The 72,089-nt window shown below is 37.1% G+C and overlaps 1 protein-coding gene, 1 long non-coding RNA gene, 2 other non-coding genes and 1 pseudogene across 7 annotated transcripts in view; 2 read left to right on the forward strand and 3 right to left on the reverse strand.

Annotated features, from left to right (window-relative positions):
• Positions 1-19,667: 19,667 nt before the first annotated feature.
• On the reverse strand, positions 19,668-47,101 carry TMPO (thymopoietin). 4 transcript variants are annotated; one of them, XM_037846137.1, is made up of 9 exons: positions 46,549-47,101; positions 38,742-38,868; positions 36,893-37,051; positions 31,378-31,475; positions 24,431-24,550; positions 24,236-24,331; positions 23,709-23,819; positions 22,559-22,647; positions 19,668-21,879 (listed from the first exon to the last, which is right to left on the reverse strand). In XM_037846137.1, the coding sequence occupies exons 1-9, from the start codon at positions 46,825-46,827 to the stop codon at positions 21,594-21,596; spliced, it is 1,365 nt and encodes a 454-aa protein (XP_037702065.1). In that variant the 5' UTR covers positions 46,828-47,101; the 3' UTR covers positions 19,668-21,593. The 4 variants fall into 4 exon arrangements, with proteins under 4 accessions (XP_037702065.1, XP_037702066.1, XP_037702067.1 ...); XM_037846138.1 differs by lacking the exon at positions 24,431-24,550; XM_037846139.1 differs by lacking the exons at positions 23,709-23,819; positions 24,236-24,331; positions 24,431-24,550.
• Positions 47,102-57,723: 10,622 nt separating this feature from the next.
• LOC119542586 lies at positions 57,724-58,396 on the forward strand (annotated as a pseudogene).
• Positions 58,397-64,172: 5,776 nt separating this feature from the next.
• TRNAW-CCA lies at positions 64,173-64,244 on the reverse strand. The gene has a single exon. It is a non-coding gene; the product is annotated as a tRNA-Trp (tRNA).
• A 657-nt stretch (positions 64,245-64,901) lies between these two features.
• On the reverse strand, positions 64,902-64,973 carry TRNAD-GUC. The gene has a single exon. It is a non-coding gene; the product is annotated as a tRNA-Asp (tRNA).
• Positions 64,974-65,057: 84 nt separating this feature from the next.
• LOC119542092 overlaps positions 65,058-72,089 on the forward strand; it is a 7,603-nt gene continuing 571 nt past the window's right edge. The window contains exons 1-2 of the long non-coding RNA XR_005218418.1: positions 65,058-65,121; positions 66,260-66,360. This is a non-coding gene — a long non-coding RNA (uncharacterized LOC119542092). The remainder of the gene's footprint in view (positions 65,122-66,259; positions 66,361-72,089) is intronic.

Consider the following 72,089-nt stretch of genomic DNA (forward strand, 5'->3'; position numbering starts at 1 on the left):
CTGATTTTGGGCATACTTCATACAACACTCATGAAAATGTAGAACTGCTGAGATCAGCGAAATCTGTAAGTTTTTGCAGCCAGGGGACCCGCGCCCCTCCCTGCCAGGCTCAGTCCCGTGGGAGGAGGGGCTGTCAGCTCCGGGAAGGAGAAGGGAGAACTGCAGTGGCAGCCCTTATCGGAAACTCATTCTACTGATCCAAACTCCAACCATAGATAGACTGAGACCAGACACCAGAGAATCTGAGAGCAGCCAGCCCAGCAGAGAGGAGACAGGCATAGAAAAAAAACAGCACGAAAAACTCCAAAATAAAAGCGGAGGATTTTTGGAGTTCTGGTGAACATAGAAAGGGGAAGGGCAGAGCTCAGGCCCTGAGGCGCATATGCAAATCCCGAAGAAAAGCTTATCTCTCTGCCCTGTGGACCTTTCCTTAATGGCCCTAGATGCTTTGTCTCTTAGCATTTCAATAACCCATTAGATCTCTGAGGAGGGCCCTTTTTTTTTTTAATCCTTTTTTCTTTTTCTAAAACAATTACTCTAAGAAGCCCAATACAGAAAGCTTCAAAGACTTGCAATTTGGGCAGGTCAAGTCAAGAGCAGAACTAAGAGAGCTCTGAGACAAAAGGCAATAATCCAGTGGCTGAGAAAATTCACTAAACACCACAACTTCCCAAGAAAAGGGGGGTGTCCGCTCACAGCCATCATCCTGGTGGACAGGAAACACTCCTGCCCATCGCCAGCCCCATAGCCCAGAGCTGCCCCAGACAACCCAGTGTGATGGAAGTGCTTCAAATAACAGGCACACACCACAAAACTGGGCATGGACATTAGCCTTCCCTGCAACCTCAGCTGATTGTCCCAGAGTTGGGAAGGTGGAGCAGTGTGAATTAACAAAGCCCCATTCAGCCATCATTTCAGCAGACTGGGAGCCTCCCTACACAGCCCAGCAGCCCAGAACTGCCCTGGGGGGACGGCACTCACCTGTGACATAGCACAGTCATCCCTCAACAGAGGACCCGGGGTGCACAGCCTGGAAGAGGGGCCCACTTGCAAGTCTCAGGAGCCATACGCCAATACCAAGGACTTGTGGGTCAGTGGCAGAGACAAACTGTGGCAGGACTGAACTGAAGGATTAGACTATTGCAGCAGCTTTAAAACTCTAGGATCATCAGGGAGATTTGATTGTTAGGGCCACCCCCCCTCCCTGACTGCCCAGAAACACGCCCCATACACAGGGCAGGCAACACCAACTACACACACAAGTTTGGTACACCAATTGGACCCCACAAGACTCACTCCCCCACTCACCAAAAAGGCTAAGCAGGGGAGAACTGGCTTGTGGAGAACAGGTGGCTTGTGGACGCCACCTGCTGGTTAGTTAGAGAAAGTGTACTCCACGAAGCTGTAGATCTGATAAATTAGAGATAAGGACTTCAATTGGTCTACAAATCCTAAAAGAACCCTATCAAGTTCAGCAAATGCCACGAGGCCAAAAACAACAGAAAATTATAAAGCATATGAAAAAACCAGACGATATGGATAACCCAAGCCCAAGCACCCAAATCAAAAGATCAGAAGAGACACAGCACCTAGAGCAGCTACTCAAAGAACTAAAGATGAACAATGAGACCATAGTACGGGAGACAAAGGAAATCAAGAAGACCCTAGAAGAGCATAAACAAGACATTGCAAGACTAAATAAAAAAATGGATGATCTTATGGAAATTAAAGAAACTGTTGACCAAATTAAAAAGACTCTGGACACTCATAGTACAAGACTAGAGGAAGTTGAACAACGAATCAGTGACCTCGAAGATGACAGAATGGAAAATGAAAGCATAAAAGAAAGAATGGGGAAAAAAATTGAAAAACTCGAAATGGACCTCAGGGATATGATAGATAATATGAAACGTCCAAATATAAGACTCATTGGTGTCCCAGAAGGGGAAGAAAAGGGTAAAGGTCTAGGAAGAGTATTCAAAGAAATTGTTGGGGAAAACTTCCCAAATCTTCTAAGCAACATAAATACACAAATCATAAATGCTCAGCGAACTCCAAATAGAATAAATCCAAATAAACCCACTCCGAGACATATACTGATCACACTGTCAAACACAGAAGAGAAGGAGCAAGTTCTAAAAGCAGCAAGAGAAAAGCAATTCACCACATACAAAGGAAACAGCATAAGACTAAGTAGTGACTACTCAGCAGCCACCATGGAGGCAAGAAGGCAGTGGCACGATATATTTAAAATTCTGAGTGAGAAAAATTTCCAGCCAAGAATACTTTATCCAGCAAAGCTCTCCTTCAAATTTGAGGGAGAGCTTACATTTTTCACAGACAAACAAATGCTGAGGGAATTTGCTAACAAGAGACCTGCCCTACTGGAGATACTAAAGGGAGCCCTACAGACAGAGAAACAAAGAAAGGACAGAGAGACTTGGAGAAAGGTTTAGTACTAAAGAGATTTGGTATGGGTACAATAAAGGATAGTAATAGAGAGAGGAGAAAAATATGACAAACATAAACCAAAGGATAAGATGGCTGATTCAAGAAATGCCTTCACGGTTATAACGTTGAATGTAAATGGATTAAACTCCCCAATTAAAAGATATAGATTTGCAGAATGGATCAAAAAAATGAACCATCAATATGTTGCATACAAGAGACTCATCTTAGACACAGGGACACAAAGAAACTGAAAGTGAAAGGATGGAAAAAAATATTTCATGCAAGCTACAGCCAAAAGAAAGCAGGTGTAGCAATATTAATCTCAGATAAAATAGACTTCAAATGCAGGGATGTTTTGAGAGACAAAGAAGGCCACTACATACTAATAAAAGGGGCAATTCAGCAAGAAGAAATAACAATCGTAAATGTCTATGCACCCAATCAAGGTGCCACAAAATACAAGAGAGAAACACTGGCAAAACTAACGGAAGCAATTGATGTTTCCACAATAATTGTGGGAGACTTCAGCACATCACTCTCTCCTATAGATAGATCAACCAGACAGAAGACCAATAAGGAAATTGAAAACCTAAACAATCTGATAAATGAATTAGATTTAACAGACATCTACAGGACATTACATCCCAAATCACCAGGATACACATACTTTTCTAGTGCTCACGGAACTTTCTCCAGAATAGATCATACGCTGGGACATAAAACAAGCCTCAGTAAATTTAAAAAGATTGAAATTATTCAAAGCACATTCTCTGACCACAATGGAATACAATTAGAAGTCAATAACCATCAGAGACTTAGAAAATTCACAAATACCTGGAGGTTAAACAACACACTCCTAAACAATCAGTGGGTTAAAGAAGAAATAGCAAGAGAAATTGCTAAATATATAGAGAAGAATGAAAATGAGAACACAACATACCAAAACCTATGGGATGCAGCAAAAGCAGTGCTAAGGGGGAAGTTTATAGCACTAAACGCATATATTAAAAAGGAATAAAGAGCCAAAATCAAAGAACTAATGGATCAACTGAAGAAGCTAGAAAATGAACAGCAAACCAATCCTAAACCAAGTAGAAGAAAAGAAATAACAAGGATTAAGCAGAAATAAATGACATAGAGAACAAAAAAACAATAGAGAGGATAAATATCACCAAAAGTTGGTTCTTTGAGAAGATCAACAAGATTGACAAGCCCCTAGCTAGACTGACAAAATCAAAAAGAGAGAAGACCCATATAAACAAAATAATGAATGAAAAAGGTGACATAACTGCAGATCCTGAAGAAATCAAAAAAAATTATAAGAGGATATTATGAACAACTGTATGGCAACAAACTGGATAATGTAGAAGAAATGGACAATTTCCTGGAAACATATGAACAACCTAGACTGACCAGAGAAGAAATAAAAGACCTCAACCAACCCATCACAAGCAAAGAGATCCAATCAGTCATCAAAAATCTTCCCACAAATAAATGCCCAGGGCCAGATGGCTTCACAGGGGAATTCTACCAAACTTTCCAGAAAGAACTGACACCAATCTTACTCAAACTATTTCAAAACATTGAAGAAAATGGAACACTACCTAACTCATTTTATGAAGCTAACATCAATCTAATACCAAAACCAGGCAAAGATGCTACAAAAAAAGGAAAACTACCGGCCAATCTCTCTAATGAATATAGATGCAAAAATCCTCAACAAAATACTTGCAAATCGAATCAAAAGACACATTAAATAAATCATACACCATTACCAAGTGGGGTTCATTCCAGGCATGCAAGGATGGTTCAACATAAGAAAATCAATCAATGTATTACAACACATTAAAAACTCGAAAGGGAAAAATCAACTGATCATCTCAATAGATGCTGAAAAAGCATTTGACAAAATCCAACATCCGTTTTTGATAAAAACACTTCAAAAGGTAGGAATTGAAGGAAACTTCCTCAACATGATAAAGAGCATATATGAAAAACCCACAGCCAGCATAGTACTCAATGGTGAGAAACTGAAAGCCTTCCCTCTAAGATCAGGAACAAGACAAGGATGCCCACTGTCACCACTGTTATTCAACATTGTGCTGGAAGTGCTAGCCAGGGCAATCCGGCAAGACAAAGAAATAAAAGGCATCCAAATTGGAAAAGAAGAAGTAAAACTGTCATTGTTTGCAGATGATATGATCTTATATCTAGAAAACCCTGAGAAATCGACGATACAGCTACTAAAGCTAATAAACAAATTTAGCAAAGTAGCGGGATACAAGATTAATGCACATAAGTCAGTAATGTTTCTATATGCTAGAAATGAACAAACTGAAGAGACACTCAAGAAAAAGATACCATTTTCAATAGCAACTAAAAAAATCAAGTACCTAGGAATCAACTTAACCAAAGATGTAAAAGACCTATACAAAGAAAACTACATAACTCTACTAAAAGAAATAGAAGGGGATCTTAAAAGATGGAAAAATATTCCATGTTCATGGATAGGAAGGCTAAATGTCATTAAGATGTCAATTCTACCCAAACTCATCTACAGATTCAATGCAATCCCAATCAAAATTCCAACAACCTACTTTGCAGACTTGGAAAAGCTAGTTATCAAATTTATTTGGAAAGAGAAGATGCCTCGAATTGCTAAAGACACTCTAAAAAAGAAAAACGAAGTGGGAGGACCTACACTCCCTGACTTTGAAGCTTATTATAAAGCCACAGTTGCCAAAACAGCATGGTACTGGCACAAAGATAGACATATAGATCAATGGAATCGAATTGAGAATTCAGAGATAGACCCTCAGATCTATGGACGACTGATCTTTGATAAGGCCCCCAAAGTCACTGAACTGAGTCATAATGGTCTTTTCAACAAATGGGGCTGGGAGAGTTGGATATCCATATCCAAAAGAATGAAAGAGGACCCCTACCTCACACCCTACACAAAAATTAACTCAAAATGGACCAAAGATCTCAATATAAAAGAAAGTACCATAAAACTCCTAGAAGATAATGTAGGAAAACATCTTTAAGACCTTGTATTAGGCGGCCACTTCCTAGACTTTACACCCAAAGCACAAGCAACAAAAGAGAAAATAGATAAATGGGAACTCCTCAAGCTTAGAAGTTTCTGCACCTCAAAGGAATTTCTCAAAAAGGTAAAGAGGCAGCCAACTCAATGGGAAAATTTTTTGGCAACCATGTATCTGACAAAAGACTGATATCTTGCATATATAAAGAAATCCTACAACTCAACGACAATAGTACAGACAGCCCAATTATAAAATGGGCAAAAGATATGTAAAGACAGTTCTCTGAAGAGGAAATACAAATGGCCAAGAAACACATGAAAAAATGTTCAGCTTCACTAGCTATTAGAGAGATGCAAATTAAGACCACAATGAGATACCATCTAACACCGGTTAGAATGGCTGCCATTAAACAAACAGGAAACTACAAATGCTGTAGGGGATGTGGAGAAATTGGAACTCTTATTCATTGTTGGTGGGACTGTATAATGATTCAGCCACTCTGGAAGTCAGTCTGGCAGTTCCTTAGAAAACTAGATATAGAGTTACCATTCGATCCAGCGATTGCACTTCTCGGTATATACCCGGAAGGTTGGAAAGCAGTGACACGAACAGATATCTGCACGCCAATGTTCATAGCAGCATTATTCACAATTGCCAAGAGATGGAAACAACCCAAATGTCCTTCAACAGATGAGTGGATAAATAAAATGTGGTATATACACACGATGGAGTACTACGCGGCAGTAAGAAGGAACGATCTGGTGAAACATATGACAACATGGATGAACCTTGAAGACATAATGCTGAGCGAAATAAGCCAGGCACAAAAAGAGAAATATTATATGCTACCACTAATGTGAACTTAGAAAAATGTAAAACAAATGGTTTATAATGTAGAATGTAGGGGAACTAGCAATAGAGAGCAATTAAGGAAGGGGGAACAATAATCCAAGAAGAACAGATAAGCTATTTAACGTTCTGGGGATGCCCAGGAATGACTATGGTCTGTTAATTTCTGATGGATATAGTAGGAACAAGTTCACAGAAATGTTGCTATATTATGTAACTTTCTTGGGGTAAAGTAGGAACATGTTGGAAGTTAAGCAGTTATCTTAGGTTAGTTGTCTTTTTCTTACTCCCTTGTTATGGTCTCTTTGAAATGTTCTTTTATTGTATGTTTGTTTTCTTTTTAACTTTTTTTTCATACAGTTGATTTAAAAAAGAAGGGAAAGTTAAAAAAAAAAAAAAAAGAAAAACAAGGAAAAAAAAAGATGTAGTGCCCCCTTGAGGAGCCTGTGGAGAATGCAGGGGTATTGGCCTACCCCACCTCCATGGTTGCTAACATGACCACAGACATAGGGGGCTGGTCGTTTGATGGATTGAGCCTTCTACCATAAGTTTTACCCTTGGGAAGACGGTTGCTGCAAAGGAGAGGCTAGGCCTCCCTATGGTTGTGCCTAAGAGCCTCCTCCCGAATGCCTCTTTGTTGCTCAGATGTGGCCCTCTCTCTCTGGCTAAGCCAACTTGAAAGGTGAAATCACTGCCCTCCCCCCTACGTGGGATCAGACACCCAGGGGAGTGAATCTCCCTGGCAACGTGGAATATGACTCCCGGGGAGGAATGTAGACCCGGCATCGTGGGACGGAGAACATCTTCTTGACCAAAAGGGGGATGTGAAAGGAAATGAAATAAGCTTCAGTGGCAGAGTGATTCCAAAAGGAGCCGAGAGGTCACTCTGGTGGGCACTCTTACGCACACTTTAGACAACCCATTTTAGGTTCCAAAGAATTGGGTAGCTGGTGGTGGATACCTGAAACTATCAAACTACAACCCAGAACCCATGAATCTCGAAGACAGTTGTATAAAAATGTAGCTTATGAGGGGTGACAATGGGATTGGGAAAGCCATAAGGACCACACTCCACTTTGTCTAGTTTATGGATGGATGAGTAGAAAAATAGGGGAAGGAAACAAACAGACAAAGGTATGCAGTGTTCTTTTTTACTTCAATTGCTCTTTTTCACTCTAATTATTATTCTTGTTATTTTTGTGTGTGTGCTAATGAAGCTGTCAGGGATTGATTTAGGTGATGAATGTACAACTATGTAATGGTACTGTAAACAATCGAAAGTACGATTTGTTTTGTATGACTGCGTGGTATGTGAATATATCTCAATAAAATGAAGATAAAAAAATGATGAGTAAAAGGGCAAACTGCTGTGTATACATATGATGGAGTATGGTGCAGCTACAGAAAAGAATGAAGTCGTGAGGCATGCCACGAGACGAATGAACCTGGAGGACATTATGTTGAGCAAAATAAGCTGGACAAATATTCTATGGTCTCGAATAGAAAATGTTTATAAGAAAATTAGGCCTAGATTGTAAGCTCTTACAGCAGTCACATGTATTCCTGAGTTTTGTTATTTCTAAATTCTGAGATGCTGAGCTCTATGGGTATAACCTGGTATTTCCCTGAAACTTTGTGTACCTGTGTGACACCTAAGACTCAGAGTTAGAGTTCTGCAGCTCTGAAAATCAGCATTATTCCACAGAGCAACTGTTAAAGAAGCTGAAAAAGAGACCAGACTTCAATTAGAGATATGAATGAAACTTACCTGGTTAGGACTAAGGTAAATCAGAATACAGCATAGAGGATGATATTATCTATATTTTAAATCTTCAACTTCTGTGTGAGACCAAAGGAAAAGGTCTTTATTTTGTCTAAAATTTAAATTTTCTGTAGCACACTAACTTAACCTATTGGGACAGATTATTTAATTATCCTAAATACATGGAGCCTAGAGTATGGAATGAGCTCTTGTTATTCTGTATTGCTTAATGTAAGACCCTGACACATTCCAGAGTATTTGGGGCAGAAAATAAGAAAAGTATTTGCAAAATCCCTTGAGGGACTGGAGAAAAAAATATGGACCTATTAAACCTCCCCACCTGGGAAATTCCTGATATTCTTTCAAGCATTATGGACTCTCAATTTAATAAGCCAAGCCCTCGACATTGAGGCTTGCCCTTATGAAACTTATTTCTCTAATGGAGAAGCTAAGCCTACCTATAATTATGCCTAAGAGTCACCCCTAGAGACCTCTTTTGTTGCTCAGATGTGGTCTCACTTTCTCTAAGCCAAACTCTGCACATAAACTCACTGCCCTCCCCCCTGCATGGGACATGACTTCCAGGGGCGTAAGTCTCCCTGGAATCACGGCATATGACACCTGGGGATAAGCCTGGCTCTGGCACTCTGGGATTCAGAATGCCTTCTTGACTCAAAGGGGGAAAAGAAATGAAACAAAATGATTTCAGTGGTTAAGAGATTTCAAATAGAGTCAAGAAGTCATTCTAGAGGTTACTGTTTTGCATGCTTTGCCATGGTGTGCCAAGCTCTAACCAACAATATTCTTGAAAACCCTCAAAAATACTCTGGGCTCTAAGATTCTATAAAAGTTTTACTTATTAAGTTTATTTTTTCAGAAACTTAAAACCTTCAGATTGTTCCTATGCTATATAAGCCCTGAAACCCAGAGGTACCAGTCTAAGAACATTAACCAGTTGCATTCCTCTACCCCATAATGTTGACACCCCTTTTCAGCATGACGTTAGAATGGTCATTGCCCCAATACCCCTGAAGATTGAGAGATCAATCAAATGAGGGAGGAGTTGCAATAGAGAAGTTAGGATTTAACAAATGATTATCACTACTGAATCATTATATAATTCTTTTTCATTTCTAGTGCTTTAGAACAGCCAGAAGGAAATGCCTGAAATTACTGAAATGCAACCCAGTAGCCTTGATCTTTGATAATAACTGTATGATTGTATAACTATATAGCTTTCACCTTGTGACCATGTGATTGTAAAAATCTTGTGGCTGATACTCCTTACCCAGTGTAAGGTTAGATGAGTAATAAAATGAAGACGTGCATGGGGGAAAAAGTAGAATATAGGTACCTACAGATAGACAGATGCTAGCGAGAGAAGGGGGAGCAGTTACCTAATATGTACAGAATTGTTAACGAGATTGAACATAATTTTTGGGGATGGATGAGGTGATGGTAGCTCATTCTTGGGATTATAATAATAACATATTGTAGGTGAATTTGACTGAAGGTGGTTGTTTAAAGTCATATATGTAAATAAGTTCTTGCATGAACCCTTACAAATTAAAAAAAAATAATAGAGGAGTATATGGGAAAAACACAGCTATTGCAAACTATGGACTATAGTTAACAGTAATATTTTAATATCTTTAATCAACAGTAACAAATTTATTACACTAATACTTTTGGTAAACAATAGGGGTGATAAGAGGTATGGGAGGATTTGGGTTTTATTTTTTATTCTTATCTCTGGAGTTCTGGAGTAATGAAAGTGTTCTAAAATCAAATCATGGGGATGTGTGCACAACTATGCCATGATACTATGAGTCAGTGATTGTATACTTTGGATGGTTTGTGTGATGTGTGACTCCATCTTAATAAAGTTGAAAACAAAAACAAAAACACAGACCATGAGCCAAGGCAAAGACAGTGATTTCCTGATACTAACAGCAGGAAAAAGAAAATCTCCAGACATCCTCATGGAGAAGGCAGGATAACATAAGTACACAGATGAGCAGAACTGGCCCAGATGATCTTTCTGTGTGACTCAGCAAGTCAGAAAGCTCTAACAACCGAACATCTCTTTCTACACTTGCATCCTTAAAATAGTTCGTCTTTTTTTAAAATTGTTTTTATTTTGTGTGTGTTTTGATAACTTGTGCTTCCCCTTTCAATGACTGCTGCTGCCAATTAGTTTTGTTTGTCTAAAATGCAATAAGATTCCATTTTAAGAATCCAGTGCTGGGCTTTTACTAGGGAACACAATAAATTAATCATTAAATAAAAAAATTTACTGTAAAATTTATATAGTTTGTGATATGAAAAAAAATGAGAAAAGCTTTAATTAGTCTGTAAAGTTTTAAATTATTAAGAACTCTTCAATTCAGAGCTGCCTAAAGCCTAAAGCTGCCTAAAGTATAGTATGAAAATAGCATAGAAAGACCTCTGTGCACAAAACCAGAGTTCTATTTGTAGAATATTGGGAAGTTAGAAATACCTGAATAAAATTATCAAAGACATTCTTGATGAGTAAGGATAACAATAAGCATATACTTTGGTACTACTAACAGATGTTCTATTTAGTCTGGTAAAAATGTCCAATAGCTCTGTGCTGCTTTGGATGTATTATGTCCCCCCAAACACCATTATATTTGATGCAGTCTTGTGTGGGCAGGAACCCTATTGGTGTTGATTGGGTTGGAGACTTTTGATTGAATTGATCCCTCAACCGTGGATGAGGTCTTTCATTGGATAATTTCCATGGTGGTGTGGCCCCACCCATTCAGCATGGGTCTTGAGGAGTTTACTGGAGCACTACATAAGCTCAGACAGAAGGAGCAAGCTTGCTACAGCCAAGAGGGACACTTTGAAGAATGCATAGGAGCTGAGAGAGGGGCTGCAGCTTACAGAGACATTTTGGAGATGGCCTTTGAAAGCACACTTTTGCTCCAGAGAAGCTAAGAGAGGACAAATGCCTTGAGAGCAACTAAGAGTGAAATTTTTGAGGAGATGAAGCCTAGAGAGGAATTCTGGAAGAAAGCCATTTTGAAACCAGAACATGGAACAGACACCGGCCACATGCCTTCCCAGCTAACAGAGGTTTTCTGGACACCATTGGCCATCTTCCAGTGAAGGTACCCGATTGTTGATGCATTCCCTTGGACACTTTATGGCCTTAAGATTGTAACTGTGTAACCAAAAAAATCCCCTTTTATAAAAGCGAATCCATTTCAGGTGTTTTGCTTTCCAGCAGCATTAGCAAACTAGAACAGCTACTATTAAAAAAAAAAAAAAGAAAATCACAAGTGTTGGAGAGGATGTGGAGAAACAGGAATACTCATTTGTTGTTTTTTGGGAACGTAAAATGGTGCAGCCGCTCTGGAAAACAGTTCGGTGGTTCCTCCAAAAGTTAAGTATTGAATATCACATGACCAGGCAATCCCACTACGGGTATATACCTAAAGGAACTTAAAGCAAGGACATGAATAGATATTTGCATACTGATGTTCCTAACAGCATTATTCACAATTGCCAAAAGATGGAAGCAATCCAAGTACCCATCAACTGATGAATGGATAAACAAAATGTGCTATATACATATAATGATTATTCAGCCATAAAAAGGAATGGGGTTCTGATACATACAACATTATGGATGAACTCTGAAGCCATCGTGTTGAGTGAAATAAGCCAGACACAAAAGGACAAATAATGTATGCTTTCACTGATATGAAATAATTAGAATGAGCAAATCCATTGAATCATAAACCAGGTTAACGGGCTGAGGTGGAAGTAGGGAAGGCTCAAAGTGTACAGTGTTTCAATTTGGGATTATGGAAAAGTTTTGGTAATGGATGGTGGTGATGATAGCAGAACACTATGATCATAACAGCACTGAAACATATACTTGAATGTGGTTAAAAGGAGAAATTCTAAGTTGTATATATGTTATGAGAATTAAAATGTAAAAAAATATGTATATACCCATAGAACTGTACAACACAAATAGTGAACCCTAGAGTAAACCATGGAATATGTTTAATAGTGCAATTATAAAAATGTTCTCTTATCAATTGCAGCAGATGTACCACACTAACGTGAGGTGTTAATAATAGGGTATATATCGGAACTCCGTATTTTATGCATGAATTTTCTGTAAACCTACAACTTCTATAATAAAAAAGTCCAGTTGAACAAAATTCCATATAAAAAATGGTGGCTAACATTGTACAACAACAAAAAGTTGGGATATTCATAAAAAAATTGAATGGATAGATTTGAAATACAATATAGCAATAAAAATAATCTACAACTATACACAATTATATAGATCAATTTCAGAAACAGGATAATTGAAAGCCACTCCAAAGGAGTATGTGACACATGACTCTATTTATAAAGCAACAAGAACAGGACAAAATCCAAAATCCAGGTGTTATAAAGCCAGGATAGTGATCTTGCAGAGGGAGTGTATAGAAACTAGAAGAGAGAACCTCTGGGAAACTGGTAATTATTTCTTGATCTGTGTCCTGCCTGTACATTCTCATTTTAGAAAGCAAAAAAATATCCTTCTCTGACTTATTGTTAACTGTCAAGCTACTTCTGTGTCTTGGTCAGAGCTATTATACTTTGCCCCTACACTAACACTGAAATTGGTCTCACCAAGGTCAATGATAACCTGATTGCAAATTTAGCAGATTACCATTTCTTGGCCCTTATTTTACTCAGCTGTATAAAACTATTGACCACTCTTCTTAACATGCTCTCTTTAACAACACCACATTCTTCTGTTCTTCATTACCCATCCCTTAAATACTGCTATCCCTCCTTACCATGTTTCTCATTCTTGCAAAGCTCTGTGGACAATTTTATATATTCTCATATCAATATCTATTTACTAAGGACTCCAAATTATTTCTAGTTTGAATTTATCTCCTGAGATTTGGATAGTTATCTAAATACCAACAGATGATCTTCATTTGGATTCATTCACATAGTATTTGAGTGCTTACTGAATGCCAAGCACCATGTTAGGCATTAGAGTTTCTCACTGGGATATCAGATTCAATGTATTCAACATCCCAAATCTATCTTCCTTCCCCCAAATTTGGTCTTCCTCTAGAATTCCTTATATGAGTATAAATGAATTCTTTATCTGAATGTAATTCTCTATATTTCAGTAACTAGCACCACCTTCCACTAGGCTGCCCAAGTGAAAAACCTCTGGGTTATTTACTTGTTCCTCTGTGACACTAACTTATCACTCAAATCTGTCAACTTTACCTCTGAAAAATAACTCAAATATACATATTTATCTCAGCCTGATTACTATTTGCCAAGTTCATTCATATTTAATTTTATATATGGTCAATTCTTTTGAATGATGAGTGGATTAATGTGGTAAACACTCCAAAGAAATCTGCAAGGTCTATATGAACTCCAAAGCAGTACCCAATAATGTTTCAGTCATCAAATTAAATATATCCCTCAGATTATGATGGTAGTTGTACTAGCCAAGCTCCAAGATGAGTCCCAGTGATCCCGCCTCCTGGAATTCAGAACTTTGTATAGTCCCCTTTTTTTTTTAAAGCATGTTTAAATTTATTTTGATTGTAATTCCTTTGTATTTACTGTGGGGCTTAAAATTAACCTCTTAAATCCATAATAATCTTGTTTTTCTTTGATACCAACTTAATTTCAATAGGACACATAAACTATGTACCTATACTCCTCCATTCCCCCACCTTCATATAGTTCTTGTCAAAAATTATATATTTTACATTGAGTTCAAAACCACTGATTTGTCATTAGAGTTTGTGTATTTTATATCATGTAGGAAGTAAATAGTGGAGTTACAATTCAAAAATTATTGACTTCTGTTGTATTCCATTGTGGTCAGAGATTGTGCTTTGAATATGTTCAATTTTTTTGTTGTTGTTGTTTCGTTTTTTTTAATTTATTGAGGCTTGTTTTATGTTCCAGCATATGGTCCATTCTGGAGAAAGATCTGTGATCACTAGACAAAAATGAGTGTCCTGGTGATTTGGGATGTAAATATATATATATATCTGTTAAAATTCTCTTTATCTCTTTCTCCTTTCTTTGTTTCTCTGTCACTGGGCTTCCTTTAGTATCTGAAGGTCTTTCATTGGCAAACCCTCTCAGCATTAGTTTATCTGTGAAAAATTTAAGCTCTCCCTCAAATTTGAAGGAGAGTTTTGCTGGATAAAGTATTCTTGGTTGGAAATTCTTTTCTCTCATAATTTTAAATATGTCATGTCACTGCTTTCTCGCTTCCATGGTGGCCGCTGAGTAGTCACAACTTAGTCTTATGTTGTTTCCTTTGTATGTGGTGAATTGCTTTCTCTTGCTGCTTTCAGAACTTGCTCCTTCTTTTCAGTATTTGACAGTCTGATCAGAATGTCTTGGAGTGGGTTTGTTTGAATTTATTCTATTTGGAGTTTGCTGGGCATTTATACTTTGTGTATTTATATCGTGTAGAAGGTTTGGGAAGTTTTCCCCAACAATTTCTTTGACTACTCTTTCAGACCTTTACCCTTCTCTTCCCCTTCTGGGACTCCAATGAGTCTTAAATTTGGACGTTTTATTTTATCTATCATATCCCTGAGATCCTTTTCGATTTTTTTCTCCATTCTTTCTTTTGTTCTTTCGTTTTCTATTCTGTGGACCTGTAGGACACTGAGTCGTTGTTCAACTTCCTCTAATCTTGTATTATGAGTATCCAGTCCTTTTAATTTGGCCAACAATTTCTTTTATTTCCATAAGACCTTCTATTTTTTTACTTAATCTTGCAATTTCTTCTTTATGCTCTTCTAGGGTCTTCTTTATGTCCCTTTTATCCTGTTCCATGGTCTTCTTCATGTCTTTTATATCCTGTGCCATGTTTTCATTCCTCGATTATGATTGATTAATTGTGCCAAGTACTGTGTCTCTTCTGATATTTTGATTTGGGCGTTTGGGATTGGGTTCTCCATAACATCTGGTTTTATCATATGCATTAAGATTTTCTGTTGTTTTTGGCCTCTTGGCATTTGCTTTGCTTGATAGGGTTCTTTCAAGTTGTAAAAAAAAAAAAAAAATACCAATCTAATTTTTCATAAATATAAGTTGGTGGCATACACTTTCTCCAACTAACCAGCAGATGATGTCTGCGAGTCACCTATACCCCTTAAGTCAGTTCTCCCCAACTCTGTCTCTGTGGTGTGTGGGGAAATTATTTTTGTGGGGTTCAGTTGATGAACTCAGTTTGGGTTTGTTGTTGGAGCTGTCTGCTCTGAATGTGGTGTGTGTATCTGGGTGGTCAGGGAGGCAGGGCCGCTTTAATATTCAAACCTCCCAGGTGTTCCTGGAGATTCAAGGCTGTTGCAAGACTCTAAGCCTTCATTTCAGTTTTGCCCCAGATTTTCTCTGTCGCTGACCCATAAACCACCGGCATTGACGCAGCGTCCCTGGGTTTTCCAAGCAGGCCCCCCTTCTCAGCTGTGATCTTCCAGGACCTCTGCTGAGGGAAGGCTGTGCTACATCACTAGTGGGTGTCATCTCTCAAGGGAGGCCCCGGGCCGCCAGGCTGTGCAGGGGCCCTTTCTGCCTGATGCAAAGATTAGCCTATAATTCTTGACTGGTGTTAAGTTCTGAATGAAAGGCAGGTAGTAGAGCTGGGCCCCATCTCTTTCCTCTTAAGAGAAGGTAAGATGCCCTGGGGGGGGGGTCATTAGCATTTCAATGGTCTCTCTCTGCCTGTGCCACACCCCTGTCTGGGTCACAGAACTGGGAACTGAAAATGGCTGAGGCTTTCTCCAGAGTCAAAAAAGGAACAGAGCTAGTCCGAGGCGACCCTCTGGCTCTCCAAGGTCAGTTGTCATCCAAAGCCTCTGTCTACATGTTGGGGATTCATACCTCATAGTGAACAGTTCACACTCGCTAATTAAAACCCCAGTTGGAGCTCAGCTGAGCTATATTCCCTTGCTGGGAGAAAGCATCTCTCTGGCACCACAAGGCTTGTAGCTCGGGCTGTGGGGCAGGGGTCTCCTGATTTGGATCTGCAGTTCTTACTTCCAGATTTTATGCTGTGATCTCAGGCATTCCTCCCAATTCAGGTTGGTGTATGATGAGTGGACAGTCATGTTTGTCCCCCTGCAGTTATTCCAGATTATTTACTAGTTGTTTCTGGTTTTTTTTTTAGTTGTTCCAGGGGGACTACTTAGCTTCCACTCCTCTCTATGCCGCCATCTTAGATCCTCCCTGTATAGTCCCTTTTAACATTTTGTCAGGGTTGATCTGTGTGACCAACAGAACATGGCAAAAGTGATGGTATGCCACTTCCCAAATTAGGTTATGTAAAGATTGCAGCTTCCATCTAGGCTGTGCTCTGTCTTGGGTAACTCTGGGAGAAGCCAGTTTCATGTCATAAGGGTACTCGGGTAATCCAGAATCTCCAGCCAAAAGCCAGTGAAGAACCTAGGACTGAGAACTATGTGTGAGTTTGGAAGCAGATTCTGCCTTCAGATGATACTGTCAGCCCTGGCTGACAACTTGAATGCAGTGTCATCATGATTCCTTGATTCACAGAAATCATGCAATTACTGTTTTTGCTGTTGTTGTACAGTACTGTGTTTTGTTTTTAATTTTTATTCTAGTAACATTTATATACAACCTAAAATTTTCACTTTTAATCACATTCAAATATATAATTCAGTGCCGTTAATTATGTTCACAATGTTGTGCTACCATCACCATCCATTACCAAAACTTTATGATCAACTTTATGATCAAAACTTTAAGAAACCCTGTACAATTTAATATGCAATTGTTCTAAGCTAGTAAATTCTGAGGTAATTTGTTACACAGCAAGAGATAATACAATGTTCAAATTCCATATAAGTGTGTATGTGGATAACTCTAAAATACCAATTTTACAGTGATCTGAAAATTTGCTTCTCCTCTGTCAACTATAAATGTACTATATCCCAACTATTTCTGTTATTAGGACCAATAAAACAAGTATACCTTACATTTCTTTCCCATTCCAAATTATTCAGTCACAAGATCAATGTGTTCAACTCTGGACAATAAAGTTAGGGGTAGTCAGGTATTAAAAGCCTTTGATTAGGATCAGATTTTCATAATCAGCTCTGATTTATTCCAAAGTAGCTCTGAAAAATATCTGGTTTTTTGCTTATAAAGGTTAAATATTACTAATTTCTCTCAAGAGGATAAAGACAAATAAACAATAATATTTAAACTGCTAATATAACAATACTATTAGTTAATTGTAATGATCAAATGCTTTTTTTTAAAAACAACTTCCCAAAGGAATGCCCAAGGCAAATTCAGTTATTTCTGAAACGTATCCCATGTACTGCTGAGTATTATACCTGGCACAGAGAATAAAACCAATGTTGAAATGGGTAACAAAATTTCTTAAACAATAAATCTCAATCATTTCGAAGCAGTCTGAATATAGCATAAATGTCACGAATGATTTTACACGAGGAGGACATAGAATCATGGCGTCTCCCACCCTACCACTCAAAACACCATGCCTGCTCCTCTACTTCTTTTTCTAAGCTTTGGGGAGAGGATGGTATATGCCAACTCTGAAAAGCTCTCTGTGACTGCAATTCAAGGTGACAGACTGTAGCTCTTCCTGCTGAGACTGTATTATGGATAAGGAAATAAATGTTTAACACAATGACAAAGAGAATGGGAGAGGAGTGAGACATCAAAGGGCAAGTTTTTTTTTTTGTTTGTTTGTTTTTTTTTAAATGTGGAGCTTACCACCAGAGCCAGTACAGCAACTATGCCCTCCTACCTCCACCCCCAGGGCAAACAGAAAGGCTAGAACCATGGGCAAGTTAACTACTCTTGACTCAAACTCCTACAGCTACACTGAAGTTGAGGGTGGATCAGTTTACAACCCAGAAAGCAAATTCAACCATTATGATAGTGGAGACCAAAATGAGGGAAAGATTCAGCTCTGGTGGATTGTCCTACAACCCAGAGTCACATGGTGGTCACTGCAGAGTTGTTGGCGTAGTTGCTCCTACCAAGGCAAACACAATACTAGCCACAGTCAAAGTACAGCTCCCCAGGGTCTGGGTAGGACTACAGCAGCTCTCCCAGCTCCTACCAGTTCCCACAGGGTGGCTACAGCAAATCACAACACGAACTACCACATGAACTACCAGTACAGTTAAGTCCCTCCCTGAAGGGTGAAGCTTTGTACCTTCTGCACTTACAGCCCATTGGAAGATGCAGTTTTATGCATCACAGTTAAGATGTTAAGCAGCCCCTCCAGGCCCTCTTACCCCCTACTCCTACCCCATTCCACATTGCTGTGCTATGAGGTACAGCTGATCATGCCAACCAACTGTCCTATGACTGTCCCAAAGTCTTATTTGGACTTTGTGTCTTCAAAGGTTTAGATGCCATTACAACATTGTCCAAGTTGTTTTTGAGTTCTTGCAGCTAAGTATCCCTGTCTATTTAAAACTGGTGTTCATGTTAACTCAGTTTGTCTTTAATCACAGAAGGGATACATCATCTGTTAATGCTTTGGTGAGTTAAAATGAGGTTTCTGTATTTTAAAAATGTGCAAGATGGAAAAGAGATTAAGAAATGGAAAATGAATTAGAAAAGCTAAAAGAAGGCTAAACCTAAATGATTTCAGAGAAAGATCAAAATTAGAAGTGAACTACTTCACCTTAAAGAACCTGTAAAAAGTGTGGAACTTAGAGGTATCACTCCAAATTGTGGAAGAGCAGGGCAGAACAGAATTGGTTTAAAGAATGTATATACAGTCCCCTCTGCCATATCAAACACAACCAGACCCATCATTTCCCAGCCATGCAAACTTGGGCAAGTTTCTTAATTTCTCTGAATATCAATTTCCTCATTTATAATGAGAGGATAACAAAATGCCTACTTCATAGGATTATTAAGAGGATTAAATGAGTTAATAAATATCAAGTGCATATAACAATACACATGTTAAGCACACAAAAAACTTTATTATTTTAAGTGCCTCTGATGCTATTTGCTTTCTAATTAATTACAGTGTGTGTATTACTTTGAGAATCACTAATTTAAATAAAATTACCTTTGGGTAGACACTTGAATGATGGAAAGATAACTGCATTTTTATCTTTTGAACAAAGGTCTATGATGAAAAAAATCAGTGGTATCTGTGCTTAGTCTCAAAGCAAGATTAATAATCATGAGTGCCACAAATGAGTACTAAGACAGTAACACTGAGGAAAAAAGAAATGGAGACTGGAAAGTAGTAGTTACTATATTGAAGGGAGTGGGAGAAGTGTTCTGGGAGTTTCCCTCTATCACTCTGTGAGCATAATGGCTATACACTGCTTACCCATGAATAAATAACGACCTCACTACTATGATTAAAAGAAAAACATGGAAGAACAGACTGAAAGGAGAATTAAGTCCTCAATAATTAAAAAATACCACACTAGATATGTTATCTGGGAATTGTATAGTTCGTGTTATCTGAAAAGCATTGATTGCAATGACAAAACTAGAGGTTAATTACTTTTTTATTATTGAATTATATTGTAAAGTCTTTACTACTACATCTACAATTTAATCAAGAAGAAATGCTTTGCATTTACACCAAGGACACATTTACTCTAGTGGCATCAAACAGACACAGACAAAAGACAAAGTACATGTTTTAAAAAATAAAGACTACATGTTTTACCTGGTCCTACTTTTGCTATTTTGGACCACATTTTTTCCTCTTAAAGAACTGACCTTACATACATGTTAAATTTGATTTATCTTCTCACATTTTTTTAACATTAAATGCAGTTTCTCACAATTTCTAAATTATAAACAAAAGATTGAAAACAATATGGGAAACAAAGTTTAAAAACAAAGTAAGACCTGTTATTACCCTATAGTGGAAAGGTTGAGTAAAATGTGGCCCCTCTGTGGCTCATCTCAAAGAAACACTTTTACTCAGAGGCAAACATTTCTGATTTAGGAGTAAGTTTCCCACTCCCTCTGCAGGACCAGATCTTCAAGTGTTTCTGGTCTCAATTGCAAAGTTAAGTGAAAATGTCTATAAAACATCTACAAGCTAAAAATCAGGGCTAATTAAAATAAAAATTGTGTGCCAGTCTAAATATATATCTTTAGTTTTTCCTTTTTCAAAAGTATCATTTTTATTGCAGATGATATTTGAAAATAACTTACATTTTTAGTGTGCTTTATGTTCAATAACTAAGTTTCAAACTCAAATAAGTTTAAAATTTTTAAGTTTCACTTGATTCTACTGAAATTTCAATTACCTACTACTTTACTTAACCAAGTTCTACATGAGGTAAGTTTCAGCTAAAAAAAAAAAAATCCACCACAAAGATAAAGTTAACCATTTCAAGAGTATACAAAATCATAATGCCCTCCTCATATTCTAAGTTGACAACTTTGAGTTAACTACTGCGTATCCAAGAAAAGTTTACCATGTAATTTAAAACCAAATTTTTTGCACTTTAAAATCAAATTATGTTGGGAAATACAGGGCAAAAAACTTGGCAAAATTTGTTTTTGGTAACAGAAGACAATGCAATAATGAATCCAAATGGAACGTAAGTTTCTAACTTCTAAACAAACACACTTACCTATCTAAAAAATATTTCTGTAGCAAATTGGACAGAATAAATGTTTTGCTGTAAATAAAGAGTACAAATTTCCAATTATGGCCTGATAGCCAGCTAATAGCTTTTAAAAACATGTATAGCCAACTAACAGTGTTCTAAAACATACATGTTTGCACTAAAAGATCCCTGCTAAAAATCAACTGTATTTAAATGGGTCTTACTGAAGAAGTAGGACTTTCATGATACTAGAAATCTTTTAAAAAGTAAGTACAATAGGGCTACAACAATAACATTACTATTCATAAAAATTACAGAAGAGATTATTGCTGTACTTTTCCCCAAAAACACTATCAAACTTTGTTGAAGTTGTGTAACCCCAAATTACTTTTCCTCTTACTGAATTTCATTATCTGTCACATATCTCTAGTTTTTAATTCAGCAGAGAATGAAACTTAACATCTGTTCTGTAAGAATTCAGAGTATTTAAATGTGTAGCTTCACATTATACTACCATGTTTTGCCCTTGTTTTCCAAATACACAAAAACAATATACATTTTTCTCAAAAATGAAATAAGATGTCCACATTAAAAAAATAAAGCCTACAAAAAAGTTCCAGAGCTTAAAAAAGGTTATTCATATGGCACAAAGTGATCTCCTACTAGTCCAAAGTCCAAAACATTTAAATGAAGTCCATTTATATGTCTTGTTTTCTTTTCAATGGAATATTTATCGAGGTGAAATCACATTATTTTTAGTTCTTGAGTCATCAGGTGTACACAAATGTTTTTTTATACAGTTATTTAAAATAGGAGACCAAATAGAGTGTGCCAGAGAGAAAGCATTCAGTCAGATTTTGCAGAGTTATCAGGAAGAAAATTAGAGAAGGGATTTCCTTGGTTGGTTTCCATAGCTTGATAGACCAAAAGCAAAAAAACTGCCACAACAACAAACAGCAAAATTTTTATCCACATGGGAATGATACGTCCCTTTTTTGTCTTTTCTGACTTGACATCTGCCAAGGGAACATACTTAGGGACATATTTAGATGAGAAAGATTCTTCCATTCTGAAATCACTGAGTTCTAATGGCCGGCCTGCAGCCCCTTTGATTGGCCTACGACAACTAGCACTGTTGGGAATGAAAGAAGAGAACAATAAATTTTAGATAAAGTCATGATTTAGATAAACAACATAAAATTTCAATGCTCTTCATAATTTCAAGTAGCAAGAAAAGTCTCATTGCTACTCCTAATTCCAAGCACATTTTTTTGAGGTAACAATAGAAAATTGTTTCATAAACTGCTTCATGTCTATCAACCTATTTAAAATTTACATACATTTTTCATTTAAAAAGTTAGAAACATAACTTTTATTAGAAAATATTCAGATAAATAATATTTATCAGAATGCTGACAAATAAATACTCACTAAGCCTGCCTTCTTTCTTAAAGGCTTTTCAAAGCTAATATATTTAGGAGATTGGGGGAGGGGGGCATAGTTTGGTTTTGACTCCTTCGTCAGAAACAACTCAATAAATATCTAAATACAGCCTTTTCAATTAGGATAAAAGTATCAGGAAAAAAATTATTTCCTTAAAATATTAATTACATATAGGTAGATTATATAGCTACAATCCTTCAGCTTAATGAAATTCAGAAACTGACTCAACTTTCAAAAATATGAACAACTGTAGCTTAGTGGAATTAAACTGTTCCCAAAAGGAAAACAATTCAATTCTGAGAACTGAATAAAAAAACAAGAATGTCCTAATAGAATGCAGTAATACTTCTTTCAGTGTATTTGAATACCTAATTCCTGTTGGTGTAGATGCTTCAAATGGAAACATTTCCTTAAGAATATCCCTTTCTACTCTTCTTTCCTCTGTTTTTTCAACCACCTAACAGGAAACAAACAAACAATCACAAGTTAAAATTTAGGTAAAAGTACAGTAATTAAAACATAATATTAGGTAGCAGTTTTAAAGAACAAAACACAGTTAAAGGAAGTCTATCCCAGTTTTCACAACTGCGATTTCAAAGTTTATTATTGTCTAGGCAACCACATGCTTCCAAAGCATTCTTCAAATTTCTTCAACATGAAGATATCTTAATGTGGTAATTAGGGAGAAAAAAATCACCACACATTCAAATAAGTTAAAAAAAAAAACAAAAACAAAAACAAACAACTAAAAAAATCTCAGTACATCTAATACAGCAGTAACTTTCCTCACTGGATATCCACGCTTTTCACTAATAAAACATTGAGTACACTGTTTCTTCCCTTGTTAAGAAGTCTGTAATAAAATAAATTATCAAATACAGAAGATATCCACTTAATATTGTCCTTGAACAAATTTCAGCCTACTATAGATTTTAACTATAAATTTGTTCCTATTTTCCCAACTTAAAAAACAAAATCTTTTATTAACCTCCAATTGTTTTGCGGTTTACCTTTATGCCCAATTCAAAATAATAAAATACTCCATCTCCTTCAGTAAAATCATTAAAATTATAATGCACCATGCAGTTAGTACATTAAAGCTTAATTATGTAGGAGTTAATCAATTCAAGCAGCAGATGTCAGGTTAAAGACCCATTGTATGACTTGTCAGTCTGAAAGACAAAGTGTGGTCTTGGTCTCCCTCCCTCACAGCCCTAACCACTTTCAACTCCCAACCATGACAGAACATACTACAAAGCAGCACACAAATAACCACTCCCCTGAAAACTCGATATAGGCACATAGTAGCAAGAGAATATATTAGCATGTCATACAGTATTAGGTAACTTCCATTTTCACTAATAAACCTGTCTTTAAAATAATACCTACATATATACATATATACACACACCACCCAATAAAGAAAGCTCTGTTCCCTCCCACTATAAAAACCAAATGTCAATATTTCCTCTTTAAAAGATCAATGATAGCCCTCAATCTAAATTTTTATTCATTTACTTCAGCTCTCGTCAATGGTTTCTTTGGTGTTCTTCTGGGTATGTCTGAGAATTCAGTGATTGGCAGAATAGGAGCTGCATGCTTGAAATTTCCAGTCACCCTATTGACAACCTGCCAAGATTCAAATTATTCAGACTCAGAATTAACCAAACACAACAAAGACACTTAAAAAAAGAAGAGAAACAAACGATATTCTATGTCTGTAATATTTGCAAGCTTCCTCTAGTAAAAATTTAGGCAACGGAGCCTACAAAGGAACATATAAGTGCTTTCACATGTGCAGTCTTATCATTCTTTAAATTTTTTAGCAAAAAGCATCCTTATACCTGGATTCTTATACAACGTATCAATTTATTTATATAAATTTGCCATACTGAAAGATCCTAAAATTCAGAACTATATGGGAAAAAGCCATTTCAAGTACAGTATTTAAAAACATGAAAAAATCTGCAATTTGCAGGAATTCACCACCTCCCCAATTCTAATTAGAGGGCATACCACTCATATAATTTATGAAACATATTTACTAAGGTTTCGTTGCTTGAAGCCATTATAGTTTCAGCTATGGGAGTACTCTCTGAAATTACTGCACCATCTATACGAAAATGTTCTGAAGTTTCCACCTGTTAGTTTGAAAACAAAACAAAAACAATAAATATAAAATAATCACTAAAACCCTACCAATTCGAATACCCAATTCTAAGCAATAAGCCTTGCATCACCCTTTTCCTTGGAGTTCTTCTTGACCCTCTTGTAGATTCCCTAGTTAATGCCTGCAGAGGTCCGCCTTTTGAAGATCCACTTGTCCATTCAGTCTCAGTTATTCCAGCTTGAGAATAGCTCTATTCAAGCATCAACACATTAAAAAGCCATATTCTATCATCAAACACCTTAATAATGGCCATATTAGTATACTGAGAAACCAAGACAAACGTCTAAATGCTAGCAGTTGCAAACACTGTTTGGTCCTCAAAATATTTATAAATGTATTGAATGGACTAATATGCAGGCAGCTAAATACACTAAAGATATGGTAAAACACAATAAAGAGTCCATCTCTAGTAGGTCACCAAATATAATAAAAGCAGGGGGGAAAGCACAACTATCACTGGCTCCTTTTGTGACTCACTGTTTTGTTAGATGGCTCTGGTATCACAGTTGTCTACCTCTAGAATCACAGCTGTTTATTTCTTTGATTGTCTAAACAAAAATCAGTCTGATCATGACTTAGAAAAAGTCATCTGCCAAAACAAGTAGATTTTCTTTTAAGACAAAAATGTGAATTTTTATGATTGTTAAACTTTTTCTGGTGGTTAAGGATTACATAAGTGAAGAGTTCAAATTATAATTCAACAGGTGTCAAACTTTTTGGAAACAAAAAATGTCAAAATTGGGCAGCCACACAAACCTAGTGGTCACCCTTTCATGAACATGCAAATCTAAAATGTCACTGCAAAAGCACAATCTACCCACTCCTCACCACAGAAAGATAGAAAGATAATAGTGATATAGTTGTTACTGTCCATTCCCAGATTCATTTCTCCCTGAAAGATGATCAGTATTTCCTCATTTAAAAAATACTCCAGCAGTCCTTACACTACCAGTTTTAAAATCAGGTCAGTGTTTCTCAAACTATAATATGCATATGAAGCATCTGGAGCTTTTGTTAAAACACAGATTCCGATTCAGGAAACCCGGTGAAGCCTGAGATACTGCACTCCAAATAGCAAGGCATTAGATTTTGAAGCCACTATTACCATGTGATTCTTTTAAATTCTTTTAACCAGAAAGCATCCACCAACAATGAGTATTATAGTAGAGTGTGCTTATGTTGTCACATTTGCTTTCAAGCCAATGTTTTTATATTCAAGACAGTGTCTATTAATTTAAAAGATTCTTTTTTACTCTTATCTTGTGCCAGAAGTGGTCATCCAATAAATATGCTCATTTGGCTGAAGCATTACTACCAAAACCCTGCAAGAGACACATATTTCTTACATTTGATTTTGTATTTATCCTTATGTGGAATTTGTATTATGAGAGTTTTCCCCTGATTCAATCTGAATCTCTGGGTTGCCTTATCCTGCTATCAATTAGCAAGTTTTTGCTGAATGCAAACTTAATGTTAGTCAAAAGACAAATTCATCAACAAATCACACACATGACAATAGTAAATGCTGATGAATAGACAAGATCCTGAATTAACAGAATTAATAGAATAGCTTTAATCCGAGGTTTTCAACCCTGGCTGTGCAGTATCATCTGGCAAACTTTAATAGCAAGGGTTGAACGCACCTGATTTAAGATAATATAACTAACATGCATCTAAAAGCGAAATGCTTCAACAGTATTTCCCCTTTAAAGAATTACATTACTTGAAAGGGCTAATAAAGTTATCAGTTTTGCAACTTATCTTATATAAAGACTAGATGATTTTACCTACATCCATGAAGATAATAGGGGGTGGGGGTGCAGGTGGGGAGCCTTTTCCCTTAAAATCCTGACCTACCAAGTTGCAGGGCTTTGCATTTGTTATGTTTTGAGTAATCTCTTCATCAAATTTTTTACATTTTCACCAAAGAATTAATGAAACCATTTTGGCTAATAAAAAATACATAAAGAAATATGTTTACATTTTTATTAGTATCTTTGACTATAAAGGTCAAGTTCTACTTAAAGATTTTCTTCTTCTGTGGAAGGAAACACAAGAACTCATTGACTGTGGGGGTGGCTGGGAACAGGGATGTCCATTGTAAATCATTTATACTTTCTTTTGTTCAGATTTACTAAATTCTTAGGCTGAAAAATGTCACCCAATTTTATTAGTATCTATGTATCACTACTGAATTTAGAATTACTCAATCTACACAGAAAATTCATTGATAACCCTTCTCACAAACAGGAAAGATATTCTGAAGATTAATTTTTTTAAAAAATTAAAATCCACTAAAATCAAGTGACTTAGAGAAGAAAATATAAATAATAAAATTATAATCCAATGTCATACTTAGCAAGATGGACCATGTATTAACTTAAAAGAAAGAAATTCATTGGTACAAAAATTCAGTAATGTGACTGTTGTATGCTTTGGAGCCAAAATAATTACAGTGACATCTACTTTCTGCAAGATATTCTATAGAAAGTCCTGAATTTACCATGAGACAACAGAAAAAGTAAAATCATTTTCACATTGCTTTCTGTTAAGCAATCAAGTAAAAAACTGTTCAGAAGACATCAGGTAGTAGGCACAAAGAACACAGAAACTGGGCTATTACAGAATCCTACGAATCTCAGTCCGTAAAAATATAAGATCTAGAAAAAATTATACAAAAGTAGGTTATAAGAATAAACCAAAATAACTAAAAGCTACCTTATTCTGAAGCACTCACTAAAAATTTAGGTTAAACATAACTAACATATTGGATAATCACCTTAACTTTTTTTTTAACAGCATCAAATTTCTCTATTAGAGAACGGTACTCATACATTGCTGGTGGAAATGCCAAATGCTTCAACTTCTACTGAGTTGGCAACAGCTAGCAAAATTACATGTCATTTACCATGTGACCAGCAATTTCACTTCTAAATTTCCCAAAGGCAAACTGGCACAAATATGAAATCGCATATGCAAAAGGTTGTTTATCGGTTTGTTGTGGCATTCTTTGTAACAGCATACAACTGAAAACCCAAATATCCACCCAAAGCAAACTGGCTGAATAAATTACAGTACAATCATAAAATGCAATATTATACAGTTGTACAAAGCCATGAGGAAAATGACTATATAATGATATGCAGTGATCTGCAGAATGTGTGTTTTGGTTAAAATCAGAAAGGTAGAGTGTGCAAAATAGGCTGCCTTTTGTATAAAAGGGTATGAGCACAAATAATTACATAAATCTATGTATTTACCCATATTTTAAAAAAGAAACAAATTATCATAAACTGAGAACTAATTTTACAGATGGACTGAACAAGGAGAGAAGAAAGATTTGACTCAACCTTGCTTTACCCTAATGAAACCACATACACATTCTCAATTTTAAAAAATTAAATATGAAAGAAAATGGCAGTCCTTAATATTAGATAGCAAAACTGACTATACACCAAACCGGTGGCCTTATACAAAGAGAAAAATTATTTAAAGTGATTTTAAGCACTGTATTTTGACTATATATCTTAAGGACAAGAAAAACTGCAAAAAAAAAAAAAAATTCAAAATTGCATTTAGCAGCCTTATTGCTAGAAGTGATACTGTATTATATTTCTCAAACTTGACACCCAGTAGGAATGTATACCTTAAAGTGCAAATTGTAGCCTCCAAATACCATTTTCCACTAAAAGAAATAGGTTCAATTATGCAGAACTATTTTTTGTACAAATTGTTTAGAACTTATTTATGCAAAGTTTGAATGCAGACCAGTGCTTTTATTGAGATTGCCAATTTTCATGGTTTCCTTAAAGCAGGAGAGAACTTAACCTGTACTTCATCAACAAAAATAATCCATCTACAAATGTGCACAGATCTGACAAAGTGTGGTTAAGATCTTCTAACACAAAAGCACATTTAACTGGAAGTTTATAGCATGCTTTGTATGTCAAGAAGTTACACAAGCATGTTGTGGAAATAAGTCAATTAGCTGAGTAAGACACTCCTTGCCAAGCATTCTCTATATAGAATTCACTTTCTTCCTCAAAACTTAAAAATTCAGACTTCAGCTTTTGTGCTTAGGAAAGCTTCATTCCAGCATGAACTCTTGTACTCTCTATAGATCTAACTTATACAGTGAGTTGAGAAGTAGAAAATGATCCAGTGTAGTCTATCTTTTCTTTTTTTCTCTCCTTTGAAGTGTGAGTTAAGTACTCGTGTCAGGGTTATTACCTGGCTATTTCCTAACTGTAAAGTTATGCATTCATAAGTGCCACTGTTTAAGGTGGTGTTTTCCTAGACCTTCCCTGAAGGGGGGGTTTACCTTTGTTGAATTTGTGTAAACAATTGTACAATCCTCCCATCCCCACCCCCCAAAAAATAAATAGGTTCTTTGGAAAAACGGCTGATTTCAGATATGAGGCAGGAAATAACCATGAGCCTGGGATATCTTACTGTGCCAGAAAACAACTATCAGAGACAACTGGGTTCAATTAAAGGATATAGGAACCAACTTAGTAATTCCCCCTGGCTAAAGCTGGTACAATTTGAGTTTTAAAAAATGACTGCAATTGAATAAAACAAATCAAAACTAAAAAAAAAATTATTAAAATCTTATTGGTTACCCTTCAAAGTGGCTAAGACACTGTATTTTGAAAATTACTATATAAAAGGCAAGAGATAAAAACATTTACTCTGACTCACCTGTATGAATTTTATTTCAAAGTAACTATGCAGTTCATGAGGAAAAGTTCTTTTAAAACAATTACAGTCAATAAATGCGAAGGAATGAGAGAATAAGGAAAATCCCCATTTTACAATCTCAAATGAAAGAATAGCTCAAGGTAATAATCATCAATGGCTGTTTGAACCATTAAATGAAATAGTGATATGCAACTTGGTAATGGATGGATCAGGCTTCTGACATCTGACCCTATCACTAATTAATTTTAGCATTAGCAAAAGGCAATGTGTCTCCTAAATTATACAATACGGAGGACCTAACACTACGAAATATTCTTGCCAAAAAAACTGAACCTGAATCTAATCAACCCTCTGTGTCTATGCTATCTAAAATGGTACCCCCAGCCACATGTGGCTATTTAAACTAAACAAATTAAACATTCAGTTTCTCAGCCATATCAACCACATTCCAACTGTTCAAAAGCCATGTGTGGCTAGTAGCTACCAAAATGGACAGCATAGATTTAGAACATTTCCATCACTGCAGAAAGTTCTACTGCAGTCTTGTTATAGTCTAACACCCACTCTAGAGGAAATGCAGGGTATAAAAGAGCAAACTAAGTAACATTTGAAGGAGCAATCTGACAAAGTTTTATAGTGAAATGACCTGGTTTCTTCATCAAATAAATGGAGGGAGGAACTCTCATAGTGTGAATAGCTACAGATTTAAGAAAATTAAAACAAAAACAAACAAACAAAAAAACCAGAACACAGATATGATCTGTGGGTTTTGTTTGGATCCTGATTTAAAGAATTTCAGCATTAAAACAGACATTTCTGAAACAACTGGAGGAATCTGAACAAAGATTACATATAAGAGAATCATTAATTTTATTAGGTATGATAGTGATATTGCCATTATGTATTTTTTCAAAAAGCCCTTATAGAGAAACATAGTCAAATACTGATGTTTTGTGTGTGCAATGATATATTTCAGAGATTCAATGTCTTCCAGTGAAAAACAAAACTACAAAAGCAAATTAGAGTGGAGGAGGAAGATGAAACAAAACTGGTAAAGCACTGAACACTGCTAAGGCTCTGTGATTGGAGAGTTAGTCAACTCTCCCCTCTACTTTTCATTATGTGTGGTATTTTCCATAATAAGGCCATTGTCTACTGCCTGATCTCCTAAATCTACTCTTTTGATTATGTATCCTGCTCCTCAGTTTAGATTCCCATCTCAAACACTTATCTCTTAAACAAACCATCTTTGTACCATCTTGCCCCACTATTTTTTTTACTTATCACCTGACCAGTCACACTCCTGCTAGCACTATGCCATCTTGTCTTCATACTCTGGACCAAACTCTCAATGCTTCTGTTACAGTGTTCTTCACCAGATTTTCCTAGTTTCTCTTGCTCTGTTATTTACCTATTCTTCAGCATGCTACTGCAGCTCTTCCCTATCAATACTAGATAAAAGGGCACTAAAATATTTATTTCAGCAATTGGTTCTATGTTAAATGGAATCTTCTATCATTCAATGTTCTATACATTCTCTACAGTCACCAAACTTGTTTCTAACAAATAATTTAGAAATTCAACTTATCAATTACATAAAACGAGGAGAGGGACATGGATTAATAAATCCAGAATGCTTCCTTGAAGATGTATGATTATTAAAATGACAAACAGAAGATGAATAAGCAATGAGACAAGTCTTCCAGCTAGGTATCAAGTAAGACTAAGACAAATTACTCTGGATAGCTGCCATGTAAAAAAAAAAAAAAAAAAAAAGCATCAGCCAAATCAATGTTAGATTATAGTTAATAATATGTTCTGTAAACTAGTTCATTTCTTTACCTGTGCTTACTTTTTCTTAGCTTCCTATATTTCCTTTTGAAAATTTGTTTAGCTTGCCTCTCCTACAATGGAAAAGGCAAATTTTTCCATATTTTTCATCTAGAATAAAGGAAGAAAATTGTATGGCTTTAAGATCAGACTAGCTTCTGAGCTAAAAGCAAAGTAAGAAATCTAGAGACCAAGACACAAAGATACACCTCCCCACCTTCTAAAAAATAATTATTTGATTCATACTTAGCACAGAATTAAGCACGAGACATTTATTAAACATTTGTTTTTACAATAAGCACAGGCTACAATACACTGACAAAAACAAAAAGCTGAGATCTCTAATGCCATGTAATTTAAAAATGGAACTGATAGTTTGAGTGTGCTGGAATGTGCATGTCAACTATTAAACAAAAACTAAAACACAGATTAGTGTTATCAGGATATTACTTATATCCATAATGGTGATCATAAAGCTAAAGATACCTGATTGTGTTCAAATCTTCTTTGCTTGAATATTACTGGAGTCTTTGCTCTGCCCTTCAGTGGTTCTCTCTTCTCAAGCTTGAGCTCTACTTTAGAGTCTGAAAACAACATCAGAGAAACCATTACTCTCTGAAACCTACAAGAAACAACAAAATCATCCTAATATTATTAAGAACCCTGGGTTTAGGCACATTGATATGTAAAACAAGTCTGTCTGTTGGTATTACTTCAATAAACAAAATTATTTAACTGTGATTTGTCTTAAAATATTTTTTCTTTTTCATCCTTATTATTTTTATTCTATTTTTATCTTCCCCACTTCTTAATCTGATCACCACTTCTTCCTATTTACTCTCTTTGCCTTTTCTGGGACTAATATAAAATAGCCTTCAACATGAAATGAATTAAAATTGTTCCCGTGAGGCTTATTGCTAAAAAACAACTTAAATGTGGAAAAAAGGACATAAAAAATACAGTTGCTGACATTCTTTTGCCCATATATTACATTACCATATATGACCAGTTAAGTTTATTAAGATTTGGAATGTGGAAGGGGAAAAGATATAGGGAATTTTAACAATGAAAATACCTGTAAGGTATCAAGCCTCTAATAATTCTAGTAATTGCCATGATAATTAGAAATGGTAATAACAAGTGCAATTTAAAAGTCTCTCCTCCCTCATTTTTTTATATAGTTACAAAAAACCCTGGGTACAACTGAGGTGGAAGTAAGGCAGAATCTTGTTCACACCAATCACAAGTTATTCTTTCCCCCACCCTTAACAAAACCGAGAGAACACTTCTTTGAAGAGAAATCATATATATTACTTGGCTTATTGCCATGATGGCTGTTAATCTAACAATTCGAAGATACATATCTCTTTATAAACCCCAATTTTCTATTTTATCATTGTTTGAAGATCTAAATTATTTTTTAAAAGACTAATAAAAACTTTAGTTAACTTCCTAATTTTGTGGCCATTTATCATGGTATCGCAAAATTAACAAGTCAGTTATTAACTTCTAAACCTTCTTTTACCAAAAAATTTTAAAGTTAGATGGCTACTTTCTTACCCAAGAGACAGGAATGGCATCTAAACAAAAGCCTAAATTAGCTTTGCATGAACTCAATGTAGTTGTGCTAAAAGGTACTCAAAATAGTTATGTGGCCTGCTAACTTTCCAATCTACTACTAGTCAGAGTCCACCTGCAAGTTTCCCAAACTTGGACAGTGATTTTTAGCAAATTAGTTCAAACAGTTCAGTCTTTATGTAGGACTGAACTATCAATTCCACCCCCCCCACCTCCCAACAACTTCTATTAATAGATTTATTCTAATGCTTTGTTAACTCAATTTAAGAATCAGAAAGCACAAAGTAAAAACCTCATTAGGAATATAGATAAAAAAGATTAATTTTCTTGGAAATTTAGATGCCAACAGTACTGTCCTCAAATAGAAGAAAAAGCATACGACCCATTGGAATGTTTTCAATTACACCACTGGAATGTCAAGTGAATTTTAATATTGAAATGGAAAGGGGATGCTCATCCAAATATCTAACTTGTTGCAATTCCAAGAATAAAACACACATACAACATGTTTCTGGAGACCACACAAAATTGTTCATATTTAACAACTTTATTGAATTTGTAAAAGCATTCTACAGTAACACGTTTTTTAAAAATCACAAAGCACTTAGCAGGTACATGGATACATGTACATTTCAGAAGACAAATAACAAATAAAACTGCTCCCAGAAAACTGCAAAGACGGACATGAGTAGTTCAAGAATATGGTATTGGTTAGAGGAGTACCCAAGGCAACCATATTTGCTTATGCTTAAGGCTACGATTTTCCACAAAAACATAAAGAAAGGTGATTAGCAAACGCCTTCTACAGTTAGACTCTGTTTCATCTTACAATCATAGAAATGAAAAGAGGACAATCCATTCCTTTATACAGAGACACTATATAGTATGATTTCTACAGCTTAAAAAAAACACAAAACCTAATAATTTAAATTTGTTTTTAAAGTTTAGATTGCCATGCTTATTCATCCATGAACTATAATATACCTTGAAAGAAAAGTTTTATTAAAAAATTGCAGACATCTATCCAGTCTATAGTTTAATCTGACAAACCAAAGTGATGGTAAGAATGCATTAGTCCAGGATATCTATTGTGTTCCAGAACATTGTTGCTCAAAGTGTGGTCCCATGGATTGATACTGATCCACCAAACCATTTCTGACCAATCTATGAAGAGGTGTGTGTACCAGAATTCAAATAATCACATTTATCAATAAAGTTTTACTACCAAAAAACCCCTGTCAATTGACCTAAAGCATATCTCTAGATTTAAACTCTGGTACATGTTTGTCTTGTCTGTGGACCAGTAACAGTTCGTGGACCTGCATTTGAACTGCACTGGTAAAATATTATGAAGTTGTAGACTTAAGTGAAAAAGAAACAAACAAAACTGAGAAAACAACAGCAAAAATGTGGACAAGTTCTAAAAAGTGAAAAGATATTTAGATGGGACTATCAAAAAGAATAAAAATTGTTTTGAATGTTTAACAAGTGTTTAATTTTGCCCTAGAATGCATGTGGGACTTTTAAGTAGAGAAGATTTTATTTATATTCTAGTTAATATAATTTTCTTAGTTTTGAAGAGATGTGGAAGCAAAAGTAAGAGAGAAAACGGTTAACTAAGACAAAAATATGATCTAGATGTTTGTACCAAGCTTTCTAACTTAAAAAGCGGGGGGAGGGGGGGCGCATAATGCTATGTAAGTAATTACTTTTATATTGTAATTTGATGGGCAGAAGCTTAACACTTTCAAATAAACACAAAGAGTATAAAAATTTTAGAAGAAAATTCTGGCACAGTGTACTAATTTCCCCATATCAAAGATAAGATGTCTTTGTTTTTAACTCTATCAGTGTTTCTTCCCATGCTTTTTAATTACTTTGTATACTTCTTCCTCCAAATAATGTTCCACCTTTAAGGGAGTACTGCCAGCTTATTCTTAGAAGCTGGATTAATTTTGCAATCCTTCAACCAGAGGTATCTGCGACCCACCGTGGAAGATCCCATGGCATGGGCAGCCATCTTCACTTCATCAAATGCAGCTTCACAAAGAAAGGAGGCTGCATCATATGTTTTGCTCAGAGTCTCAAGTGCCTGGTGCATTTGACTAGGATCAGAGCTAAGAATTTGTGCAACTTGACTAATGTCTGCCTGCATAGCCCTAACTACAAAAGCAGTATGGGTTGCAATCTGCAATGCTGATGCTGCAGCTTCATATGCTCTACTGAGTGCTAAGTCCAACTGCTTATCACAAGACTCAGTGGAGGCTGCCTGAATACCTGCTGTGGCTTCAGAAACAAGTCCTAGGATTTCATCGTCTACTTTTGGAACTGATAATATCTGTGTTGCCTCTGTGGAAGAAACTGGATACTTGCATGCCAATGAAGGCAGTTGCCTGTCAATTTGCTGCCACTCCTCTTCAATTACTTTTAAAATAGATTCATGGAGAGGAAAAGATAGTTCTGAGGCATCTATTTTATCATGCTGCGATTGCTTAGACATTTCTATGCCTAAGGTATTAAGTGAATGAGAGACAACAGTTTTAGCAAAAGAAGACATTGGTTCATCTCCAGGCAAATTCTGAAATGTTACAAAGGATCCTGAATCCCTTTCCTCCACTGACTTTTCAGTGAGTCTAGGGCGTTTTTGTGGAGGAGACTGGGATTCAGTTTCCTGAAAATGGGATCGATCAATTCTCTTCCATGTGTTTTCTACATCCAGTGGGGGTATAGAGTTAGAAGTCCCAGGCAAACTACCTACCCCACGCTGGATCAATAGAGAATTGACATAATCTCTGATTGCCTGAGCAAGGGGTGGAGAAATTACCTGTGATCTCTCAGACTCTTCTAGTCCCTCCCTTTCACTGGAAAGAACTGATTGATCTGAAATATGGGGCCTTTCAGTACATAATGGTTGAATTCCACTTTTCTCTCCACAGCAAATATTTTCTAATATGGCTTTATAACAAGTAGTGGTGGTTTCTTTAGTCAGTGAAGGAGAAGCTGCGGCAGAGACCAACATGGCAGCGAGTTCATGCTGAGAAGATGACGAAGAACTTTTCTCTAAACACCTATCATGACTAGACTTGGAGGAAATAAACAAATTCCCTCCAGACACTAACTTCTCCAACTGTCCCCTGCCAGGCAAGATTGTGGCAATAAGAGGTTCCCTAGGTGGGTCTCCCTTAGAAGTGGGTACTCTCTTAGCTGCCTGTAGTTCAGTCCTGCCCAAAGGAGGACGGGTGGACATTTCAGGAAAAGAAATACCCTGAAAAATTCCACCAGAGGGAGTAGTTGGAAGTTCAGAAAAAGGAACAAAATCCCTAGTGGACTTCACTTTCTTGTGTTCTTTCTTCTTTCCTGTAGAGGCAAAAGAGGCAGGAAGTTTAAGCATTACTTGTATTTGAGCTGATTTTATTCTTTGCCTCCTTGCTAAAATAGTGCTGTTGAAGAAAAAAGACTCTATATTGCATATTCTGAACAACCAATTTGGCAGACTGTGCCCTGGAAGGCAATTCTTGGGAGATATAGGTCATTTTCATCAAATTAAACAGTCACAACATTAAGAATCAGTTCATATGATTTAAAAGTTTATAGACATCAAGTTGTACTACTAATAAATTTTACAGGATTTTAAAGGATTTAATTCATGTACTGTTCTCAAAAGAGAAGTATTTAAATATCATGGTAAATTTTTCTTAAGATAGTATAGTCCGCTAAAAGTACATACGAAATACTTGTTTGAAAGTTGCCTTAAAATTAGATTATCTAGTAATAATTGTAAACAATTTAAATGTCTATCAATAGAGAACAGAGAAAATATGCCATATTCAAATGTTACCACCATGTATTAATTACAGGGACTAAACCAGACATCTATGTAATAAATTTTAAGATTAGATCTAAAAAAAATGATATGGAGTAAAGAAAAGTGATAACATTTAGCATGATATCATTTATATAGATTTTTAAAAGCACAAATAGATAAATATATACATAAAAATATGAAAAATGGACTGGAAAGACAAGCATCAAATTAATGATGGTGGTTACTTCTGTAGAGGTGATAATGAGAATGAGTAAGTGGAGGAACTTTTGACTTTCTAATATTTTATTCTCTGAAAAGTTAACATGCAGTTCAAGATCATGAAAAGTAGATACTTAATACTTTTCAGTTTCTTAAACTTCTAACAAAAAATATTTAAATCAAATTACTTGGAGGATTCCTTTAATGATGTGAACAAAAAACTATATAGCTTTCTAACATTGTTTTTTTAATGCAATTTTATTGAGATATATTCACGTAACATACCATCCTCCAAAATCTAATATTGTTTTAAATTTTACCTTCTTCAAGGTCACTCTATCTTAAAACAAATCTGGAAACAAACTACACGTATTTTACTAACGTCATTTTAAATTTTACCTTCTTCATTGTCACTGTATCTGTCAGAGTCATTACTCCCATTCTGCCTTGTATTTTCAGCTGAAGAAGAAACTGTTGGCAGAGGTGTAGATGATCTTGATTCTGTTCCTTGTTCCCTCAGCTTTAGCAGCTTTTTCTCATACAGCTTCCTGGTTGTTCCTGTATCAAGGCAGAACTTGCTTTAAAAGTTGGTGTTGTCACATAATTCTTTATTTAGCTATTGTTCTTGCCTGCTCTTATATATTTATTTTCCTGCGTCTAATTTTTATTTGTATTTTAATATTTTCAATTATTTAAGATCCAATTTAGGTACTATCTTTAGTAACATTTAAAAGTTACGTTTGTACTTTCCTTTTCTAAACTTAAGTGCTTAAAAAATATTATTTAATAGATGCTTCTCTACAACAGATGTTTTTCTGGGATTTTAGCATACAATTACATCAATGTTTCTTTTAATAGGATGGAATAGATAGTAGATTGATATAGGTCTTACTCCATCCATATATGATTCAATATTTTTAACTGAAAGAGCTCTCCAACTATCTCGTCCTAGACTTTGTATTTTCACTTCGCTATGTTTTCCAATATTATGTCATGACTTTCACTCATTTTAGTATTTGCCTGTGCAGAAAAATCATTTTTATAAACAGATTGCACCTCCCTAAAGAATTACCATGATTAAAGCCCCATCACTCTAAGAGATCAATATACCTACAGTCACTGAGTTATGGGGAAAAGTCCTACAAATCACATCTAAACATAATTTCTTTGCAGTTAAAATAACCTTTCATGGAAAATGGATGCTGCAAAAAGAAATTATATATCAATTATACAGCAAATTAAAATTGATTATAAACAAATTCTTAACACACTTCAACATGAGTGACCATTTAAAATCAAAAATAGCTTTTTCCTCCCTATTTTACACTAGTTATGTATCTTTCCTTTATTTCTATAAGATGGGTAAAATGACAATGAATTATTTTTAGAAACAACACATATCTAGAAATGTTGCCTAAGTAGTCTTAAGATGAACAACTGGTATACCAACTTCTAATTTTAGTATATGTTGATATATAATACACATTTTTCACTGTCCTCCCTTTTGGAATTTAAAATGAAAATTTAAAAAGAGTCTCAAATGTCTGTTGGTAATTATATTCTATCGGGAAATGATATATTAAAGTTCATTAAATAGAATGAAAGAAAACATTCTAAATTTTGTTGCAAAAAGCAAATCCCCAGAACTCCACAGTGCTCAAAATGTTACACAATTAAGAAGATAAAAATGGGCTTTTCTCATCTTGAAGTTATGCTAAGACCCTAAAAAACGAAAGCACAATCAGCCTTGCAAATCATTATCACCTAAAAGTAACCCAATGATGGAAATCCAACGGTTGTTCTTAAGGGTCTCATTCTTGAGTTCCAATTGAGACACAACTTTTTTTTTTTAAAGGTACCTTTATAACAAAAAAGGGCACTATGCTAATACTGAATAACCTGAGTTCTATTCACAAATCTGTCACTAACTTATTGGTTTGGATAAATGTGGCCAGCTATGTTATCTCAAATTTTTCCTCAGTTGTCACATATTGAAAATACTAGACCCATATGGTCTCACCAGGTAGTGTGATATGTGTTCCATATGAAACAATCTCAACAATAGAGGTAATTTTAGACATTATCTATTTCAGTTCTTTCATTTTATTTCTCTCATTTATAATTTAGGAAACTAAGGTCCTGGTCATATAGCTGATTAATGATGGACCGGCTGGGAGAACCCAACTCTTAGAAAAACAATTTGGGCTACTGATTCATAGGAAAGATATTAGAAATTTCATCAACTTACCTACAATAGGACCAGGATTCACTCCATATTTCACAAGTTGATCCAGAAGATCTTCATTAGTGAGTTCTGTTACATCTAGATCATCTTTATCTTCTAGTCTGGGTTTATCAGTTTTCTTTGTGGCTTTCTGTAAACAAAGTCAATTATTTTTCATGTGAATTAGGACTTTATTTCTAGAAATAACACTCTGAATACAATTATTGTGGTAAACATGTAAATTCACCTTCAAGTAGATGATAGTTTTATTAGATCTGAATGATTTGATTAAAATCTAAAAGCAACAACATTTGACGTTTTCTAAATTCAAGTCCAATTATAAAAATATAACAGCCAAGCCAGTAACCCAATTTTAAAGACATTATTATTTAAACAGTCAATTTTGGATTACATAACTAAAGTGGAGACCATGGCATCAAAAATCCAAGAGAGCAAATTAAAATTAAAGCCAACTGACTTTGGACTACATTATATATCTTGTATTATAATCAAAATCATGGTTTTTTTCTTTTAAATAACTTAAAATTTATACTGCATTTCTCAAAGCATTTAGCTCCTGCTGGCAAGGGAGACAGACCAGTATGAAAGTTGCAAAGTGAAGCCAGATAACTGAATATACCATATATACAATTTACTACTGACCTCTTTTTTGGGAATCCTTACTTTAAATTAATCCAGAAAACTTTAGTAGTAAAGAAGACTTTACTACTAGAAGTTTATATTTAGTTATATAAAAAAAATGATTCCTTTTTAACAAATATATCAGAACTTAAGAAGCTAAAATGAGTAGTCTCCCTGCAACATAGTTACTTTACTAGTCAGTTTGTGGTCCTTGAAGGAAGTTAAGACTTCATGGTCATGTATCACCTCTGACACAGCTTGGTCTCCAGCCTCAGTATTGACCATTTCACTAATGATAGTCAATGTGGAATAAACTTGGAGGAAATATCAAAATGAGTTTTTAAAATAATTTAAGCAATGGCAGTATCTACTGGAAAAACTATGTAAGTGTTCAAGATTAAATGGGAAAAAGGAGCAAAGGTATGGTCACTTTTTTAGGGTTGTGGCAAACAGCCTTACAAATGCCTCAGTATTCCTAGAAAGCATCAGAGTATGAACAAAAATGGCTGTTTAAATAATGGCCACAAAGATCAATCAAAGTCAATTTAGGCCCAAATTACTATTAAAGGAAACAGAAAGGCCAACATTGCATTCATGACATACTTTACGCAAACTGCTTAACATTCAAATCTGTATGAACTGCTTATTTTCTGACGATGCCAAGGGAAAAAAATCAGGCATTATTTGACCATGTATTAGAAATTTTTATGTGTTTTACAAATGAAAATTTGAAATACTTCATATAATGCAAAATCTGAGAAATTCTTTTAAGATTGGCTGATAAGAACAATTATATCAAGAAAAATCTTTACTACAATAAAAAATGGCAGTGAAAAGTTATAGGGAAGGGTATGTTCAGAAGACTAAGATAAACACATATTGCATTGATTTAGAATTACGAGGCTGTTATCTTGAAGCAATCCATATCTTGATATCAAAATAAATTGCCTAGAGTCTAGGAGTTCTAGATACAAAGCCTTTAATTATCTAGAGAAATTATTGTTTTAATGAAACAGACTTAATCCATTTTAGTGACCAACCTGAGTTTTCCAAAAAGTAATGGACAAGTTGGGGAGAAAAAAACACCATTATATAACACAAATACTAAGGAGCAAAAAAGAACCATCAGGTTCATATTACTTCTCGACAATCCCTCTCACCATAAGAATGTTCAAATTTTATATCAACAGAACATCCAGGAATTTCAACTTGTTTCAATAGCCTGATGTTTCCAAGAATCTTTTTTTTTGGCACTCATCACTACATTCTACCTACTTTGTATTAGTTATTTGTATACATGCTTTCTCTTCCCCAGATGGTGAACTTCTTAAGCAATAATCTCCATATCTGGCTCTTATCAAAATCTTAAAACTTTCAGAAAAGCTACCACTATTTTAAAAAGTCATACTCCAGTATGATTCTTACTCTTGGGCTTGAGAATCTATATTTTTAATGTGTATCTCAGGCGATCTGGATGCAGTCAGTTAAGAGGGCAGCAGAAAACAGGAGCACTGTCTTACTCATTTTTGGATCCCTTTTTTTTTAATTAAAAAAAAATAGTGCCTGACACAGAACTAGAAATCCAATAAGTGTTCTGTCAAATGAATATATAAATTAAAGTGCAATCTGGGGAGGGAAAAATAAGTCACTTATTTTTGAGGATCCATTTCTTATTAAGAAATAACATAGGCTTATCAAATCAAAGTTGGAAACCAACACCCTTACTCTTTCCTTAAAACAATGAAAAACTTGAGCTGTACAAAGGAATCTTAAATAAGGGGCCAGTCAATTTTACCTAAGTTACATGAAATAAAGCAGGGGTTCATAATAAGGCTACCCCATTTTTCTTTTCATCCATAGGAAGAAAATTCCAGAAAAATAATTCCATCCTACAGAATATCAAATTTATTAATAAAAATTGGGAGATACATAGCATGGTTTAACATGATTATCAAGACAGCAGTTTCATTCAAGAGGAACCATTTGCACTGATTTCTGCCTCCAGACACCACTGTTACTTTAAGTGAATCACAACCTCTTGGAGCTTAATTCAGTCAAAATAGCTGAATAGTACAGCTGTGTACTATTGACAGGTACTGTTCTTCAGTTTCTTCCTAGCTACCAGATAATCTGTAATGTCTTTTAACTTTAAGGTGTAACAGTTCTATGATAGGAACTATGAACTACTCTAATTTCATTAAGCTCTAACTTTAGTAATACAAGTGTTAAGTCTAATAACTATTAAAAAAATACTGTACTGAATAGTTATGGACCAAGCTATGTTGTAAGTATTAATTTACTGACTCCTAACAGTTCTATGACATAGATACTATTATCCCCATTTTTTTTAAGTGAGGAAATTGAAGCCTAAGGTCACAGAGCTAACTCAGGCAATCTTCATGCTATAGATTTTATACATCACATTTGCATACTTATCCAATCCTGAAAAATACAGTAACTTTGGATTGTATTGCTTTTGTATTAAAGACAAAAACTTTCAAAATCACATGATGGAGGTATAAATTACTGAGCACTAGACACTTCACATACGTACTCTCATATGGTCTTCAACCTTACCAAAAGTAGCTATGAGATCATTCCTACCTTACAGGTGAACACCGAGGACCTGAGAGTGCTATTGCTGTTCAAGGTCATCTGCATAAGTGGCAGCCCTGGATATCTATCTGATTCAAAAGTCTGTACATTTAACATCTTACTGTAGTATAAGTGGTCAACTTATGATTTAATTAACATTTAACATTACTAACACATTTTTTACAGGTTCTATCACACATCTTTAGATATTTTTGATCAAAAACTCATAATCCACTAGACCAGACCATTCAAGAATGCTACATTCCAAATGTTAATTAACTGTGTGTGTGTAGGGTATATAAGAACTCTATTTTCTGCATGATTTTTATATAAACCTGTGCTGCCCTTAAAAAAAGAAGAATTCTGTGCTCCACTGGACCCCAAATAACTACATTTTCATACTTTGCACCTTGGAACAAAAAGGCAAATTGCCAACTCTGTGTTTATGCCTACAATCTAGATCATTTCAACACCTAAAAATACCGTTATCATCAAGATGCATACAATTTTTAAAACAAGCTTAGAAATAAGAAAACTGAAAACCAAAATCAAATTTTCAACATACAAGTATTTTTTGTTATGTCACACCAATTGAATATAAAGATCTCAGAGAGATGGCTGAAATGAAATGTACTGGTTTGTATACATTATGTCCCCCAGAAAATGCCATGCTCTTTGATGTAGTCTTGTGGGAAAAGAGGTATTAGTGTTGAATAGATTGGAATTCTTTGATTGTTTCCATGGAGATGTGACTCAATCAACTGTGACTGGATAGTTTCCATGGAGGTGTTACCCCGCCCATTCAGAGTGGGTGTTAATTGGATCACTGGAGTCCTACAAAGGAGTTCACAGACAGAGGGAACCTCAGAGCAACTAAGAGTGACATTCTGAAGCGAAGCTGTGACTAAGAGGACAAAATGCCCCAAGAGCAACATTTTGGAGAGTGCCATTTTGAAACGTGACCTGGGAGCAAGTGGACACCAGCCACATGCCTTCTGAGCTATCTGAGGTTTTCCAGGTGCCAATGGCCATCCTTCAGTGAAGGCACCCTTTGCTGATGCCTTACCTTGGACACTTTATGGCCTTAAGACTGTAACTGTGTAACCCAGAAACCCCCTTTATAAAAGCTAACACATTTTGGTATTTTGCAAAAGGGCAGCATTAGCAAACCAGAACATGAAATAATGTGTCCTTTAATTAAAACTATTCCTCATATAAACCAACAAGGCAAACAACCCAAATAAAAAATTGACCAAAGGACTTGGATAGACATTTCTCAAAAGAAGATATATAAATGACCAATAAGCACATGAAAAGGTGCTCAACAGCATTAACCATTAGGGAAATGCAAATCAAAAACACAATGTACCACTTCATACCCACTAGGATGCCTAATATTAAAGATAAAACAAAACAAAACAAAACAAAACAATGTTAGCAAAAATGTAGAGAAACTGGAAGTCTCCTGCATTACTGAGGGGGATGTAAAATGGTGCATTGACTGTGGAAAAGTTTGGTGGTTCTTCAAAAACTTAAAACATATAATGACCAGATGACACAGTGATTCCACTTAGGTATATATCCCAAAGAATTAAAGGCCAGAACTCAAACAGATGTACACAGTATTAGTCATAATAACCAAAAGGTGGAAACAAGCCCAATAGTGTTGGCTAAACCGTGGTATATACATACAATGGAATATTATTCAGCCATAAAAAGGAATGAAGTTCTGATACTGTGACAACATGGGTGAACCTTTTTGAAAACACGGTGCTAAATCAAATACCAGACACAAACGGGTAGTTACTGTATGATTCCACTCATATCTGGAAAAAGCAAATTTAGAGATAAAAAGTAGATTAGAGATTACCAGGGTCTCAGGGAAGGGAGAATGGGGAATTACTGCTTAAAGGGTAAAGAATTTCTGTTGGAGTGACGAAAAGTTTTAGTAATGGAAATGGTGAAGGCAGCACACCACTGTAAAAGTAACTATACTGAACTATACTTAAAAATGGTTAAAATAGCAAATTTTATGATATATGTTACCACAAAAAAAACAGCAGACAGTAGCAAAAAAATTTCCTCATAAACCCAGATAAACTATGCAAATATTTAATCTTAGGCAAATCCATGTTAATGTTAGATGGGTTTTAAAATGTTAAAAAATTCACCAAGAATCTGCCTTTTTTGCCTATCTCAAGCACAAAATTTATTTAAAACAATTTGGCTTTCTCCTAGATTATAAATAATACCCTTTCAAGAAAGGTGATTCTGTACTGTTATTATATATAGCTAACAATGACTAAAACATATATAAATAAAAAATGCAGGGTAATTTTATATACCAATTATTATAAATGCCTTATGTAAATTCAAGGTATTTTCTGTACCTGCTAAAAAAACATGTTAGACTGCTAAGTTAAATTATAGGTCACATTTACTTAATGTGCTTTAAAACAGAAAATGATGCTACTGACCAACTACCAAGATAAACTCCAAGATTAACTACTTCAAGTTGTTGGCACAACCTCCAGGTGATTTAAATCTATGATTAGAAAATAATTCTCTATAAAGAAGTAATCAGAATATTAAATGTGACACAAAAGGCTTAGCATTTTACTGGACACATAGGGCACTCTTAAAATGTTAACTACTTTTCACCCCAAACTTGACCAAGTTGACTGACAATGGGAATTTTTTTGAAGTAACATGAGAAAATAACACAATCATCATTAAAAAAATTCCAAGATATTAGATTATTATGGGATGCGTGTAGGGCCTGCAGAAATTGCTTTCTACTAAAGTGAACATGGTAAGCACTCAGAAAGGCTGGATAATTGAACTGAGATTTAAAACCTTTACATTCAAGTCTTCTGCACCCTCCCCACTTCACTCTGGACAGGGTAGAATGGTCTTATTCTCTTTAACAACTATCCGTGGAAAATGAATCTTTCTCTTCAAAAATAATTAATAATAATAATAATAATGGCTCAAGAATACTTTTACAGAAGGTGAATACAGGGTTCTACAGAAGGCTCTTTTTTTCTTTTAAAGTGTGCTGCTTTAAACGGAAAATGTTTCATTTTCAACCAAATCTTTACTAAAACAGTTTGTTAATCTTTTTTCAGAAGGAGGGGAAAATTGGGTAATGGGTATGCTTTACTCCAAAAGTAAACATATTTATTAAGAAGGGGTAAAGTGACTTTCTTCCGATACATAAAAACAAGCGATCAGGAATACTAAGGTGGGATTAGTCTTTTATTTATTAAACAAAGCACAGACTCTTTGCCAAGCACAGTCTTAAGAGATTAGTAAGGCTCAATTTTTTTAAAAAATCAAGCTAAGATTTTCAATTCAATTTTCATGTGTCTACTAAATCTCTTTCATTTCCACTTGGGTAGTGTAGGGAAACAATAGTTTTGTTTTTTTTTTTTTTTTTTAATTAAAATCACACAACACAGAGGGTTATAAACTTCGAAAGAAGCAATCTTGAATTGTACTAGTAACCAGTAGCAACAACTCCAAACTCCACATTCAACTGTATACATCAATTACTAGTTTTAACTAAATTCTATCATGATTTGAAGTCCAACGCTAGGCAGATTCAAGCCAACAAAAGCATATATAAAAGCCACAGAAGAAAAATCAAACTGTTCTCAAAACATGCATTTCCCTGGACCAACGAGATTTACTCAGGACCAGACATTTCAAATTGGAATAAAGAAATAGAAAAATGTCAGTTTTCCTGATTCCGAAGTCTTCCCTTTCCTCTCATGTAAAAATTACCAAAAATACAAAACAAAAACCACCCCAAACCCTAACTATAATTAAAAATACGTGAGAGTCTAAAACCACACCAAACCTCAGTAACTACAATTCTCAAATATTTAAGCGTCTAAAAATCTTAAATTTAAAAATGCCCATTATAGTTTCAAGTTGTCCCCTCAAAAATGGCAAGTGGCTGGAAGAGAGTAAGAAAAACATGAAAACATAAACGGTTCAAAAAGCCTTCCATATGCAAAAAACATAAAAAGGCGGGAATTTCCCCCCCCCCCCAAGTTTTGGTTAGAAATTATGTGTCACAAATTGCCCTCCAGGGAGCGCTCTGAGCCTCTAGTCATTTCAGTTAATAAAGCGGGAAAACATTCTAACATAACCTATAGCATTTTAGCGCTGACCCTCCATAGGCTTTCGATAAGGGCACGAAGTCTGTCGTCTAAATACCCACTTCAAGGGACACCGAATTACACAGGCGGGCCCGTGTCATCCAGGGGCAAAATAACAGCAAACATAAAATTTGACACCTCCGAGACACAACGTCAAAAGCCGCGAGCCCTGGGTCTCCAACTTCTGGACTCATCTCCAGCGCCCTTCCCTTCAAAGCCTGCAACCCCGGACCCAGCGCCAGGAGACACAGGGATCCGGCTTTACCATCCCGCGCGGGGGCAGCCCCGCCACCCACCGAGGCCCGAAGGGGAAGACAAGGGGGAGGGGCTGCGGGCGGGGGCGGGCGCGCGCGGCGGCAACCGCCAAACGTCCGCCTTTGTGAACCCGGCCGGGCAGGAGGTAGCTCCGCCGGGCCGGCCGTCCTTACCCTGCCGACGGCGGCGCGGCTTCGGCTTGCAGCGGCCGCCCCGGAGCCGAGGACCGGGGTGGGCTCGCGCTCCTCGTCGCTGGAGAAGTCCGGGGGACCCTTGCTGTTGGCGCCGGCAGCAAGCGCTGGCCGGTTCCGCGCCGTGAGGTGCTGCAGGTAGAGCTGCACGTACACGTCTTTGCGCTGCTCCCCGGCCGGGAGCGTCACATTGTTGGCGATCAACTCACTCTTCAACTTCTCTTTCGTCAGCACCGAGGGGTCTTCCAGGAACTCCGGCATCTCTGCGGCGAATCCCCTTCCCTGCAGCCTTCACACCCGCAGCTCACGCCGGGGTGCTCGCTCCTTGCTTGGGGCCGCGCTGCCGCCTCCGAGCTTCTTGGCTCCCGTCCCGGAGGAGCGCTGCGGAGCAAAGCAAAAACTTGCAGACACAAAGCAAACCAAAAACTGGACACAAAAGCCCTCCGAGCAGAACTACCCACCAAGTGAGGCCAAGATAGAGCCCCGCACCAACCCCAGCCCACACACTACGGGCGAGGGGAGAGCAGCCCGTTTCGCTCACGCCCCAAGAACGGATGCTGCCATTGGCCGAGGGCGGGAGGAAGCGCGGCGGTGATTGGTGGAACGGCTCGCGCGGGTTCCATTAGCGGCGGCGCGGTGCGAGAGATTGTAGAAACGCAGTTTAAAAGGCGCTCGGGCGGGAGCTAAGTGTTTGGCTGAGGTTCCTGGCCCATTTCTTATTTCCCTTTTCTCCACCCTTCCCCTTACACTTTGATAAGGAACAAGTCGTAGTGCTTTTGTGCGCGGTTTCCTCTCCCTCCCCCTGCTTGAGAAGAAGCTTTTCTCTCTGGGGTCGATCACCTGCTTACATGCGGGCCGAATTTCTTGCCAGCACTGAGGACCCTTGGCTGGGCCTTTTTCGATTCCAGGACACTGGTCCACCGACGAATAGATACAGCCTTATCTTTCCCCGAACGGTAGCCTTGAAGGGAAAGAAAAGAAGCGAAGCATGTTTGTAGGCGCTCACATTCCTTGATTTGATTTATTTGGGGTCGGGGGAGGGGGGAGGTGTAGTTTAATCCTCTTCTTTTTGCTTGCGAACGGTTCTTTTGTTTCTGAAATTCAGGAAAATCCAGACGTCTAACTGGGCGCTTTAAAATGTCCTTGAATCTTGACAAAATTGTATTAAGTTTTCCATTCCTTTCTTACTCTCAAGGTTGGGGCATTTCTAAATTATTTCATTTGAACTGTTGGGGGCTCAAGGCAAATCCGTGCATGCATTTTTGTAAAGAGCAGTTTCTGGGTTAGATTCTCTCCTTAAATATCTTACGACAACTTAATCAATCCTAGTGTTTAATAATGTAACAAAATGAAACACTTTTAACGGGCAACTTAGGATAACGGCTTACTGGATTTTAACCGTAGAGGAAGACTAGCGCTCCATAATTAGGCTGGTACACTAATCAAACCGATATTACTAATCAAAATTAAACTGGGTAGACTCTCGGGAATTTACTACAATTAAAATTTCTTAATGTAAACAAATACCGCTGATGACAAATATTTGTATTTCTCACGAATTCATATATGTGTATGAGTGTGTATAGGTTCAAGATGCTTTCTTTTTAAGAAAGGATAGAAGCTCATCTCGATTTGAGGGTGTCTTAAGCACTTCCCCAGAATTTGCTTCCAAACTATGCTTTATAAACTGCTACAGTTTTTTTTAATGTTTACCTATTTAAGATGATTTCTACACGATTAAGTTGGAATAAATTTAGAACAAATTCCTTCACCAAAGCGTTTCCTATGAATAAATAAAAGCCATTTTATTTTGTTCAAATTGAAATATTTTCTTCAATGATGGATTTTCCTAGAGGCAGTTTTGTTTTCTAAAAGCCTCAATATTCACATACATTTAAGCTATGGTATAAAGCACAATAATGCAAATTAAAACTTGCATTTTGATTAGCAGGGTCAATTTTGTAGAATTTTGTGAAAAGGACTGGGGTTGCTTTCCCCCACAGAGCTTCCCTGGGCAAATAGCCAAGTGCTTATCTTTAGAGGGAGAACTGAGATGAGAGGCAAAGGGCCATGATTTTGCAGTAATTGATAACCCCAGGAAATGTAATGCAGAAGTGGGATGGTCCCAGTCTGCAGTGTGCCTCAATGGCCTGACACAGTTCAGTTATTTCTTCTAGTTTAGTATCAGATTATATTGGAGCAGAGTAACAAAGGCCTGATCATTGTCTCTGGAAGGCCATAGTTGATGAGTCTATTCTAGTCTATTTAAATTAGCAAAGTATTCTGTTAATTGTTAACCTTGCTAGTTGAAGAGAATTTGGCCCTAACTCTGGCCTGACTGTGTTAATAATTGTTGAGAGGTAGGTTTTGCTGCCCTGATTGAAAAGGGCCACAGTTACCAGGGCTAAATTTGATAAATTGGGTAAATTATTTGGAGGGGTTCCAGCTTCTGACAGCGGCTCTGTACTATGAGGATACCTACACGATGAGATCTCAGAAGTGGGTCCTTAGAAGAGAAGACATCACTGATGTTTAAAAAAAATCTACCTAAGATACTCTTTTTTTTTTTTAATTAAGATTTATTCACATACCATACAATCGTCCAAAATATGTAATCCATTGATCACATTACCATCATATAGTTGTTCATTCATCACCCTGATAAATTTTTTTTAACATTTTCCTTGTACCAGAAAATGTGAAAGCAAGAAAAAAAAAAAAAACGAGTAAAAACAGAACACCCAAATTGCCCCCCATTCTTCCTTTAGTTTTTTATTTTTTATTTTTAAATTTTATTTATTTTTTGCCCCTGTTTTTCTACTCATCCATCCATACCCTGGACAAAGGGGAGTGTGATCCACGTGGCTTTCCCAATCACATTGTCATCCCTCATAAGGTACATTGTTGTACAATCATCTTCAAGATTCAAGGGTTCTGGGTTATAGTTTGACAGTTTCAGGTATTTACTGCTAGCTATTCCAATACATACTCTTTATGGGAGTAGAGTACAATGCTGGAGTCCCAGCGCTGACCAAGAGCAGCCAGAGGATGCTGCCCTGGAACTTTGCACCAGAATTTTCCAGGTTATTAATCCTTAAAGACAACACCTCATCCTACGTTTCCCATGCGAGGAAGGGAGGGAGGGAGGGAGGAAGGAAGGAAGGGGAAGGAAGGAAGGGAAAGAAAATGAAAATATATCACCTGTTGAGTCTGAAAGTTGTTTTAAATAGATAGTACTGTATCTATTTAAGGCCAACAGTCAAGATAATACCATTCACAAAGTACTGCATTCCATATGCCTGAAATGACTCTTCCCTAAGGAAAAACATCATTTTCATTCTTTTATCAATAATCTCTCTTGTCCCTGGACACAATCAACAGGAGGTCTTTTGCAGATTACATATTTCACAGGAGACATGATTGATCTCATAAGTTGTTACATATTGAGGGTTTTCTAGAGCATCCATAAAGTCAAGACATGAGTTATCAAATTCAGACTTGGAATCATCCTAGATGCCACCAGGTAAATCCCCAGCACCACTACTTTGATGATGAAAGTAATTTTTGGTTTTAATCCGCTGCCATAGTGCTGTGAAGTAGAGGTTATTTTTCTCTCATATTCTAAGTACCTTAAGAGGTTGAGCAACAGAGTTTGTGTGGCTGGCCTCTTTAAAGTTTCCTGATTACCATTTCCAGATGATTTCTCCTCTTTCCTCCTTCAAAAACATTTGAAGTTCATATAATCTGGCTAAATCACCCTTTACCTTTTTGGTATCATTTGTCAACCTCCTGACTTCCCTTCCTTAGAAATTACTGACTGTTGCTCCTTGCTTTAGGTTTTCCTCACCATCCCTACTCTTGTCTACAGTCTCTGTAATTTCAGCATCTCCATAGATGACCATCCAACACCAACACTTGACCTCCTACAGCTTTGACCTCTTCGTCTCCAATCACTTGTTCCTCCACTCCATCTCATCCAATTATTCCAGCTGTAAGACCCTGAACTTTGTCATCAATAACTGCATTACCTTCTAAATCTCAATTTCATGCATTGTAATTGTCAAACACTAACTTTTCTTTCCCAGCTTATTTCTGTACTATCACTACAATAGCTAAGACCTCCAATCCATTAATCCTAACACTTTTTCAGAAGTTGTCATTCTGTTCCTACCATCGTATCATTTTTCCAATGCACACAACTGTGCCAGTTTGAATGTATTATGTCCCCCAGAAAAAACCATATTCTTTGATGCAATCTTGTGGGGCAGACATTTTAGTGATGATTAGATTGGAATTCTTTGAGTGTTTCCATGGAGATGTGCCCCACCCAACTGTAGGTGATAACTCTGATGAGATAATTTCCATGGAGGCGTGGCCCCACCCATTCAGCGTGGGCCTTGATTAGTTTACTAGAGCACTATATGAGCTCAGGCAGAAGGAGCAAGCTTGCTACAGCCAAGAGGAACACTTTGAAGAACACACAGGAGCTGAGAGAGGAGCTGCGGATGAGAGACAGTTTGGAGACGGCTGTTGATAGCAGACTCTTGCTCTGGAGAAGCTAAGAGAGGACAAATACCCCAAGTGCAACTAAGAGTGACATTTTTGAGGAACTGCTGCCCATAGAGGAATGTCCTGGGAGAAAGCCATTTTGAAACCAGAACTTTGGAGCAGATGCCAGCCACATGCCTTCCCAGCTAACAGAGGTTTTCCGGATGCCACTGGCCATCTTCCTGTGAACTTACCCGATAGCTAATGTGTTACCTTGGACACTTTATGGCCTTAAGACTGTAACTGTGTAACCAAATAAACCCCCTTTTATAAAAGCCAATCCAACTCTGGTGTTTTGCATTCTGGCAGCATTAGCAAACTAGAACACCAACATAGATTCTCTGATCAATCATTACAATCACTCTTTTGCAAACATTTTCAGCTCTCTTAACCACAACGTTTTTCTCCGTTTTTCTTGCTTAAAAGAACCACAACTCGGCTAGAATTGAACCCTGCTTGAACGGAACTTTCTCTTTCCCGGCACCTAAGCAGTAAAGAAAATGTTGCTGGAGAGAACCTAAGATGGTGGCTAGGTGAGATAGGGCAAAAAACACCTCTGTGAAAAATACTAGATAAAAACCAGAAAGTGACCCAGAACACCACTTCCAGCATAGCACCAGCCAGACAAGGTCTGCTAAATCCACAGGGAATGTGTGTTTGGTGAAACCAGGAGCCTGCATTCTGAAACAAGTGAGTAAGCCAGCTGAAAGTCCAGCAGCCGCGCTGTGGTGTGGGGAAACGGTGGGCTGGTGTTTGGAGATGGACTAGTTCTTTAAAAAAAAAAAAAAAAAGCCCAGGAGTGGCTGCGGATACAATGGGGAGACCGCGCAGTGAAACATGGCAGGAGCGGGCTGGGCTAATGCCTCGGTGTCTGGTGTGGAGGATACCCCTTTCCACACCCACTGCTGATTGTCTTGAGACCAGGGGAGCAGAGGGGAGCCAAAAGGAGAAAAAAACTGCATTCCTTGCAGCCATCTCCCCAGTGGGCAATGGACGCTTCTGCCCGGGGCTGGACCCACAGCCCAGAGCCGTGCCAAAAAACCCAGTGTGATGGGGAGTCTTTCCTGTAGCACCACGCACATGCCACGATATCAGCTGTGGACAGTGGCCTTTAGTGCACCCACAGCTGATTGTCCCCGAGCTGGGAGGGCGGAGCTGTGTGGAAAGGGGGAAGTTAATGCGTCCCATTCAACCATCTTTGAAGCAGGCTGGGACCACCCCTGCACAGCCTGGCGACCCAGGGCTTCCCTGGAGGCTGGTGCACACTTGTGACGTGGCACAGCCCTCCCTCAGCAGAGGTCCTGGAAGAGCACAGCTGGGAAGGGGGACCCTCTCAAAAACCCCAGGGACCCTACGCGAATACCAAGGACTTGTGGGTCAGTGGCAGAGACAATCTGTGGAAAGACTGAAATGAAGGCTTAGGCTCCTGCAACAGCCTTAAATCTCTGGGAACACCGGGGAGGTTTGATTATTAAAGCTGCCCTCCCTCTCTTACCACTCAGACACACGCTCCACATTCAAGGTGGACAGCACCAACAACACACCCAAATTTAGTGCACCAGTTGGACCCCACAAGAATCAGACCCCCACACACCACAAATACAAAGTTGGGGAGAACTGACGTGAGGGGAATACGTGACTCATGGATGCCATCTGCTGTTTAGATAGAGAAAGTGTATGCCACCAAGCTGCAGTTCTGACAAATTAGGGATCAAGTAAAGCAAATGCCAAGAGGCCAAAAACAACAGAAAATCTTAAAGCATATGATAAAACCAGACAATATGGAGAACCCAAACACAAACACCCAAATCAAAAGATCAGAAGACACACAGTATTTGCCACAATTAATCAAAGAACTACAGACAGGCAACAAGAGCATGGCACAGGATATAAAGGACATGAAGAAGAGCATGGCACAGGATATAAAGGACGTAAAGAAGACCCTAGAAGAGCATAAAGAAGAAATTGCAAGAGTGAATTAAAAAAACAGAAGATCTTACGGAAATAAAAGAAACTATAGGCCAAATTAAAAAGACTCTGGATACTCATAATACAACATTAGAGGAAGTTGAACAACAACTCAGCCTCCTCAAGGACCAGAGTACAGAAAATGAAAGAACAAAAGAAAGAATGGGGTAAAAAATTGAAAAAATCGAAATGGATCTCAGGGATATGATAGATAAAATAAAACGTCCAAATTTCAGACTCATTGGTGTCCCAGAAGGGGAGGAGAAGGATAAAGGTCTAAAAGAGTATTCAAAGAAATTGTTGGGGAAAACTTTCCAAACCTTCTACACAATATAAATACACAAAGCATAAATACCCAGTGAACTCCAAATAGAATAAATCCAAATAAACACATTCTAAGACATATTCTGATCAGACTGTCAAATACTGACGAGAAGGAGCAAGTTTTGAAAGCAGCAAGAGAAAAGCAGTTCACCACATACAAAGGAAACAACTTAAGACTAAGTAGTGACTACTCAGCGGCCACCATGGAGGTGAGAAGGCAGTGGCATGACACATTTAAAATTCTGAGAGAGAAAAATTTCCAACCAAGAATACTTTATCCAGTGAAACTCTCCTTCAAATTTGAGGGAGAGCTTAAATTTTTCACAGACAAACAAATGCTGAGAGATGTTGCTAATAAAAGACCTGCCCTACTTCAGATACTAAAGGGAGCCCTACTGACAAAGAAACAAAGAAAGGATAGAGAGATATAGAGAATTTTAACAGACATATATAGAACATTACATCCCAGGTCACTGGGACACACATTCTTCTCTAGTGATCATGGATCTTTCTCCAGAATGGACCATGTGCTGGGACATAAAAACAAGCCTCAATAAATTAAAAAAAAAAATGAATTTGTTCAAAGCACATTCTCTGACCACAATGGAATACAAATAGAAGTCCATAACCATCAGAGACTTGGAGAATTCACAAACACCTGGAGGGTAAAAATGAGGGGGAGATGAAAACATTCCTGGATAATCAAAAGCTGAGGGACTTCACCACCAGTAGATCAGTCCTATAAGAAAAGCTAAAGGGAGTTGAGCAGGCTGAAAGGAAGGGACACTAAACAATTGACTGAAACTACATGAAGAAATGAAGATTTCAAGTAAAGATCACATAGTAAATACAAATACCAATACTACTGTATTTTTGATTTCTAACTCTACTATTTACTTCCTACAGGATCTAAAATACATAAATTGTAATGATTAATCAGTGGTTTTGGACTCAATGTAAAATATGTAATTTTTGACAAGAACTACATAAAGGTGGGGGAATGAGGGAGTAAAGGAACATAGTTTATGTGTTATATTGAAGTTAAGTAGGTATCAAAGAAAAACAAGATTGTTATAGATTTAAGAGGTTAAATTTAAGCACCATGGTAAACACAAAGAAAGTATCAGAGAATATGACCATAGAGATGAAAAGTAGAATAGGGGTTCTGAGAAGTGGGGGAAGGGGCAATGGGGAGTTAAGAAATGAGTGTAGGGTTTCTGTTTGGGGTGAAGGGAAACTTCTAGAAATGGATGTTGGGAACATGATAGCACTGCAACATTCTAAATGTGATTAATCCCACTAATGGAATGCTAGGGAGGGGATGGAACGGGAAGATTTAGGCTGGGTATATGTTTCCACAATTGGGGGGGGGGGGAGACTGTCTGAATAGATGACAATTAAATGCCAAGGATGATCCTGAATGGGATCTGCGGATGGAGGAGAGGAGGCTGAAAGGGACACAGATGGACATAAGGAAAAAAAAAGAGGAAATATAGAATGTAAGCTTTGTATCAATGTTGAATTTCTTGAACTTCTTAGCTGCACTTAATGGGATTGCATAAAAGAATGTTCTTGTCCATGGGAAAGGTATATGTGAATTACAGTGTTTGTTCAAAGATGTGTGCAGCTTGCTCTCATATGTTCAGAGGACAGAGCAATAGATGATGGATGATAGGGAGGGAGGGAGAGAAAGAAAGAAATGGTGGTGTGACAGGATGTTAAAGGTGGTGGATCGTGGTATCAGGGAGGGGGGTCGGGGTATGCTGGAGTTCTGTGTATGGGGTATGTACTGTTTTTGCAACTGTTTCTGTAAGTTTGAATTTATTTCAAAATGAAATTTCTTAAAAAAAATTTGCATTAAAAAAAAAACTACAAAGCATTGCTAAAAGAAATTAAAGAAGATGGAAGGTTATTCCATGTTCATGGATTGGAAGAGTAAATATTGTTAAGATGTCAATACTATTCAAAGCAAATTTTAGAATCAATGCAATCACCATCAAAATCCCTTTTCTGCGGAAATGGAAAAGCCAATCATCAAATTTATATGGAAGGGAAAGGGGCCTTGTATAGTTAAAGCCATCTTGAAAAAGAAGGATGAAGTTGGAGAACTCATACTTCCCAATCTGAAAACTTATTACAAAGATACAGCAAACAAAACAGCATGGTACTGTCACAAGGACAGACATATAGACCAATGGAATAGAATTGAGAGCTCAGAAATAAACCCTCACATTATGGCCCACTGATTTTTGACAATGGAGGCAAAGACCACTTAATTGGGAAAGAATAGTCTCTTCAACAAACAGTGCTGGGAAAACTGGATCTCCATTTGCAAAAAGAAAAAAAAGGAGGACCTCCCGCCTTTACAAAAATCAACTCAAAATGGTCTTTGACCTTAATATGAGAGCTATAACTATCAAATTCTTAGAAGAAAATATAGGGAAGCATTTTTTAGGATCTTGTGTTAGGCATTGGTTTCTTAGACTTTACGCCCAAAGCACAAACAACAAAAGAAAAAAAAATGGGTAAATGAGAACGCATCAAAATTACAAACATTTGTTCCTCAAAGGAGTTTATGATGAAAATAAAATGACAACCTACACAATGAGAGAAAGTATTTGGAAACCACATACCCGATAAAGGACTAATATACAGAATATTTAAAGAAATCCTTCAACTTAATAAAAAAGACAAACAACCCAATTTAAAAATGGGCAGAAGACTTGAACAGACATCTCTCCAAAGAAGATATACAAATGGCCAGAAAGCACATGAAAAAGTGCTCAACATCATTAGCCATGAGGGAAATGCAAATCAAAACCACAATGAGATACTATTTCACACCCATTAGAATGGCTGTTATTAAAAAAAAAAAAAAAAAAAAGGAAAATAGCAAGGGTTGGAGAGGATACAGAGAAACAGGAACACTCAATCATTGCTGGTGGCAATGTAAAATGGTACAGCCACTGTGGGAAACAATTTGGCGGTTCCTCAGAAAGTTAAGGATAGAACTACCGTATGACCCTACAATCCCACTACCAGGTATATACCTGGAAGCATTGAAAGCAGGAATTCAAACAGATATTTGCATGTGATATTCTTAGTGGCATTATTCACAAATGCCAAAAGATGGACGCAACCCATGTGTCCATCAACCGATGCATGGATAAATAAAATATCATATACACATTAAAAAAAAAAGTTGCTGGAGAAAATCATATAACAGAGCTGACTAGTTCTAATTCATGGCTTCAGACCTCACAGGTGCAGTCAACACTGACTGGCAATACTCTTCTATTTTCTGGACTAACCATTAATGCCTTCACATCTCTCCTCAAATCTCTCACACTTCTTTCTCCCACCTCTTGCCATTTTTAGCTGGCGATCTTGCCTCATACTTGAGAAAATAGAGGCTATCTGCGGGATGTCAGACTGCCAAATCTGCACTCATTTTCTTGTGCATCATACTTGTTTCAGTGGAAGACTGGTCCTTCCTTCAGAAGCGAATTCCACCATTTGTACTCAGGGTCCCATCCCATCCCTACTTTTCAAGGACTTGGTTCTTTCAGTCATCTCCTCTTTCTTGTATAACCAGTCTCTCTCTCTCTCTCTACAGACATTTCCGTCAACATACAGAATATCAAAATTCCTTAGAAAACTCTCTTTTCATTTCCTTGTTAAATTTTCTAAATTTGAAAAAAGACTATTTTTCTTCGCCTTATGTTCATCCAAAATAAAAAATATATAATTATTTTTTGTGTTGAAAGGGGTACTAGATTTGTTTTTTAAATCCTTCAAATACCAAAGCATTGATACCTAAAATCTTGGTAATAAATGAGAATCTATTCCTGTGTGAACCCACAGGTTAAAGAAAAAGAAAAAAAGGAGAATTGTTGGAATTTCTTGGGCAGGAACCTTTCAAAGCTATTTTTTTTCCTTTTCATCTTTTCCTTCTTTTCCTCTGGATCACTTGAATAATTGCTTCCATTTCTCATTTTGGATACTAAAGTTCTTAATGTTATTAATATACAGCTGGCTTTTTTTTTCTTTGCATAGGACTTTGTTGTGAATTTAAGGGTGCCACTTCAAACAAAGCAGAATAAGTTACATTTAAATTAATGTCAAAGATTGAGAAGTGCAAAATTCTTAAAAAATGTTTATTCCCTTTAAACCATTTCTGGGAATTTATTGTAAAGAAATAATCAAATATGAAATTTATAAAGATATTTATTGCTTCATCATTTATAGTGGTAAGAAATTAAAAATATAAATCTCCCAAGGGAGATGGTGGCGGGGCATGACGTGGGGTGGCCAGCGATGAAGCCGCCTAGTTCATTGCAAACAAGTGAGTTTGACTCATCAGAGGAAGAGCCTATTGAAGATGATCATACTCCAATTCAGATATCATGGTTACCCCCGTCAAGAGTGAATTGTTCTCAGTTTCTCAGTTTTTGTGCTCTCCCAGGTTGTAAATTTAAAGATGTTAGAAGAAATATCCAAAAAGATACAGAAGAACTAAAGAGCTATGGTATAGAAGACATATTTGTTTTCTGCACGAGTACAACTGTCAAAATATAGGGTTCCAAATCTTTTGGGCTTCTACCAGCAGTATGGAATTACCACTCATCACCAACTAATCCCAGATAGCGGGACTCCTGACATAGCCAGCTGCTGTGAAATAATGGAGGAGCTTGCAATCTGCCTTAAAAATAACCGGAAAACCTTAATACACTGTTATGGAGGACTTGGGAGATCTTGTCTTGTAGCTGCTTGTCTCCTGCTATACCTATCTGACACAGTATCACCACAGCAAGCCATAGACAGCCTAAGAGACTTAAGAGGATCTGGGGCAAAACAGACCATAAAGCAATATAATTATCTCCATGAGTTCAGTGACAAACTAACTGCACATTTATCATCAAGAGATCAAGAGATCCACTATCAAGAGCTGAATCTAGATAAAGAAGCATTTCAAATACCATATAAGTGACCATGTCTGAAATTTAAAAAAAAAAAAATATATATATATATATATATATATATATATATATAAATCTCCAATAGTAAGGAACTGATTAAGTAACTTATGATATAGCTATATGATGAAATACCACAGGGTCATAAAAATCATGTTCCTGACATTTTAGGATATGGGAGAATGTTCATAATACAGCATTAACTAAAAAGACAAATACCAAAAATATATAGAACCACAATATATATCAGTTCTATAAAGAATGTATACATAAAAGTGTGTATGGATATGAGTATATTTTAAAAATATATCCTGAGAAAAAAATCTGAATATAGATCAAAATGTTAGTAGTTTCCTCTGGGTGGTGGGACCATGGATAATTTTTATTTTCTTGTATTTTTTTCTATATTTCCAAAGATTTCTACAATGAACACATATGATATTTATAACCATAAATATTTTTATTTTTTTATTAGTGTGAGAAATTGGGTAATCAGTTGGTTGACTTATCATAATTCAGAGTCTAACCTTCATTTTTGCGTGTCTAAAGCTCCATTTATCAGCTTATCTGGAGTACATAAGTTTCAGCTAACTGATTTAAAATAATCTCAGAAGAGATAACTAGATTATTAAACTGGTGAAAGAAATGCTCAGAGTATTCTGTACTAGTGGATAAATCCATTTGGAGGAATAAATGATACCCTGGGAGATTTTTTTGTGAACTAGTATTAGGATTTAAGAACTCGAAACATGAATCTATTCTAGAGCCCCTTTCTATATATCACCTCTATTTAATGACTGAAGAAGTTTAAGTTAAACTGAATTGTTGGATTTTAGGTTCTTTCAAAGTTACAGCAAAGGGGTCATTCTAAGAAATTACAGATGTCTAGCCTTGGGAAAGGAGCAGGAACCTGTGAAAAGTGGCAGTTTTAGAGCTGTAACTATTAATAATATGTGATGCTTTACAGTTTAGAAAAACATTTTGATGTATTTTATCTTATTTGGATTGTGTGGTGATTTGAAGCTGTACAGACTCCAGAAAAGTATGTTCTTTAACCCATTCCTATGTGAGTGGTCCCATTGTAAGTAGGATCCTTTGGTGAGGCTACTTACATTAAGGTGTGACCTCCCACCCCCACCCCAGGGGGAGTAAATCTCCCTGGCAACATGGAATATGACTCCCGGGGAGGAATCTAAACCCAGCATTGTGGGATGGAGAACATCTTCTTGACCAAAAGGGGGATGTGAAAGGAAATAAGCTTCAGTGGCAGAGAGATTCCAAAAGGAGCCGAGAGGTCACTCTGGTGGGCACTCTTCTGCACAATACAGACAACCCTTTTTAGGTTCTAATGAATTGGAATAGCCAGCAGTAAATACCTGAAACTATCGAACTACAACCCAGAACCCTTGAATCTTGAAGACGATTGTACAAAAATGTAGCTTATGAGGGGTGATAATGTGATTGTGAAAGCCATATGGACCACACTCCCCTTTGTGCATAGTATGGATGAATGAGTAGAAAAATGGGGGGGGGAGGCACCCAGTGTTTTCTTTTAACTTTAATTGTTCTTTTTCACTTTAATTTTTAATTTTTATTCTTATTATTATTGTGTGTGCAGTAATGAAAATGTTCAAAAATTAATTTTGGTGATGAACGCACAACTATATAATTGTACTGTGAACAATTGAATGTATGCTTTGTATGATTGCATTGTATGTGACTATATCTCAATAAAACTGAATTAAAAAATATTAAGGTGTGACCCACTTCACTCAGGGTGTATCTTCATTCTCTTACTGGAGTCCTTTATAAAAGAATGAAATTCAGACAAACAAAAAGAAAGCCATGGTATCCGCTTTGAGCAGTTTAGCAAATTAAGACAGATTTTGGTACCAGAAGAAAGGGGTGCTACTATTGCAAATACCAAAATGTTAAAAAGGCTTTTTTTCATATTGGGTAATGAGTAGAGTTGGGAAGAATTGTGAGGTGTTAGATTTAGAAAAGGCTTAGATTGCTTTGAAGAAACTGTTGGTAGAAATATGGATGCTAAAGGTATTTCCGATGAGGCTTTAGACAGAATTGGTAAGTGTGTCATTGCAAACTGGAAGGTGACTCTTGTTTTAAGGTGGCAGAGAACTTGGCAAAATTGAGTACTGATATTGGATGGAAGGCAGAATTTGAAAGTGATGAGCTTGAAGATTTAGCTGAGGAGATTTCCAAACTCAGTGTGGAAAGTGCTGCCTGGTTTTTCTTTGAAGCTTGTAGTAAAATGTGAGAATAAAGAGTTAAGCTGAGAACTGAACTCCTGAGCACAAAGAAACTAGAAATTGATGATTCAGAAACTTCTGAGTGTCCAGAAAACGAGTTCCCAGAGAATAGTGCTCCATGTGAGGGTTTAACTAGAACATGGAACCAGTGAGCCATTTCTGTGCAAGTCAGAATTGTAGGTGCAGTTATCCAGAAAGGGTCTTTGGAAGGTCCTACTGTCTGATGGTTTGGACCAATGTGTATTACATGCAAAATTGACAAGTTTTCTGTGAGATCTATATGAACCACTGCTAGCCTAGACTAAAAGGGACAGATTGAAGGAAAAATTACTTCAAATTCAGAACCACAGAAGCTGAGGTCTGGACCTAAGGTGTCTTCTCAGGTCAAGAGAGTGGACCCATCCATGTACGTGGAAGGGGTGAATATGCCCCGGAGTTTGGAGAGGGTGGGCCCTCCAACCTGTTGTTCAGGAAAAGTGTTACCACTTCAGTTTTCTCATATTCCCAGGTGATTGCCGAGAGCTTGGCTGTCACCCCAATGCCTGAAGATGTTGGAGCCTTCACCCCAGTGTTTGGGGAGAGCATGGTCACTGCATAGGCACTTGAAAAGGGTGGGGCTGCCACTCCATCAGGCCCGAGGAGAAAACATGATTCCCTAGATGACTCTCAGACCTTTAAATCTAATGGAGTGTGCCCCGCAGGGTTTTGGAACTGTTTGGGACTTGTTAGGGACCCCTATTTTTCTTTTTTCTTCCAATTTCTCCCTGTGGAGATGGGAATATTTATCCTATGACTGTCTCTCCATTGTATATTGGAAGCAGATAACTTGTTCTCCAGGTTTCACAGGTCCACAGCTGGAGGGGAATTGTGCCCCAGGACAGACCACACCTATTTTGATGAGACTGTACTAAACACTATTTCTGAAATGATTTAAGGCTTTTGGGATATTGTGATGGAATGACTATTTTTTTAATCATTTTTAAAATTATGGAATGTGAGATATTTTCACAGAAGTGATAACTTTCCAAGTGTAATTTAACAAGTAGTTAGCAAATTTCAAAGAATGTTATGGGTTACAATCCCACAGTTTCAGTTATTTCCTTATTGTGAAACATAACGACTGTATTTTGTGTATAGAAAGAACTTGCTTTTTGGGGTCCAGAGGGTGGAATGTGGTGGTTTGAATGTGTAAGTACACCAGAAAAGTATGCTCTTTAAATTAATCCAATCCTGTGGGTGTGGTCCCATTGTAAGTAAGATCTTTTGGTGAGGCTACTTAAAGTATGATGGGTCCTAATCCTCTTATTGGAGTCCTTTATAATATAGAAAATGAAATTCAGACAAACAAAAAGCAGGGAAGCAAGAAGCTGAAAGCAATGAAACCCAGAAGAGAAGGGAGAGACCAGCAGATGCTGCCATATGTCTTGCCATGTGACAGAGGAGTCCAGGACAGTGCGTAGCTGGTCTCAAGGAAGCAAGTATTGTCTTGATGATGCCTAGAATTTGGACATTTTCATGACCTCAAAACTGTAAGCCTGTAAGCTAATAAATTTCCATTGTTAAAAGCCAACCATTTCATGGTATCTGCTTTGAGCAACTCAGCAAACTAAAACAGATCCTCTTACAACACTATGAGATAAGTGAGACCTCTCATTTTGCCCTGCTCTAGACCAGTGGTTCTCAAACTTTAGCTTGCATTAGAATCACCTGGCAGGTAAGTTAAAACTCAGATTGCTGGGCCCCACCCCAGAGTTTCTGAGTCTATAGGTTTGGGGTGTGGCCTGAACTTCTGCATTTCTAAGTTGTTCCCAGGATGCTAGTTCTGGAACAACCACTCTAGACCATTTTTTATACTTTTTGTCTTGAATAACAGCTCTGCCTTGGCCACAGAATAAAATCTGACAGAGGCACATAAGGCACTCACCACATTATCTGGTTCCTGTTTACCTCTCCATCTTCATCTCTCCTTCTCCAGTCATATTGGAGGGCTAGTAGTTCTCCAGAGAAGCCATGTTCTTTCTTTTCTTTGGAACCCTATGGATATGCTGCATATACTTATAAAAGTACTTACTTGATCTTAGTTAGCCAGGACCAAGCACTGCTATATCTTAATTCATTTGTATAAAAATATAATCTTGTGAAGTAGAGTAGGTTATATCACCTCTGTAATTTAAAAACCTGATCCTTTGGATGTTAAGTGACAGTTATTGACTCACAGAAGGGATTCAAATGTGTCTGTTGCATGAATAAATGCCTTAAAGTCTTGTAGCAAACTTTTAATTATTTTTCAAGATCCTACTCTATGTGGTCTTCTTCATCTCTCCAAGTTAAAGTTAATGTCTCTGTGTTGGCATCCCTACACCACGCTGTTCATGCTGCTTTCATGACACTTCTCTCAATTTTTCACGGTATTGGTGGCTTGACATAAGTCTCCTGTGGCTCAAAAGAACTATTTTTACTTAGTATATCATTAGTGCCTAGCATGGTTTCAGGCTCATCATAATCAGTGTCAGTAAATATCTGTTGAAATGAATGCTCTTAAGCCCAATCCAACCCAGCAGAAGAGGGAAGAACCACGTACACAAAGTAAAAATACATGCCCAGCTATACTGCTATATTAAGTTGAATCATATTAAATTAATAGTTGATATTTTCAAAATACTGTGCAGAAAAACTCAGGGTCTTTATGGAACATACTCAGTAAAAATCTAAAAATAATTTTTCAGATTTGCTATTAATGATACTTGACATAAGCCTGTAAGAGTTCTAGAGCTTACAAAGGTGAATGAGTTAAGATTGCTCACTGCTGTTACAGAGACTAATATTCAAAAGTCGTACGTGACTTGTCACCACTTGCATGGATTGGTGAAAATACAAAAGGCACACTGGCTTGTAGTGCATTCTTTCAACAGTTTGTTTCCACCTTTATTAACAAACATTAAAGTGGAGGATCTGGAGTAAGTCACCTGGTTTGGAATTTTGGGTGACCCTTGTCATGTCACATTTCCTGCGTGCCACAGCCTCATCTGTAAAAGAGGGATATCAATCACACTTTGTAAGGTTGTTTTGTTTTCTCGCTAATACACTTAGAACAGGGCTTAGCACATGGTAAGAGCTAAGTCACGTCAACTATTATAATATTCAAATTTACAAACTGAACACTAGTCTCCTTGTTTTCTAAAGGTAAACTGCTTAAAAATCTTCTAGTTAAAACTGCTGGTATATTACATATTTCCTTTGAAGGACCAGAGAGGACTGATAGGCTCCTAATGCACAGCAGTAAGAGTCCACATCTCTACACATTATGCACATTAAATAACAAAAACTCACTTTACAAGGCCAAACAGTACAAACATCAGATTTTAAGAATCTTCAATAGTGAGCCTTATCTTTTTGCAGACGGTTACTAGGATGACATTCGAATGAGGACGATCTTAGCCTAATATTAAAAGCATTTTCGAAAAATGGCGGGAATACATGCGGTTTTTAAACAAAAAAAGTGGTTTGAAAAGTTAAAAAGCCATGACCCCGACGTGATTCGAACACGCAGCCTTCTGATCTGGAGTCAGACGCGCTACCGTTGCGCCACGAGGTCCTGCTGGGCTGTGGCTCGCGCGGTTTCTTAGGACTCCGATAACATGGCATCCCTTCCGAATACGAAGCATTTTTTATTTTACTCTCCCTCTCCACCCAGGCTAGGCAGTAGCTGGTAACCGACTTTTTCTAGCGTCTAAACTTTTCTGACAGCTAGCCCTCTACCTAGGTTGAGACGTGACCCGCGGAGGCCGGAGAAAAGGGTTTTCCGTATAGTCAGGTCCCCACAGTCAAAGGAAAACCGGCCCTTCCTCCTTTTTAGCAAGCTATTTCCGCTCTTACCCACCGGTCCCGCCCCACTAGGGGCGGGTTTTTCTCCTTCTCTGTTCCCCTCCCCTCATTGGTACTTGGTGCGGTGGTGCGACCCTGAGGAATATGGCGGGGCGTCACTGCGTATGCGTAGGTCTTTGCCAAATGGCGGTGAAGGCAACCCTAGTGGCACTTCAGAGCGTTTTCTTCTTCTCTTCCCTCTTTTTCTGCCAATTGTATAAAGCGTTTCCTCTCCGGGGAAGCTTACATTTCACTGGGCATCGTGCTTAAAAGTAACCTTTTTGATAAAATGTGAACTTACAAAATGTACCGTGCAGCATATTGTATTTGATCGAGATGGGCAGGTCAATTACCTGAAAAGTGTAATGAGTTGCTAAAACAGACCTTCCTCCCCGTCGGGGAATTGAACCCCGGTCTCCCGCGTGACAGGCGGGGATACTAACCACTATACTAACGAGGAGCTGTTAGTTGAGAGGTCTCCAAATTCTCCTTCAAAGCAACGAATGGTTCCGTGTTGGTTTTCTCATTTGCTTGTTTCTGAAGAGACCGGGACACTTGGAAAGCTGCTCCAGAGCTCGTCCTCTCTGAGCGCCTCGGACTCAGTACTGGTGGATGGAAACCTTTGGTTTAGAGCGAATGAAAAACATAGCTCCCAGTTTTAGTGGAGCTGAATTATGTGAACATAGTTTCCCGGGACTCTATACTTCTCAGACGATTTAGGTTTCTGGGTCGAGGTCTTTTTGTTTGTTTTAATTGTGAAGAAGGGTATGTAAGGTGAAGTAGAGCTCTGCCCTCTCAAATTCATATTTTCATTGCGAAGATGAAGTTCAAAGATATCATATGGTTGCCAGATGTCTGGGACGGTCAGGGTTGTTCATAGTTTGGAGCCTCTTCAAAAATTTTTTAAAGCTTTCTAAGACTGAAAGGGCTCACGCGTTGACCAACTGCTGTCAAATGAAATTTTATCAATTAACTTTTCCTGTATTTCCATCTTGAGGCACCCAAGGGTTTACTTGAAAAGGACAGAAATAAATCGTACACGGTTAATAACAATATATTTAAATAATTCAAAGCAAGGATGTGCCATTGATTAAAAAATAGGGTTAGGAAAGTGCTCTAATAGAATAAACTGTGTTTCTTTATAAAAAGAATCAAGCCTCTTCTCTGAGCTCCAGGAGGGCCTCCTACACAAACTTTTGACATTGTTTCTAAATAAGCATATTCACCGAGTCACAGATAAACTGACATGCTTGAAATGGTTGTTATAGAAGGTAAACATAGGTGTCTTAAGGAATCTATTGCTTGTAGTGTACAATGAATTGATATCTTTTCATAAACTGTAGATTGTGTTTTCAATCTAAAGAAAGGGACAATTTGTTTAATGTGACTATTTGGCATTATTTTTCCACTCTTAAATACACCAAAAGCCACAGAAACCTCAGTGACTTGGGACTTCAGTCCACTTCTGACCCTCCAGTAACTGTTGGGAGGTCAAGAGGGCACTGTGATAACTCTGATGGTGTCCTGTTCCTAGTCTCAACTAGTGGAACTGCAGAGCACCTGGAACTCAAGTCTCCTGAATTACCTGTTTGCCCCCACCCTGTTCCACACTGTGGGAAAGGCTTCAGCTTTGTCCCTTCAGAAGAGACAACTTCCTCTCCGTCTAAGCTCTGGTAAAGCTGTGTGGGTTCGTACACAGATGTTGATACTGTGCGTCTGTTTTTTTCCTCCCTGGGGGAATCTAAGAAGACGCCTAGTCAGCAGAGATCCGGGAGCAGGGAACTCATCACCTGCTATTCATCTTCCTAAAAAGGAAAGGAACAGAGAGGAGAATTAACTTGAACCAGGTAAGGGAACTCAGAGGTTCCTGCTGTCAGCATTAGGTGAAAGTAAACTTTAAAATCTGCCTGGCGTTACAGAGGGCACAGAACTCACTTTGAAGGTAAAAAGCATGGTGACAGTTGATGTTAGTGAGAATTTCAGATCTTGCTTTGCTTAAAAAATTATAACTTTGTATAGATTATCACCATATAGAAAACGATTCACTTTCATTTCATCTTCTCAACAACCCTGTGAGGTTGATAGGGAAAATGTATTTATCCCTATTTTACAAGTGGATAAAGAGAATTTTGTCCAGGATCCCACAGGTAGGAAGTGGTGAGGGGCCAAGAATTGCTCAAGTCTTGCCTACAAATCCTGTGCAATTTTCACCTCTCTGCACACTGTTCCACATCATATATACTAACAAGTGAAAATACGCTGTGGAGAGATAAACTTTCTAACTAATATCACAACATATGTGTCATGCTTGTTCCTGTAATAATATTTACTAATCTCTAATTATTTGGCAGGCACTGTAGTTATTCATCTACTTATTGAACCTACAGTATACCAGACATTGTTTTGGATGCACAGGGAGGTATCCTGTTCTTATAGATCTTACATGCTAGCAGAAGGAAAACAGAAAAACAATGAATATATAGGATATAAATTATAGCATATGTTAGAAGGCAATAAGCGTGGAAATGGGGAAAAAAAAAGAAGGCAAAGTAAGGAGGTTTGGAGGCAGCAAGTAGAAGGTAGGCTTATTAAGAAAGTAACATTTGAGCAGACTTGAAGGAAGTAAGGCATGTAGTCATGTAGTTTTCTGGGAGGCCAGTGGGGCCTTAAGGTAATTTTAAAGTCTTTGGCTTTTATTCTGAGGAAAATGGAGAGCCACTACAGGGTTTTGAACAGAAAAGTTATATGATTTATGATTTAAAGAGTCTTTTGCTACTGGGTTGGGAATAGACCATAAGGCATTTAAGAGGAGAAGCAGGGAGACCAATGTGGTCAAATCCAGTAATCCAGGTGAGAGATGACGGTGGTTCAGGCTAGAAAGGTAGTGGTGAAGAAGGTGAGAGGTGCTGGATGTATTTTGAATGTAGAGCTAACACGTGTCCTGGTTGAATGTGAGGTAGGTGAGAAAAAGAGGAATCAAAGATTCTTCCAAAATTTTTTTGACCTGAGCAGCTGGAAGGATGGAGTTACCATCAGCTGATGTGGGGAAGAATAATCACAACTCCAGAGGGCACCATTCATATTGATAGTCCATGTGAATGGCTGTGCACTGCACAACTGGGGAGGAGGTGGGGCACTATTTACTTAGACTGCTCTGTGGATGGCACTCCTTGGAGTTGTGCGGAATGGCAACACTGCATGTGGAGCAGTGTTTTGGGAGGGAAGATCAGCTTTTCCGTTTTGGACGTGTGAAGTTTGAGACATTGAGTAAGCAGTTGGTTATAATTGTTGCATACAATTGTGTGGGGAAAGCACTGTGCTGGTTCTGTGGATCTAGTCTAGAACTGACCCTGTTCTGGAGGAACTTTCATTTTAGTGGCGACACATAACATTAATAATTGAAGAAAAACACAAAAAGTGTAAAATTACACTGTGATAGTTACTAAGATGTGTAATGTGCTAAGAAAGCCTGTGGAGGGCAGGGGAGGATATAACCTTAAAACCTAGTCAGGGAATGGTTTCTTGAAGAAGTGATCTCAACAATGGAAAGGAGGTAACCATATCAAAAAGGGATTGGCTTTTATAAGGGGGTTTGTTTGGCTTCAAATTTACAGTCCTAAGGCCATAAAAGTGTCCAAACTAAGGCATCAACAAGAGGATGCTTTCAGTGAAGAATGGCCAGTGGCGTCCGGAACACCTCTGTCAGCTGGGAAGGCACGTAGCTGGCGTTTGCTGGTCCTTTGCTTCTGGTTTGCATCGCTTTCAGTTTCTGATTTCAGTGGCTTTCTCTCTAAGCATCTGGGAGTCCTCTCTTAGCTTCTCCAGGGCAGACTCGGCTTCATCTCTTAGCTTAGCATCTCCAAACATCCTTCTGTCCGCATCTCCAAGCAGCTCTAAGCATCTCTGTTGGCTCCCAAGTGTCTCTTAAAGGACTCCAGTGATCTAAGATGCACGCTGAATGGGTGGGGCCAAACCTCCATGGAATTATCTAATCAAAATGTCTCACAGTTGGGTGAGTCACATCTCCATGGAAACAACCTAATCCAAAGATTAATAAGTCTGCCCCCACAAGATTACATTAAAGAACATGGCTTTTGAGGGGGACATAATATATCCAAACTGGCACATCACTCTATTATTAACTCCTAGTAATAGTGATATATACTTGTTCTAGTTCATAAAAGAACTTGCATAGATTTGTACTGTTAATCACAGTCATTGTCCACCACAGAGTTCACTGTGTTATACAGTCCCATGTTTTAACCTCTAGCTTTCCTTCTAGTGACATACATGACTCTAAACTTCCCCTTTCAACCACAATCACACACAGAATTCATGCTGTTAATTACACTCACCATAATGTACTACCATCACCTCTATATCCATTTCCAAACATTTAAATTTAGCCTAGTTAAAAATTCTGCACACATTAAGCATCTGCTTCCCATTCTCTCACCTCATTCTATCTCCTGGTAACCTGTATTCTAGATTTTATGTCTATGAGTTTACATATTATAATTAGTTCATATTATTCATTATTCCATTGTATGTATATACCACATTTTGTTTACCCATTCATTGTTTGATGGACACTTGGATTGTTTCCATCTTTTGGCAACTGTGAATAATGCCACTATGAATATTGGTGTGCAAATATCTGTTTGAGTCCCTGCTTTAGGTTCTTCTGGGTATATACCTAGGAGCAGGATTGCCGGCTCATATGGCAGCTCTATACTTAGCTTCCTTAGGAACTGCCAAACCATCTTCTATAGTGGCTGCACCATTTTAGATTCCCAGCAGCAGTGAATAAGTGTTCCTATTTCTTCAACACTTGCAGTTTTCTGTTTGTTTAATAGCAGCCATTCTAGTAGGTGTGAAATGATATGTCATTGTAGTTTTGATTTGCATTTCCCTAATGGCTAGTGAAGTTGAGCATCTTTTCATGTGCTTTTTAGCATCTTTGGGAAAATGTTTTTTGCTCATTTTTAAATTGCATTGTCTGTCTTTTTATTATTGAGTTGTACAGTTTCTTTATATATTCTGGATATCAAACCCTTATCAGATATGTGTTTTCCCAAAATTTTCTCCCATTGAGTCTCCTGCCTTTTTACCTTTTGGCAAAGTCCTTTGAAGCACAGACGTGTTCAGTGTTGAGGAAGTCCCAGTCATCTATTTTTCTTTTGTTGCTTGTGCTTTGGGTGTAAGGTCTAAGAAAACACTGCCTATCACTAGGTCTTGAAGTTGACCTACATTTTTTTTCTAGGAGTTTTATTTTACTGGCTCTTATATCTAGTCTTTGATCCATTTGTGTTAATTTTTGTACACGGTGTGAGATAGGGGTCTTCTTTCATTTTTTTGCATACAGATATTGAGTTCTCCCAGCACATTTATTGAAGAGACTGTTCTTTCCCAGTTGAGTTGACTTGGAAGCCCTGTCAAAAATCAGTTGTCCATATATCTAAGGGTCTATTTCTGAATTCTCAATTAGATTCCATTGATCAATATGTCTATCTTTATGCCAGTACCATGCTGTTTTGACCACTGTAGCTTTATAATATGCTTCAAAGTCAGGAAGCATGAGTCCTCCAACTTCATTCTTCTTTTTCAAGATGTTTTTGTCTGTTCAAGGCCCCTTTCCCTTCCAAATAAATTTGATAATTGGCTTTTCCATTTCTGCAAACTAGGCTGTTGGAATTTTGATTGGTATTGCACTGAATCTGTAGCTCAATTTGGGTAAAAGCGATATTTAGTTTTCCAGTCCATGAGCACAGAATGCCCTTCTGTTTATTTAGGTCTTCTTTGATTTCTTTTAGCAATGCTTTGTAGTTTTCTGAATATAGGTTCTTTACATGCTTGGTTAAATTTATTCCTAGATTTTTAATTTTTTTAGTAGTTATTGTAAATGAAATTTTTTCTTGATTTTTAACTTGGATAGCTCATTACTAGTATATAGAAATACTACTGATTTGTTGCTGTTGTAGCCTACCACTTTGCTGAGCTAATTTATTAGCTCAAGTAGCTTTGTTGTAGACTTTTTGGGGCTTTCTAAATATAGGATCATGTCTGCATATAGTAAAAGTTTTACTTTTTCCTTTCCAATTTGGTGCCTTTTGTTTCTTTTTCTTGCCAAATTGCTCCAGCTAGAACTTCTAGCACAATGTTGAATAACAGTGTGACAGTGGGCATCCCTGTCTTGTTCTAGATCTTAGAGGGAAAGCTTTCAGTATCTCACTTTTGAGAATAATGTTAGCTGTGAGTTTTTAATATATGCCCTTTATCATGTTGAGGAAGTTTCCTTTGATTCTTTCTTTCTGAAGTGCTTTTATCAAGACAGGATGCTGGATTTTGTCAAATGCCTTCTCTGTGTCAGTCGAGATGATCATGTGGTTTTTCCCTCTTGATTTGTTAATGTGGTGTATTACTTTAATTGATTGTCTTATGTTGAGTCACCCTTGCACACCTGGAATAAAATCCACTTGGTCATGGTGTATAATTCTTTTAATGTGCTATTGGATTCAATTTGCAAGTATTCTGTTGAGGATTAATGCATCTATATTCATTAGAGAAAATGGTCTACAATTTTATTTTCTTGTAGTATCTTTATCAGGCTTTAGTATTAGGGTAATGTTGGCCTCATAGAATGAGTTAGGTGGTATTTCTTCCTCTTCAGTTTTTTGGAAGAGTTTGTGCAGGATTGGTATTAACTCTTCTTGGAATGATTGGTAAAATTTACCTGTGAAGCCATCTGGTCCTGGACTTTTCTTTGTTGGGAGATGGGGTATAGGATTTTGTGTGGCCATATGTCTCCATTTCTCTTAGGTCAATACTTAGGAGTGGGATTGCTGGGTCTTATGGTAATGTATGTTAACCTTTATAAGAAACTGCTGAACTGTTTTCCTAAGTGGCTGTACCATTTGGCTTTCCCACCAACAATATATGAGAGTTCTTGTTTTTCCACTTCTTTGCTAGCACTTGGTATTGTAAGTTTTCAAAATTTGAGTCATCCTAATAGGTGTATAGTGGTATCTCATTGTGTTTTTAATTTGTTTTTCCCTAATGATTAATGATCTTGAACATTTTTTCCATGGACTTATATAAGCATCCAAATCTTTTGCCCATTAAAAATTTTTAAAAAAATTATTATTGAATTCTGGAAGTTCTTTATACATTGTGTTACTAGTTTTTAAATCAGATATGTGTTTTGCAAATATTTTTTCCCAAGCTGTGTCTTGTCTTTCTAATTTCTTTAAGTAGTTTTGTTTTTATCCTAAAAGCAATGGGAAGCTATTAAGAAGTTTAAAGTACAGCATATATGACCTAGTTTTACTTTCTTGTTTCTTCCTTTTCTTGTCTTTATTATTCTAACTTCCTCAAACAAACCTTTGAACATAATGTAAACAATAACTTGTGCCAGCTCACTATTCACCTTTTCCTCTTCTCTTCCCTCCTCCTCCATGATTAGAGAAGAGTCTGAATTTCCCATGGATAGTTTTTGGGTTCTATAATCATTTCATCCACAGAAGCATTATTTGCATCTATTGAATCTAAAATTTCCCATGCAAATACAAGAACTAGC

The sequence above is a fragment of the Choloepus didactylus genome, chromosome 8 (assembly GCF_015220235.1).
Source record: "Choloepus didactylus isolate mChoDid1 chromosome 8, mChoDid1.pri, whole genome shotgun sequence".
NCBI lineage: Eukaryota > Metazoa > Chordata > Mammalia > Pilosa > Megalonychidae > Choloepus > Choloepus didactylus.

Coding starts and splice junctions, on each gene's coding strand:
- TMPO (XM_037846135.1), bottom strand. CDS start 46,827: ATGCCGGAGTTCCTGGAAGACCCCTCGGTGCTGACGAAAGAGAAGTTG. Junction 38,869..46,548: donor GCCGCGCCGCCGTCGGCAGG/GTAAGGACGGCC, acceptor CTTTGTTTACAG/AAAGCCACAAAGAAAACTGA. Junction 37,052..38,741: donor GAATCCTGGTCCTATTGTAG/GTAAGTTGATGA, acceptor GCCTTGATACAG/GAACAACCAGGAAGCTGTAT.